At 39.7% G+C, this 72,089-nt stretch overlaps 3 protein-coding genes across 6 annotated transcripts in view; 2 read left to right on the top strand and 1 right to left on the bottom strand.

Annotated features, from left to right (window-relative positions):
• Window positions 1–13,895: 13,895 nt before the first annotated feature.
• Window positions 13,896–31,733, top strand: LOC145491785 (beta-arrestin-1-like). The gene is made up of 19 exons (XM_081471044.1): window positions 13,896–14,926; window positions 15,231–15,261; window positions 18,050–18,110; window positions 18,830–18,877; window positions 19,605–19,632; window positions 20,066–20,123; window positions 21,440–21,550; window positions 22,434–22,493; window positions 23,238–23,305; window positions 24,201–24,261; window positions 25,151–25,231; window positions 25,875–25,959; window positions 27,157–27,229; window positions 28,127–28,202; window positions 28,663–28,730; window positions 29,345–29,428; window positions 30,239–30,348; window positions 30,511–30,568; window positions 30,837–31,733. The coding sequence occupies exons 1-19, from the start codon at window positions 14,892–14,894 to the stop codon at window positions 30,931–30,933; spliced, it is 1,293 nt and encodes a 430-aa protein (XP_081327170.1). The 5' UTR covers window positions 13,896–14,891; the 3' UTR covers window positions 30,934–31,733.
• A 9,071-nt stretch (window positions 31,734–40,804) lies between these two features.
• On the bottom strand, window positions 40,805–50,192 carry LOC145493503 (uncharacterized). Of its 3 annotated transcripts, XM_081472989.1 has the most exons (8): window positions 49,392–50,192; window positions 47,042–47,917; window positions 46,535–46,640; window positions 45,790–45,893; window positions 45,174–45,289; window positions 44,528–44,601; window positions 43,864–44,147; window positions 40,805–43,502 (listed from the first exon to the last, which is right to left on the bottom strand). In XM_081472989.1, exons 4-7 carry the CDS (start codon window positions 45,800–45,802, stop codon window positions 44,135–44,137), a joined length of 216 nt encoding a protein of 71 aa, XP_081329115.1. In that variant the 5' UTR covers window positions 45,803–45,893; window positions 46,535–46,640; window positions 47,042–47,917; window positions 49,392–50,192; the 3' UTR covers window positions 40,805–43,502; window positions 43,864–44,134. The 3 variants fall into 3 exon arrangements, with proteins under 3 accessions (XP_081329115.1, XP_081329113.1, XP_081329114.1); XM_081472987.1 differs by lacking the exons at window positions 40,805–43,502; window positions 43,864–44,147; window positions 45,174–45,289 and having other exon boundaries at window positions 44,529–44,601; XM_081472988.1 differs by lacking the exons at window positions 40,805–43,502; window positions 43,864–44,147; window positions 44,528–44,601; ... (1 more) ...; window positions 45,790–45,893; window positions 46,535–46,640 and having other exon boundaries at window positions 46,649–47,917.
• A 13,196-nt stretch (window positions 50,193–63,388) lies between these two features.
• Window positions 63,389–72,089, top strand: part of LOC145493272 (uncharacterized) — a 219,932-nt gene continuing 211,231 nt past the window's right edge. For both annotated transcript variants that reach the window (XM_081472700.1, XM_081472701.1), the window contains exon 1: window positions 63,389–63,558. In XM_081472700.1, coding sequence (XP_081328826.1) covers window positions 63,453–63,558 — 106 coding nt within the window. In that variant the 5' untranslated portion in view covers window positions 63,389–63,452. The remainder of the gene's footprint in view (window positions 63,559–72,089) is intronic.

The following is a 72,089-nucleotide window of genomic DNA, read 5'->3' as shown; positions in this document are numbered from 1 at the left end:
CGTGAGGTGAAACGATATAAGCTGGTATAGATGTTTTTCTTTTGGGTAAGTTCATAACTTTCCGTCTTCTCTAAGTAGTTATTCCTCTTGGTCTTGCTTTTCGTTTTTGAACTTTCAGTACCTTCCAATTCTGAGTCTGTTAAACGGTTAGAAATTGTTACATTTTGAAAGCTCCGAAGAATAGCTCAGCTTTGAAATACTAAATTACCGAATAATTTCTCGTTGTTAATTTCATGATTATGGGGGAATCGATGATTCTGTTCGTTTGGTTCAGCCTCGGACAATCGGAAAGAATCAAATTCTGAGGTGAAGTAATACGGCACATTTTCTTACAATGTGTCAATCAGCAGTCAATGTATTGGCAGTTGAAAAATGTTGTTGCTGGCATTGTGACTCGTCTTGCAAGCTGCTATAACGTGTTGGGCAAAGTGGCATGATCAAATTATAGTGCGGCACATTAAATAAATAAATAAATAAATAAATAAATAAATAAATAGATCACTTTATTCAAGTGTCGAAGTGTTTAGCACTGCTGTACTAATTGTGGACACTGAAATAAGCAAACCGATATTTTAAATAAACAGAAACTTTTTGAAAATCCCAACTGGCGGGAGGCTGACCAGTTGGGTATCTACAAAGCGCGGAGGAGACCACCAAACACAAATCTATCTAATGGGAGGGAGAAGGATTTGAACTTGGGACCTCCGGATTACAAATCCAGCGCCCTAACCACTAAACCACGCCGCCTCCCAGCACATTGCTGCAGCTTATAACATCGGAGCTACAACGTACAACGTCGGACGCTTTTCAATCTGCCAGGAATCAATAATGTTGCACTACAAGCCACACGAAAATGATGCCCTTTGCACCATTACAGTCACGTCACTTTCATCTCCAACCTGTTTCATCTTCTCCGAGTTCATTTAAAAACCCTCGCTCTAAGACTGCTATAATAAGGGTGCTTCTAGCAGGTTATCCTGTTGCTATGGTAACCTGTTGTGACACGAAAACGATAACAAGGTGTTCACCAATGATTGGGTAGTTTGTTTTGATACCAAGATTGTAGCATCAAGTGATAAAGAGTGGTTATAATGATCCATCAAAATCTAAGTCTTGGAAAGTGATGGAGACTGTTTTGAGCCACCTTAAAGATTTGCCACTACTCGGCTCAATAGTTTATTGTGCGTCAACAATGACCAGACATGATTAAAATTCCAAAATAAAGCAGCTCGCAATATATTACTTTATTGCTGCAAACACATCAACAGGTCATTCAAAGCTGAGAAGAGTGCTACTTTAGGTTCTATCTATAACTATTGGAGGAATTTCTGACGGCAGTGTGTTCGTAGCTTCAAATAACACATTTCTATTTAGTATTATCTCACTTTCAACGAAGAACAAAAAGAATGACAAATTAACAAACTGAAGCTTCACGTTCAGTCGAGAACGCTATATCGATATTACTATTTTATTTACCTTAACTCTAATACAAAGATAAATGCATAAGAAAAGCCATTCTTTACAGATTTCCTTAAAGGGTATCGGCTGCAAATCCAGAAGCGCATCTTATTATACAAATACTACACTAGTAGTACCCCCCCGATTTTTCGCGGAAATCGGTCCCGAACTGTCCAGGGATATAGAGGAAATCGGCACCTCTTTCGATGAATATATTTACCAAACCAGCAATTGTTTTAGTTTTCAGCGTGTGACTCAATCGCACGTTTTGTCCCACCTAAATAAATTATGCAAGAGAAAGGCTACAGGTCTCGATTCTGTGTCAGCAAGACTTCTAAAAGAATGTCCAGATTTAATCTCCTGATCACTCGCTCTGATATTCAATCAATCGATCGATACTGGTATTTTTCCTGATGAATGGAAAAATGCAAGAATCACGCCTCTTTTTAAGAAAGCGGGAAGTAGGAGTGATCCTTCTAATTATCGACCGATCTCGATTATCCCGGTTGTGGCCAAGGTTTTCGAGCGAATTATTTATGATCAGTTGTATCATTACCTAAATGAAAATAATCTTCTCAGTAGACACCAATCCGGTTTTCGCTCGCTTCATTCTACAGTTACTGCATTGATTGAAACGACTGATAATTGGTCTTTAAACATCGATCGTGGCTTTATTAATGCCGTTGTATTTTTAGATCTTAAGAAGGCTTTCGATACTGTGGATCACCCTATTCTTCTCTCAAAATTACAAGCTTATGGTATTCAGGGTTCCACAAACCAATGGTTCTGCTCTTATTTAAAAAACCGAACCCAAACGTGTCTTGTAAACGGGAATAAATCGTCCAAAATGTTCCTTCGCTGTGGTGTTCCACAGGGAACGATTCTTGGGCCCCTTTTATTTCTATTGTATATAAATGATTTGCCTAATTGCCTCCAGCATTCCCAACCAAGGATGTACGCCGATGACACTAGTATTACTTTTGCTGGTAGTGATGTTGATGAAAAAAATAGTTGTATTAATCTTGATTTGGAGAGAATTCGTGTGTGGCTTGCAGCCAACAAACTAACTTTAAATATGACAAAGACAGAATTCCTTCTGATTGGTTCCAAGCATAGGCTTTCAAATTTTACAGTGAATCCTACTGCTAATATCAACCAGTTTCCGATAAAACGAGTCTCGACTGTTAAATCCTTAGGTGTACACATTGATGAAAATCTTACTTGGGAGTGTCATATCAATGAGCTTTCCAAAAAGATTGCTTCTGGCATTAGCGCCATTAAACGTATTAGGTATTCGGTCCCATATAGGACTTTACTTTCCGTTTACAATTCATTAGTCCAACCTCATCTCGATTACTGCAGTTTGGTGTGGGGATCCTGTTCTAAAACTCTTTCTCAAAAGTTACAAAAATTACAAAATCGGGCAGCACGCGTCATAACTTTTTCAAATTACGATCGTAATACTGATGAATTGTTGAGGATGGTCAACTGGGTTAAACTGGACCGTCAACGCCTTGTTAATAAATCAATAATGATGTACAAGATTGTAAATAATATGGTTCCGGAATATCTTTGTTCACGCTTTGTCTTCCGTTCCGATACTTTGACTTATAAGCTAAGAGATAGTGATGGTACGCTTGCTATCCCACAGCCCTACACTAATTACTGTAAAAGAAGTCTTTCTTACAGCGGAGTTGTACTATGGAATAGTCTGCCCTTGAATATTAGACAATCGCGCTCCCTTAATGAATTTAAATCTAAGTTGAAGAACTATGATTTTGACAGTGGTCTTATATAAATTTTATTTTGTTTTTATACACGGCTTCCTTGTAAAGCAGGTTTTTATCATTTCTCTTATTCTAGTAGTTATTTACAATATTAAATTAGTTAGGTAGTTAGATTTATTTAAATTAAATATTGTATAGTCCTGAAGGAAATACCGTGTCTAAATAAAGATTTTACCTTTTACCTTACCTTACCCCCCACCCCAGCCTTGTTGGGGGCTGGGGTGGGGGGGGGGGGGGGTTACTGGAGGAAGGGAAAGGATGGGTGTTGCCTGAAAATTAGTTCTAACTTTAATCTCATAAAGTGTGGCAGGCATAATTCTTTTTTTTCAATCTCACAGAAATGGAAAATTTTCAAGAAAGTTGAGATATGACATTGATCGCTGGAAAAGATCCAAGTCCTGAGTCATCATACCTGGCAGAACGTCCCCGAGAAACCTGGCGCATCTGTGCCAATGCTCTACAACCAACTTCTTAAAGTTCCTATCTAGATGACTATCCTTTATCTTCCTATTGTTTGGTTAACCATGAACGTATACAGGCAAAAACTAACGATAGACAAATCCGACGTTTCGGCGACATCTTGGCGCCATTGTCAAGGGAAACTAATTAAATATGCGATTTCAAGAGTAACTAAGAGTTCAGAGTTTCTAATTTGCATAAGTTAGACAAAGACTTTAGCGCGAACTGAGTCTGAACACGGTCGTAACTTAGAACTCTTAGTTACTCTTGAAATCGCATATTTAATTAGTTTCCCTTGACAATGGCGCCAAGATGTCGCCGAAACGTCGGATTTGTCTATCGTTAGTTTTTGCCTGTATATGTTTATCTAAATCATTGTTGATTAGAACCATGAACGTGACTGATAAATTTCAAGCTGCCTCAATCTTGTGTAGATGACCATGTTGGGATAAATTTAAGGTGGGTAGTGCAGTTTAATTCTTTAGTAGCTAATTTTTTGTTTAACTTTTTCATTCCGGGAAAGGGTGCTGCAACAGAAGAAAACTTCCAACAGTCATAACGTCAAATATATTCAATGTTTTCTAGGTAATATCAAAGAAATAGCAAGTAAATAAAGCAAAGTACGCTAACTGACAAATAATTATAAAAAACTATATAAAAAAGCAACCTTGCTCCCAAAAGCGACAACTTTCTCAACAAAATTTCTAAATAGATTTATTGTTTAATCTTATCAACAGAAACACAAAGATCAGAGGACGAAACCAGCAAGTAAAATGCTACCACAAATAAAGTGTTAAGGACTAAGCTTGTCTTCCGTTTAACTTAAATAAAATTGCTGAAACATCGTTCAGACGTTCATAAGCCTTTGTCACTCAGTTAAGCTACCTAAAGTTAGAGAAAGAAGGTGTAAAGAAGGTGTGAGAAGCAAATGAAAAAGATGAGAGAAATGCTTCAAACACTGAAATTTAACAGTCAGTAAAGAAACGAAAAAAAGCTGCCTTGCCAGAAAGATTTTACAGGTGTCCACCGCTTGTGTCATTATCTTTTCTTGTGTCATTGTACTTTAGTTAATTACTTAACCACTCCGAGAAGGGAGGTTGGTGGGTGGGAGTCGAAGGACTACCACCCACCGCTCCACTTCGAGGAAGGAGGTTGGTTGCTGGGAGTCGAATGACTACCACCCATCTCCCTCCACTCTGAGGAAGGAGGTTGGTGGCTGGGAGTCGGACTACCACCCATCTCCCTCCACTCCGACGAGGGAGGTTGGTGGGTGGGAGTCGAATGACTACCACCCATCTCCCTCCACTCTGAGGAAGGAGGTTGGTGGCTGGGAGTCGGACTACCACCCATCTCCCTCCACTCCGCACTCTTCCTTCGACTCACTGTTATCTTAAGCTTAATTGTAAATCTACCAAAACCACTTTAGTTATCAAATGTTCCATTTGTAGGCTCCTTGTGGTGAAACTAGTTCCTAGGATCGATCAGGATTTGAAAGATCAAAACAATGCCAAAACCACACGGTTAAATATCCTTGAGCACACCAGTTCGGGGAATCGCGTAAATTTATGCTCTCAAAATACAGCTCCCATATTTTTGCGAGATTAAGTACGCGTGAAAATTTGTGAGAATGAGGTAGCAAAGATTGAAAATACACCGCATAGCGTCGTGTGACGATTGAAAGAAAGGCTGGGGAGAAGACAGCAAATTAAAACCTAAAAATTCAGAAAATTTTTCATGTATTTACGTAACACGCCTGACTAAATAACTTTTCCTTATACTTAGTAGATGTTAAAACACGAAGAGCTAAGCATATAAAGCAAACCAAAACATTTCAAAGTGACCGAAGTAGATTTTTCCTTCTTTGTAATGACGTCACAATCTTTTGTGCAGAGAACATTACGTCATCCGAAAAGGCGGGAGATGCCTCCCTCCGCGTAAGAATCACGAAGGACGGAAATCTTTGTAGTTCTAAGGATTTTACTGGTATAAGGCGGCCATTATTATAATTATCTGGATTTATGAAAAAGGTGTTAATCAGAATTTCATCCTGGTGAAAAATAGCCACGATCTGAACATTTGAAGGAATGTCAGTCTTCTTTTCAACCCCCCCCCCCCCCACTCCGCTCTTATCTCCTTTTAGTACTTTTTCTTCTATATTTCAATGTTTGATTTTTTTATCGCTTGGAATTGTTTTCGGCCCTTTAGCAGTCATAAAATCAAAGTTTGTTGTTTACCTGGTGCAAAAAAAGCATTTTTCATTAACATCGCTGTCATAAATCCAAACATGATTTGCATACGCTCCTACTTCGCCTGCATCGATTACCTACGTCATCAGTGAAACAGATTGCAATGAACGGTAGTGTTTAACTGTAGCTAGGTATATGCTAGGTATGCTGACAACGTATACCTGATAAATTAAGGCTATAGCAATGCCATCTTCCTTAGTTTGCTTCGTTCTAAACCACACCAACATGGAGGCGCTAGAATGACTGACATCTATGCTGGATGACGTTGGAGGTTAGTGATTATCGATCCAACTTTTATGCCTGTATACATGGGTTTCTTTCCCCGAAAACAACTCGAGATTATTCCACCATTTCCCTTGGAAATGCTTTTAAGTCGGCCTCATACTGTTCAATGTTGTGTCTATACTGGAAGCGGTGAATACCAGCAGGTTCGTTCTACAACATCTCAAGATATTTCTGGTCAAGTGAAACACGATTAGAAATCTGTTTTTCCACTTCCATATATGTAAGTCCTGTCAGGTAAATAAGGCACGGATTAGGAGGAAACCTGCAAGTTTCACAGCTGAGTTAAGAGGTGAAGTTCGTTGTGCACCGTCCCCAATGACATTAGGAAATTTAAGAAACCACGTCGATTAAAAAATAAATTTACATTTTACCTACGAATCTCGCGATACTCTAAAGTCATTTACTTCGTTTTTAACTGCAAAACTATCACAAAACTAAATCCGTAACACAATGATAAATTTGAAATAGAAATTTTAAAACATTAGCCGTTGTGGTTCACGTTCTCCGGACAACGCAGAATTTGGTCATTTCAGGTTGTTGTCTTGCAGAGGACGGCAAAGAAATGTACCAAGATTTATAACGCACGTGCACAGCTATTGTTTTGCTCAGTAAATCTTTTGTTCAGTGACGTTCCCGTTGACTGAGCCGTGGAAGCCCAGTGTTTCCAACCACGACAGAGACTTAAAGACAACGCCTTTCATTAAAAAAAAAAAAACTTATTAACTTATGTAGATTACTACTGTATGTAGCACTTTGTAACCGGCATGCCTTCATTAGCTATGATATTTTTAAGTCGAAGGCCTTGAACGACAAGCTCAGGCCCTTATAGAACCAAACTTTTTCTCTTAGCATGCAGGTTTAGTTCGCTGTCTCCGCAAAACCTGGAGTTTAACCATTCAGTCGGCCATTGTTGTATTTTGACATTATAGGCAAACAATTATGGCGGAGCATGGCAGAGTCACTCTGCAGTTCAATAAACTTACCGTTAACTTAGAACGACTTATCTCGCTGCCGACCTGGTCATGATAATGCTTATGGCACAAAGAAACCACCATAGATCGACGTCGCCAGTCGCCGGTAGCAGGTAGGTTTTGGGAGAAGTCCATATGCTCGCAAGAAACACCACACAATGATTTAATTAGCCGTATCAAAGCAGTTTATTAACAAACCTAGGTTAGAGCTGGTCAGTTAAAATTGCTTCAAATCTGAAATATGTTTAGCGCCACTGGAAACTGAATTCGCTCGCTACAGTTGAATTTCAGGTTACTCATGCATGCAGGAAAATTTCAAGAATACATTGGCGAGAACCGGGAGACTAAAGCCATGCAGTTTTATGTTAGGAGTTATGCCAGATAGGTGTTATAGGTCTATGCTGGAATGAAGTTAGGTAAAAATATGTATAACATCAGAAACTGCTTCAGAGGCTTTCAAATTTCGAGGAACTTCGCATGGTATTTCAGCTGAATATCACTTACATCTTAATCTCGCTTTATCCAGGTGACATGCTGCAAGATGAAAAATACCATGCTCCAGTATTCACAACAAGGAATTGAGAACAACAACTTCAAGTATCCATATGAAGAATTTTTAAAACTAAATAGCTGGTCTATTTGGATCGTTCAGTTTAGCTAGCCGCACGGCGAAGAAGCGCAAAATTCAAGAATACAATGCTAACTATCAGAAGCACTCACCAAATATTAACCTTGATGGAAAGAAGGAAGGAAGCAAAATGGAACAGAGATATTCTCCGGAAAAGCAAGGTCAGCTTTGTTGTTAGAAAATCTTAGTCATTGTTCGCGATCACTGCTTTTCATTACAAAAATTCTAAAATCTATTTCTGCATGTGAATCAGATGTAGCTTGAAAACCACAGAACCCGGCGATTTTTACTCTGACAGGAACTGCTTGAGTTATTTGCCCTTGGCTGTAGGGATCGTTTGCAATTTATTAAATGTGATAAATGATCTCAGGAAGTCCAAACGTGAAGATTTGACTAAATCGAAATGTAATGTGTAAGCTTGAATTGTGCAGAATTTGTTTCGTTCGTTCCTAACTTCTAGTGTAGCCAGTCGGATAGCTTACACTGAAAGCTAAGTTCCATTTGCCGTGCGCTCCAAAAACAGGGGAAAAAACATGAAATAGGTGAACAGGAAAGCGGAAGAACATACAGAAATTTAAATAATGACCCAAGACATTTTCCAGAGGTTAATTTGCAGCGAGCAGTGAAATATTGCGCAAGGGCTGCCTTACCTTAAAACCGCAAAGTCCTTGGAGGTGTCACCCGCGACACGACTGCAAAAATTGCCAGATATCGCTTAAAAATAGGCCTTAAGAGAGCTCGATTTTTGGAGATTTATATTTCCTTGCATGCATGCATACAAGTCTCGTCACCGAAACAGCTGCAAAATGATGCCGGATCACAGTATATCTCGGTATGTGTTTCATTTCTTTTATTTACTAAGATTTCACTCGATACATTTATGGTCCCCTAGAACAACAGTTAAAACTGACATATAAACAGTAATCGTAAATTTTGAAGGTGGAAAGGACTTTGAAACTTTATTGCTAGTTTTGTCAGGGAAACAAGACTCAAATTACCAGGGATTGTACTTGGGTATTCTCAATATAAACTCGACAAATAAAATTATCGACCACAGTACTCGTGCATTTTAAATAAGACGAAGACTCGCCATTTTGAAGCTGTTCTCGAAGACTGGCAATCTTTCTCGTTGGCGTTTACAAGAAATACGAAAATTATTACATTCTTGGAGATTCCACTCTATGCAGGGCCGTAGTGAGAAAAAAAAAATGATTGAGGCAATATCCATGGTTAAATTCTCTTCCTAGGCATTTAATACTTAGGATGTTTATCATGCATGACAACATTTAAACAGAAACCTGGGATCACCCCAAAAAAAAAATGACCGAGGCAAGCGCCTCGGTTTGGCTCATACTGACTCCACTTGAAGTACACTGTTTAGAAACAGGTAACTGTCGGTATAGACGAATAATAAGAATTTAATTGCTCTCAATCTCAGCATAACTTTCAGCCTGCGATAATATCTCACGTTAAGTGTTTGTTCCTCGTTCATTATTCCTCAAAGAAAATTCAATAAAAACAAATCAGATTAAAATCAGCTGACAGTATCTCGACCCAGCTAATGTTCGCTGCAACTTCTTCAAGTTTAAACTTTTTTCAACTGTGTGGGAAAAGGAACTGGCAGTTGTCGATTGAAAATCATGGCCGTCGTAGTCGCTGGAGACATGCAAGTGACCGTTATAGTGGGGCCTGCAGTGCGACTACCTTAAGCATTTTTTAGATAACATAGTTAGCTTCGTTAAAATGACGTGCTGCTACATTTTGCGGTTGACGTGCGTTGAGATCTTCCGCAACGCCAACGGGGAATTCCCCGCCCTTACAAATGTCCGACTTCCCGTTATAATTTGGTTTCCAGACTTCTCTGGACTCAAATTCCAGCTGTGTTTTGTGAGCCCTCGTTCCACAACATCTTTATAAAAAGAATGCCGGAGAACTAAGGAGGAGGAGGATGTAGGATTTCTAAAAACGGGCGGAAATTACATCATTCGTTAAACGCCAAGCGAGTTTTAAAACGACTCGTCACAATTGACCAGGACTCATTCATTATCTTTTCTTAGCTTTTATCAACACACTCAGGCGTCCTCCCATCCGATGGAACATGTGCAATATAAGCGTAAATAACTTTTTGACCTCATTAAGTGAAAAGCAAGAGAAGATAAAGGGTAAGATAATATTAAATTAACCAAGAGCGAGGTCTTTACGTGAAAATGTCAGACCGAGACCTTGCCGTATAGACCGTGCGATAGCGAGGTCAGTACGGCAAGGCCGAGGTTTGAGATTTTCACGTAAAGACTGAACGTGCGAGGTTAATAAGTAGTTTATTATATGGCTATTTGCTTGGGTTTTTGCAGGGCCATAATCGCCCCCTGGGCATTACGGACAGGTACAGGAGAATAATGCTCTAGTATTAGCCAATCCAAGCGCGCGTTATATATCGACAAACGCAAGTCATATAATAATAACTACTTATTAACCGAGAGTGAGGTCTTCACTGGAAAATCTCGAACTGAGACCTTGTCGTATGGAGCGATATGGCTTTTTGCTTTGCTTTTGCAGGCCGGTAATTGGTCCGTAGACATTACGAGAGCATAATGCCCCCAGAATTAGCCAATCAGAGCGCGCGTTATACATCGGTTACAAACACAAGCCATTTAATAATATCCCATATAGACCTTAAGCTTATTCCTTCATTCTCAAGTTATTTTAAGTTCACAGAAACCCTAGGAGTGTCTCGATTGAAATCGCCAGTTTTGCTTACGACGACTTCCAGAGCGGCCTCACATTCATTTCATCAAAACATCCCCGCAAATCTCTTGGTAACAATAACCGGGAAGAACTGAGTACCATGTCTAAAATAACTTGAAAGAAATTACGGAGTACAAAGATCAAGAAGCAACCCAGCCATCTCCGCTCCCTCCTTTCCGAGCCAGTAAGGGCCAATCTTCACTCAACCCCACCCCCCTTCTCCTCCCTTTCCGCCCTTGTTCTCATTTAATCAACTCTGGGTCTGTCAAGAATTGTATAGAGATAAGACAATTTTATCTTATCTCTTGACCTGCCATTTGTTTACAGGACAAAAATAAAATCCTTCCGCTGTTTGTATTTTAAAGGCTGTTATATGTTGTTGTAATACTTTGATATATTATAACAGCACATAACAGTGTTTTGATGCAAAATAATTCGTGGAGTGGACTTGCTATTCTTCATTTGATAAAAGAAGTGAACATTTTGAACTAGAGCTGTGTTTTGTATGTGCATATAGATAACGTCCCTGACGTGTATCTTAGGTAAGTTTTCCTACTTCTAGCTGTACTCAAAACATTTTTTATCGAGTAATCCTGCCTAGTAACTAATATGTGGGTCGAGTTTGTTGCTGGTTCTCGCCTTGCTCCGAGGGTATACTCCGGGTTCTCCAGTTTTCCTCCCTCCACAAAAACCAACATCTCCAAATTCCAATTTGATAGAGTCAGACCCGCATGAAAACCAGCTAAGGCTGATGTGGCTTGCCCTCTAAATATTGTAATTTATTTCATTTAGTCCCTGGGCGTTTTCTACTTTTCATGAACGAGCGCCCAGTACAAATAAAGGCCTGGAAACGGCTTGCGTGTCGACGGGTGTCATTAGAAATTTTACGCGAGCAGGAACCACTTGGTAATTGTTATCAATTTTAAGCAATGAGGGAGGGTGACTAAGTAAGTCTTCTGCCCTTTATTGGTGGCTGTGTGGGCGGTAAATGCTTTAGCCTGGGGGCTCGGTGCGGAGCATTCAAATGGTGCGTAAAATGATGACCATATTTGGTCCTATGAGTGGTCACAATGCAATTCGGAATCCTAATGCCCGGCTTTATATCATAACATACATTTTAAATGAGTCTAACTGTCGTCCGTTTTCAGCATATTGTATTAAATGTCGAGGCACAGAGATAACTCTAAAACACACCCACATCAGAGGAAACTCGAAAACAGTGATCTTATCTCGTAGCTGAGTGCCAAGAGGAGAGCTTGTCAAGAAATGAATATGGCTGATTGCGGTTTGCAAGTGCAAATGGAATACTAGTACAATGTGGACAAACTCCTCACGAAAATGAATCACCAAGACTTCTTTGTCGCATTTAAAACCAAAACTGTTTCTTGTGGTCGCCTTTCAAGAAAGACACGCACTCGGTTTTTTTAGACCACTGTGAGTCACTTTTTCGAACATGTCCTGTTGTATGTAGCTTTAGGTTTAGTCATAAAACGATGCGGTATACGCACAGAAAGATAATTTATAACCTACTGAAAAAAGCGGTTATTTTGGAGTGGCATAGAAAACCATTGAAGAGCCCTCAAACCAATTGAACGATAGCAACCATATGACGACTTCGAAATAGGTTATTTCAGTGAAAATGAATGATTATTGTCAATTCAATGAGAACAAAACAGAATTTCACAAAATTTCTTCGCTCCAAGGTGTCTTCATTTATTAATCTATCTGCCACAATTTCGAAAAACACAAAAGTAAGGCCTATAAAATAATAATAATAATAATAATAATAATAATAATAATAATAATATTAATAATAAAATATCATGAGCCCATTAAAAAGACCGACAGGCACTTATGCCGCTGAAGGGAAAAAATTAGACAAACTTATATATTCCCGGCCGCCGTTTCCTTTCCTTTTAAATTTTGCACTAAAAAATATTCCGACGCAGTCTAAAATTTCCTCATTAAAAAAAATCATCTGTTGCATAAATGTATGAAGTTCCTATTCCAGATTTCCATATCTTTTTTATATTTCCTACTTTAATTACATTTTCACTTAAGTGTCTGCTGACTGAACGGAGTGCCTCTGTCTGTAAATTGGGTCGACAATTATACGTAGTCGAGTATATATGGAAAATTTTAAGCCATGCTAGTAAACTGTAAAAAAATAAACTCTAAATAGGAGTGAAAAAGAAATTATCAAATACCCAAATCACTTCTTTTTCTTCCCTATTTTTTCAGTATAGATGGGCTTCTAATCAGCGAGATAAATATGTTCACAGACAATTGACATTTCGCTCTTCTCTAAGGTAAATAAAGACAAAAATCTTGCATGCCCACGTTTGCTGTTTTTGGCTACCATTCACGCAATTTCTACACTGTCTGAAAGCAGCTCGTTGGCAATTCCCTCCAAGCTCTTCATTGCCATAAACGATTTTGATAATTATATGACATAAAAATGTTATTTCGTCATTGGCCATTTAGGTCTTCGGAAGAGCTTTCAAGCGTGTGTACCGTATACCTCTTTTCATATGAATTCTTAATGAGAATTTCCATTTGTCAATGAGTTTCAGACATCTGTGTTTTTCTTTCAATCGCTAGTTTGCCTTTATGCGCTTCCAATTAAGCCCTGCTATGTATATTTAATTTTTTCCCTGCAACAACTTGAAGTCGCGTCGTTTACATTTCCTTTAGGTCTTGGATGGTTGCCCATCTAGACTTGACAATACTGCAAAGCAGTTTCAAGACGTTGATCGATTTAATATTTTCTTTTCGTTTGAAGTTTCCACGCAACGTCCTGACTATTTATAGCTCCGATCGCCTCAACTTAAAAACATCCTTTTTCAATGCCAAACAAAGAATAAGTTTCGTAATCAATCGGAAAACCTAGTCAATTTGAATTGGGAATCATGTCGATACTGCCAGAAAGACTCAACTCGCCAAAAGTCTTAGAGTATCACCCATAAATTAATCTTATGTTAAAACTTGGCTGAATAATCATAGATAAGTCACAAATGTAAATTAAAGCTGATATATTGCTATACCCAATACGGTCTAACAAGACATCAATTAATCAAGGTGCTACATACAATTTACGGAACAACAACATAGAACAACCTTTTGAGCTTCATTAAAAAACTTTAACGGTGAACGGCCTCTGGGTTCAATTCACCTGCCTTTATGGCCAGAAAATGGTTTTACCGAAATAAGATGTAAAAAGTTCGATCAAAGCTGTGAAAATAGAAAACGTTTTCTCTTCATCTAGATATGTTAATTTAATTTGCTTGAAACTGATCGGGCAGGCGAAAGAAACTGCATGCATTTGACTCTAAAAGCACATACAGCGAAGAATAAAGTGGAAGCTGGATAACATTAATGGTGTAATAGCAACCCTAGAGGATAACACTTTTTCATTAAATAAATGCTCTGTTTAACGTTTACGTGCTTGCGGCAACAAGATCTCGATGCGATAAGTACATCATCTGAAACGTCTGTAAGAAGAGTATCTTGCTTAATTTGCGGTTGATGGCCTCGGTAAAATTTCTTGACGCAAAAGCCCCTTTTCGCCCAGGATGTCCAGTGGAAATAATTTTGACTAGGTTCAAAAGTCGCCGATATAATAATGTTCAAACGACTGCAGGCCATGGATAATTAAAATTGCACTGTACACTGCTTCTTACAACCGTGGGTTTTTCTTATCTAGTGCACACAATTTTCGTCTCAGTGGAAGCCTATCTGTAAAATGATCCCATATAGAGAGCGTAATTTGGCTACTTATCGTAAGCCCTGGGATGCTAGCGCATTTTGGTAAGCGATATGCCGAACGTATTGCCGTCGATTTAAAGAGGAAGAAGTAAGTTTTAAATTATTCACGAAAACCTAACCAGTCTGCCAATACACCTGTTTCGCTCTGTTATCGAAGAATTGACTCTTGTGACGTCACAAAACACTTCCCCCAACCATTGCGCATGCTTCAGCTAGCCCTAAAGGGTGCGCTAAATCAAATTGAAGCTGCTAGGAATAGTGAGAAGTATTTGTGCATTCTAATTTTCAATTCACACCGATGTGGAAGGACTGTTTTGCAGCCTTTTCTCGCCTATCAGTCACTCTTCAGTGATTCTTCGGTGATTTTTCCTGGCGCGCTGAAAATCGCGGTCCTCCCAGCTGAAAGAGAATCGTACGGGGAGTGGAGAATTGTGTACAGTCAAACTTGGAGCTGAATTTTCAGCTGGCAGATCAGCCTTTCGTCTTCAAACGCGTTTACGATCGCTGCTCTATCGTCGCTTCATGGTCGTACCTGCTTGTTTCTAATATGGAGAACAGTGACTCGAAAAAAGCGGGGACACGGTAAGAGGGATTTGCAAATTATGGTGTGTGTTTGTTTTCATCGCAGACTTACTGATGTGGCCTTGTTCCACATTCAGTTTCGTTTGACATTGCAAAATTACAGCCGTTCACAATCACTCATTGTCATTTGCTAAGGTTCTTTTAATGCAGTATGCGTGCAAGATTTATTTTAACTGTACAATATGGGAGAAAGTGATAACAACAACGAATACTTCACTCAACGTCAGCTTGTGAGCATAGAATTAGTTAAATTATGCTTTACCTATGCTAAATTCGGGCGTAATTTCCTCTCTTTCTTTTTTAGCGTCTTCAAAAAGACGTCTCCTAATGGAAAGGTAGGTGTCATCCGCTTTGCTTTAGCTGATCGAAACTTAATTATAAGAAAGACAGAATTTCAAAATATTACAATTCAAGACCAATATTTTCTCGGCGATTGTATTAAATTTGCTATGCAGGTTAGCTGTTTACAATTTTTAGCTTCGTTAAAAACCCTATTATGTTAAGATTTAAAGCTTCAATATTGTTGTCTTTTGGCTCGAATCTTCACGCTTATGGTGTGTAGGCATAAAGATCTCCCTCTAACTCAGTTTTTCTTTCGCTCCATGTTGTTATTTGGGTTGAACACCGGGAGCAACTTAATAGATTCTGATGTTTGAGGTTTCGTTTAAGCCCAAAAGTCGTAAATCATCGAATAGCATTCGAAGGATTATGTATATGTTTGTATCTTCTATGATTTTCTTCTTGGCTTAATAAAGTTGTGTATACATCAAATGTAAAACAAGGAAGATTAAATAAATTACATGTGGAAATAAGTTGTGGAATTGTCTAGGAAAAATAATTTCAGTTATGAAATTGTTTTTGCAGATGTTCTGTGTTAGGAATTGCCATTTAAGCTCTATGAGAATTATTATAATTTGAAAGTGAGGTTTCGGAAGAATTTCTTGCACTGAAAATGTCCGGATTTGAAGAATTATTATGTTTGTCAATGTCACTTTGTTTTTTCTCTAAGTAATAACAACGGTATTTGACTTCCATGCCTCGTAGATTTTTAAAATTAAGATCAAACAAGGTCTTCAGAATATGCAAAGGAAACGAAATTTCGAGATTGAGCTGGAGGGAAGTTGACACAAAGATTAAATACACCATGGAAAGGCTGGTGTGAATTTTATCATGACTTGCAATATATATACAAAGTTTCAAGTACATGTACTTACAAAATCGAAAGAAACCTCAAAATCATAATTTTCTTAAGTAGAAAAAAGACAGAGGTACCAGTTGTAGAAAAAACCCAATGTTCGGGAAGAAAACTGATGTATACTAAGGGATTTTCCAAATGCACTGACCATGTGGGGAAGCTTACCATCGCAATATGTATTTATATATTTTTGAATAATCAGTCAATGTGATATAAACTGTTTAGTGCAAGACAAGAACCGAGAGGAATCATTAAATAAAAAGCACCTTTTTGTTATTTTATACTCAATAGGTGGAAATGACTACCTAAAATTCTATTGACCGACGTCAGGTCTAGAACATGAGGGAAGCTGTGTGGTCTAATAGTTAGGCTAACTGTTAAATTATATTGGGCAGTGCGGCTTTGAGCCCTAATTGCCATCGATGGACTGAGTATCCCATTCAGGGGGAGTAGAAATACTTCTAGTCACTTTATGGCACTACAGGAAATGAATATAGGAACCAACTTCTAATGTAGACTTCATGTTTCTCTTACCACTGATTCTGAAAAAATTCTCTTGCAATTTCGTTTTCCAACAAAAAAAAAACCAGGATTTTGGTTAAGTGATATGCACTACTGAAAAAAATGTCAAGATCAATTTTAAAAATTTAGGGTACATGTACCGGTACATGAAATTTTCTGTATGCTGAGTAAGAAAAAGGACACAGGGTGTGGCAAGCTTTTTCCTTTTTCTGTAGAAGTGGAAAGTACTTTTCCCAGTGAATATTTAATCAGCTTGTTTTTGTACTTATTGAGTTTGAACACTTGAAGGGACATTTTCAGAATTCTTATGCGTGCCCAAAAGGCTTGTAATGTGCTTGTAAAAGACACTTAATTTCCAGTATTTTTGTAAATAATTATTTACAGTAGTCTGAAGTTTTGATGTTTCTGACATTTTCAAGGCAAGTCCAGTGAAAATGTCACATAAGAATTTAAATAAGTGAGAAAAAATTCACTCTTGCCTAAAATGATGTTAGAAACATCGAAACGTCAGACTATCGCAATTTTACTATTTCTGCTGAAGTTTTTTTTAGCAGACCAAATAGTATTTTTTTGGATGAATAACCTTTTGATATTGATTGTTTCTGGCTGGGACACACAGGAAACGCAATAACAGAAGTTATTACTGGCAGGAAATTGTTAGCTAGCCATGCAGATATCCTTCTGATGTATAAAATAAAATGTTTGAATGAGGTGTTAATTAACTTGCAAATTTTCCTCTTTATATTCAACAACTGTCAAGTTTTGTCCTCCCAAAATCTTAGTACCAGGTAATTGTATTTTTATAAAAATTACGCCAAGAGGATAGTCGACACTTACATGTAAATATACTACAAACTTACTGAAGCATGGAAGTTATTGATACTTATCTTCATGTCTTCATTAACATACTGTATTTGTTTGGAAACATGAAGACAAGATGAGCACTAGATGAACTGCATGTATTACAGTACCATAATCATAACTTCCATTAATTCTCTTCAGGATTTTGAGTGATGGTGAACAATTTGTAGTGGTCAGCATCCTGTAAATTTGGATAATAACAATGCTTTGACCATGTATTACTGATTAATCAACAAATTGAAGATTAGGGGGCATGATGTTGTACTTAGTGCATTATTTGGTCAGCCCAACATCATCAAACTTAAAAAAAAAATCAAACTTAACGCAACTTTAAGAATCTCAGGCTCTTGCAAGACACCTCTCATCAGCAGTACTTACTATAACTTATAATTTTCAAAAATTCCAAACTGTAGTTATTGTCACTGTAACATTTAATAAATAATTCTGTGAACATATGCCTGGCATGCAGGCAGTATATATTAAGCTTTGAGTTGGCTTAAGAGCTCTTGTGGCAGTTACACACTTGTAAACTGATTTCTTCGTAGATTACCACCTATTTGGGAAAGCGCGATTTTGTGGATCACATTGACCACATTGACCCTGTGGGTAAGTTATGCGTTCTCAATGACTTTCTTCCCAAGTAGGCCATAAATCTTATGTAAATTTTACAATGTACTTTAGTCAGCATTCAGAATGCTTTGCTACAGGGAGTTATAGTTAAATTGGATGCAGGCACAATTTTAGCACCGGCTAGAAGCCAAAGCATTTGTAAGGCTTAGTTACATCTATATTGATAATTAATAGCTTTTTAGTTTTAACATTAATTCCGTTGGTAACTTTAAACTCATTATGCTTTGTCAGTTTTTTATTTAAGGTAATAGATTATACGTGCAATTTCAGCTTCTTTTCTTCTTTACTTTCTGGTGTATATTATATTTTGTATGTGTGTCCAGCTAAAATTTGACTAACCAATTTGTAAACTGGCAACCCGGCATTTTTCACCTAGTGGTTATTTCGGGTTGCCAGAACCCTTATTTTTAGCAATATTTTATATATTTCTGTATTAATTTATGAAAAAAGGGTAATAAAGAGGATGTTTGTTGTTTGTTCAGTGACTTCTGTGCCTGTAAGGTAAATATTTGGAAACACGTGTTTTAACAAGCATTTTGAACTGCTTTATTTAATTTTCTACCATGATCGTCATGTAATAAGTTGTTAGACAGGTACATGCTTACATGTATATAGTGCCTAGTAGGTATTTCATCTCTTTAAATAGAGATTTAATATGGACAGGCTGAAAGACATTTTTTCTCTTACTTTTGTAGATGGTGTTGTGTTGATAGAGCCTGATTATGTCAAAGATGGGAAGAAAGGTAAAAGATGTTTCAAATACATGTACAGTGCAGAATTACCTGCTGTTTGTGCAGGCCAATGGAATTGATAGCTGTCAAGCCCTTCTTGTAACCTAACTGTGCACAAGTGAGTCTTACCGCTGGCAAAAGGGACATGTGGTTGCAAAGGGAGCACTATTTTTGTGAGAACATTGAATTTTGCTGGCAAAGTAAAAAAAAAACACATTGTGATTTTGGGGGCTTGAACAGAGTACTGGGAAGCCAATAAAAAATAATTAAAGTAAAATAGAAATAAATTACTTGCCATGAATCAGTACATTCCAAGACCAGAAAAAACATTGTCATAATTGTTGCTCAAGAATTTTTGGGACAACCTTTATCACTAAAGGATACTGCTCAAGTGGCATTTCTTGGAAATCTTAACATTAGATATTAGAAAACAACATTTCTTGTTCTCCCAAACTTCCACTCGTGTTTCTACAACTGGACAGAAACATGGTACATGTTTTCTATTTCTTAAATAATGATTTTGTTTGGTCTACATTTTCGATTGTGTATAATATCTCTGCTTTTCTGTACTCCTACTCATTTTAATGTTTACTTGCCCTTGGGTTCACAAAAAACCCCTCCAAAATGACTCAGCTGACTGTAGGTTACGAGTAGAAAAATAGCTTTTATATGAAAAAATACGTAACTGGTAAAAATCTTCACATTGAAATAAAGAAGATGTTTTTAATTATTATTTCAGTATTTGCACATGTCCTGGCAGCATTTAGGTAAGAAATGTGTATCTATTGAACAATTACAAATTACCCTTTCAGCTCTTTATGATAAATTAATTGTTGTGGCCAGCCATATATTTGCTATAATCATTATTTTCTATGTACAAGTAGATTGTGCATGCATGTACATGTAGCAGTCGTGTTAGAAATTTGTAAGTTAATGAGGATCAGTTTTTATGCCTCTTTGAGTCTATACAACTATGAAACTTGGGGTTGTGAAATTAGAGTATTATATATATTGTTTCATTGTTTGCTACTTAGATCACGAAAAACTGATATTCTGATCAGATATTCTGTCGTAGTTCTTTAACAAAATCCTACACTTTAGATAGTTTGACCTTGGAGGATAGTCCAGTTATTTTTGTCCTAGAGTGTTCAGTCTTCAATTTTAATTGGACTTGTGTCATTTTTATGTTATTATCGGTAGATATGGACGTGAAGATTTGGATGTCCTTGGCCTTACATTCAGAAAAGATCTATTTCTGGTTTGTTGATAATCTTCTTTGCTTCTACTACTCAGGGTTTCATTAAGGGCCAGGCACCAGGCAAAGTGACTGGCTGTGAGGACATTTGCCTGGCTGGTTTGACCGTCTAGCAGAAAGTTTTTCTTACAAAGAAGAACTTTTGGTTCTAATAGTGTTGCCTGTCTGTGAAAACCAGTTACCCTCCTGCTGAAAACGTTAATGAAACCCCTAACAACTTACTGTAGACTATTGTCAATGTACATGTATATGAACAAATTGTTTTTAAGAGATCACATTCCTTGTCACTGTCACTTAACATTTATCAAGTGCAAATTTATCAGGTCAGTTGCCCTTAAATGCCTTACTCTAATTTTCTACGAACAAGCACATATAACTGTAGACAGAAGGAGATGGCAAGTGCTGACCTAAGAAAACAGTTTAATGCGCGAGCTTACATTTCTTAGGATCTTTAATGCCTCCTGTACCTGTACCTGTACTTGTGATTTGGGTGCAAGTGATCTTGAAGTACTGTAGGCATAAGTTAAATTATTTTTATGGATGCAGTGAGTGAAAATTGTAGTTGCACATGTGGGATTTTATTTATTGACAATCTTGTTGACAATCACATACAAATGCACAGAGCCATTTCAATATCTCTACATGAAGATACTGTATTTTTTAAAACAGTTTTGTGGATCTGTATGTGGTCACTCACACATCCTCATCAGGCCCATGAGGACTCTTGTGGACTCTTGTATGTGGTGACCACAAAAAAATCATTTAATTCTGATCTGTTTAGGCTTATTCTTCAATGCCTCATAACCTTCCTTAAATTATTTTTTCAGACTTCACCCCATTCTATCTTTATTTCTTACACATCATTTCTACTTACCACTTTTTGTCTTGAAAGCCTGTCAAATTCTTGCAACAACGCTTGGACTTATATTTGTTGAAAAAGGCGTGTGCCTTTGGTCCCCACCCTCCACCACACCTCTCCAGTGTTCCCAATTCCCTCAGTGGAGGGGGGTGCATATTTTGTGGAACCTCACTTTACTTAATACTTTCAATAGCAAACTTGCTACATTGTAATTGAGTTTGCCACAACTCTTTGTTGTGCACATCATAGTTTGACAGTGGAACCTTAAACCTTGTGCCAGACAGTATAACAAAATCTCTGTTGTAATGAACACATTCAAAAAGAGCCAGCCGCAATATAAAGAAAGTGTTTCAATGAATAGGAAATATAAAATCACCAGATAATCAACAAATAAGACTGTTACTTACGTTCAATGTACCTTGTGCATTTAGTGATAATGTGTTTAATTGTATCCCGACAGGCGACTGCCCAAGTTTATCCACCAAAACCAGAGGACGAGGTACAGCTCACGAGGCTTCAAGAAAGACTGCGAAAAAAGCTTGGGGCTAATGCATATCCTTTCAAATTTGAGGTATGACTCTTAATAAATAAAAGCTTTTACATATCTGAGCAATGCACTTAAAATCTGAAAAACGTGTTTGACAACTGGCATGTCTTGGCATGTCCATATTGTTGTGTGGGTAGGTCAGGGTGGGATGGGAGGGGGAATGAGTAACTCGGGGGTAGGGGGTAATAGGTGTGTAGGCCATTCCTTGCCCTGAGGAAGGGGAAGCACTGATTTCTACATTTACATGTAACCTTACAGGGGAGAGGGTCAGAGTGGTGGCGAATGTGATGCGGGCTTAGGTTTAGCATGTTGACTCCAGACTAAGCCATTTTGAAATGTCAGCAGGCAACCTGCTAAAATGGTTGGCAGGAAGGGCCAGGGGAGTGCAGGACTGTTCAGGGTTGTCATGGTCAAGAAAAGGCAGGGAAAATAAGGTTTTATTCAAGGTCAGGGAAAAGTCAAGGAGTTTTGTATCAAGTCAGGGAATTTCTAAATTCCTGTTCAAAGTCAGAAAAAGTCAGGGAATTTTTATTTTTTAAAATTATTTTATTAGATGTTTTCATGTAGACCAGGCAATTTTGCTTTTAAAATTATCTGAGCCATCCTTGTTTTTGTCAATTCATGGCAAGAATAATCATCCTACATGGTCAGTGAAAATTGCTTTACAATCAGTAAAAAGCCAGGGAAAAATCAAGGATGTTTTTTGTTCCAGTGGGTTGCAACCCTGCTGTTATTGACCAGCATCTGATTCCAGGAAGAGTAGAAAAACTAACACTCCTGGCTAGTTCATGGTGTGGCAACTGGGATATGCTCAAGCAGTAGAGAACACAGTAACCTCAAGGTTGGGATTGTGGCAAGTCTCAAAATGTGAAAAATATGAATAAATTGAAGTTGTTTTTTCTTTCAGTTACCCCCATTTTCTCCTTCATCAGTTACTTTGCAGCCAGCTCCAGGGGACACTGGCAAGGTATGGTACAATAATTGTTTTTTACCGCACAAATCATTACTAATGGAAGGGTAATTCTAGTTATGATCAGGAGCTGGGCAAGGTTGAGATTTGGTGGAGCAACAGAAAATCTCATTCTAAAGAATTAGCATTGGCTGTTTTGTTGTAAATTTACCCTCTTGACTAGAGTGGTAAAGGAAAAATTTGGATTTGATTATTTGTTAAGCATTAAAAGTTTATTTGTTATGAAGAGGGTGGGCCTCATGGCCAGAGCTTACTGTCATGTAAATTTGATGGCTGCACTATTATTACAACCCTATCCCCCTACATGTGATGCTAAACTTTCCCTGCCACCATATTGTTTGGTCAGTTGACAAAATGTAACCTGCAGACACAGACTTGTGTATTTCATGACTGTGAATTAGCAAACGTTACCTTGGATTTGGCGAGTGGAAAAAAGCAACCTTGGGAGTAGGGGAGAGTCTGTAATTATGTTCTTTTACCCCAACCCTCTATGTTTTTTTGGCTCTAAGCAGGAAAACTGGGGTGCAAACTAAATCTCCAGTACTTGCTGAGCTAAAACACCAGCACTGCAGGGTGGTCAAACTGCTTAGCTGTAACCAGCTGTGATGAACTAGCATCCCTTCCAGGGGAAGGGGTACAGACATTACCTTTTTCTTTTCAAATTTCAGTATTGATCCTTACTGTTAGTCCAGCCCATTATTTTGCATATCAATTAAATGATCACATTTCTTTGTTCTGTAGCCTTGTGGAGTAGATTATGAACTAAAAACATATGTCAGTGAGTCAATGGAAGAAAAACCTCGAAAAAGGTAACTACTGTACTTCATTAACATAACAAAATGTTCTAAAAGCAGCAACCCTCAATATTAATGCTCAGACAGTTATGATAGTATTTTGGTGTTATTATTCACCAATCTTGAAAGTAGCGATCTTCCAAGGAGGAGAAAGGGGGGGGGGGGGGGGGGGGGACTCCCATATCAACAGGACGGGAGTGCTCACCATATCTTTTAGGGGTTAAAAAAAAACAGTTTTGGTGCCTCTTAGGGTGTTAAGCCTCAAAATGTCTGTTTTGGTGTACAGGTAATATAAATTATTTTCACAAGATCTTTGTGAAATTCTACAGTCAAACCTCCTGTGAGCGACCACCCAAAATTTCAAGCCTATGTGGTCACTTAGGGGAGGTGGTTGCTTACATGTACGAGAGCTTAGACCTTATTGGGTCAAAATTTTGCCTCATTAGTGTATGGAAACTGCAGAGACTTACCCAATGTTTTAAATGTGTTATTCACAATTATGAGTAGTCAATTTTGAGAAACAATACGGTACCTCTCATTGAGAAATTTCTGTCTCTTGTACTATCCAGGAATGTGATAACACCATATCCAATTTCCACTCTATTATCTGTCAAGGGGTCGTTTATGGGAGGTTAAAAACAAAGAAAATTTCAAACTTATGTTTTTAGAAGATTTATCGTAGAAATTTTCATACATTGAATCAAAGAGTGAGCATTGTTTGTTGTGGACTAAAAGGTCTTAATTGTTTCACAGGTGATTAGTCTGAATGGTATTTTTGATCCATGGTTCTAAATTTCATGTTTACACTGTATTTAATTAAACTCTTATTCCTAAGAGTGGGAATCTACACAAGGTTTACACCGACTTTACTTAAAAAGTCTTTGAAAAATTTGTTTACTGTTCTTTTTAGTGACACTGTAAGGCTCGCTATCAGAAAGATTACCTATGCACCTGAACGCCCTTTGCCAAAGGTGAGTGTTGTTGGCTCAATAAATAAATCAATCAACCTTTATTTTAAATGATAGTTCGATAGTTTTCAAAGCTACAAAGCTTCGTGTACATGTACGGGCACATGCAGGCTTTTAGCCAGGATTTGAAAAGTTGGCATCCAAACTGCCCTATAGGGCGTGCTCAAAATTATGCTCCCTCATCATAGGCCTGCAATGCGTGCAGAGAGCATTATAATCTAGCTCTCTGCACGCGTTGCAGGCCTATGATGAGGGAGCATAATTTTTAATGAGCAATTTATAAGGCAACATATGAAAAATAAAAACAAAAAATTTTATAAAGTGGCCTTCCACAGGATGCTTGGACACCAATCTGGCTTAAAGCCTGCATGTATGAGTGTATGTAGGTGTGCAGATTTTATACCATGTAAAGAATGGTAGAACTAAAGAAATTTTTGACAGCTTTATTGAAGGACATTTCTTTTTGTTGTTTACTGCCTCGACTTAACTGTTCTGCTTTTACTACATATTAAATAATGTAGACTTGTGAAATACACACCTGTAGATGTATGAAATACTATAGTGCGGTCTCTTTCTAATTTTATCGTATTGAGCAGAAGATTTCAGGAACAAAAACTGATTGAAGTGGTTACAGTCAATGATTCATCTTGTTGTCAGCGGTAGAATATCATCCCAGCCTAAAGATATGAACATCTTTTAGTCAAAGACACTAACATTGGAGAAGCTTAACATTGTCGTTAAGCTTCTCCAATGTGTTCACCCCACCCCCCGCCTTCCCTTCCCTGTCACACTCTTTGCAGGCATCAGCAGTGCTGATGGAGAATGGCACTGTGTGTGATCATATGAAAGCTAACTCAATCCAATTTTCTGACAGCAACCTTTCTTTCCTTAGCAACAACCCTGGGCCGAGACGGACAAAGAATTCATGTTTGGTGCTCACAAGCTCCACATTGAAGCTTCGCTAGACAAAGAGGTGAGATGCTTGCCTTGAAGTTACATGTAGCCAAGTCTAGTACCGTGCAAATTATAAATTATTCGTTTCACCCTTCTTCCAGGATGATTGAAACACGAAATTGTGCACAACGTGATGTAATTTGCAGAGGCCAAATTTAATCTCTAGCTCTAATCTCTATATTTTTTAACAGAATTTCTGAATTTTAACATTTAATGATTGTAAAAGTCATTTCTATGAATGAGGATGGTGTTTTTAGGGCTCCCTTGAACTTTCAAAGCTTAAGTTGATTCACCTTTTGCGCCTGGAAAAGAGTATTAAGCAAGCTAGCAAAGCATCGCTGACAGACCCTGTTAGCATGTTAAGTCAGCATGTGGTATATCCGTCACTCTGTGCCCTGTCATTTCTGTACCACTGTTATGTCCTGTTATGCTATTCTCTTCTCGGAATCGCTCGTTGATTAACAATAAGCCCTAAAACTGGAGAAAAATATCCCGTAAGGAAAATTTGTGCCCAGGACTTTACAAAGAGATAACCATCTTTCTCCAATAACAGCAGTTTCACATCCCGGGTTTCAATTAGGTCTCGGGTTCTTGTGCAGTTGTACAGAGTTGAAGTGCCTAGCTTGATACGTGTATATTTACATATTTTAAACTGCTGACAGATGTATTATCACGGAGAGGAGATAGGAGTTAATGTGCGTATCGAAAATGGCTCTTCCAAGACATGCAAGAAAATAAAAGTCACAAGTAAGTGAAGTAAAAACTACTACGAATCACAAGTCGTGACGTTTAGTTAATAGTTAATTGGTGTGTATCAGATGACGGAAAATTTTTAATGTTTTAGATTTTATAACTTGTAAATCACGTAAATCTTTGTATTTTAGGAATACGCGTACGTATTTCGAACGATCTTGTACAGCTCTTAGACGTGACGTGTCTAAATAAAGTATTGTATTGTATTGCATTGCATTGCATTGCATTGTAACTACTCTTTAGGTGTGAAGGGTTTATTTTGAGTAAGAGGTGATAAAGATTTATCTACATGTAGTCATTTTTAAATTAACTTGAAGTTCATAAAGGGAAGTTGACCGTCGTAGCAAGGTAGCGATAGGATGTTTTGGGCGTTAGTCCTTCCGGCGTTGGAGCAAAGTCAACGTGGGCTTCATTGACCTGCTACAGCAGTGGACCTTCGGTTACCGATGTCTCGCAAGATCAACAATTTTTCGTATTTTTCAAATAAACGAAAAGCCAGTTCAATTTATCAAGCCGAATTTAGTAGATCTAGGACGTTTTGGAAAAATCCGTTGCAAACTCATAAAAATGTAGGACCCCAAACTTACAAGAAAATGTACATGTATGCCGGGTGGGGAAGGGGGGCTGGGGGGGGGGGGTGCAAGTATTGACCCCTGGCATACATTTCTGTGTAAAAAAGTGGCAAGTAAGGTGTCCCATATTGTTATCAGTTTGCAACGGATTCGATTGAAACTTCACGTACTTACTAAATTCAGCATAATAATCAATCGGTGCAGTTTATTTTTTGTTTTGAATGAAAAAAACGGAAAAGCGTGGCACCGGTTAAAAGGTCCATTACTTTGCGTTTAACAACTTCAAGTGGAAAGATGAGGTTAACAAGTGCTTTACAGCCCAACGTTTTCCTTAGAAACCTTGAATTTATGAAATAGGACATTTCCCCAGTCTTGTGTTATTCGTGTTGAATCACGTAATTCCGGAGCTTAATCATACTATAGTAGTCCCTCTATCGCTCAATCCGTCGAGCGTGACGCGAAAGAAAATGGCCGCGCGAGATCCTGGGGGCGAAAAATTCGCGCGCTTCTCGACCTCAGGATTTTCTCCTCGCGGTTTATTTGCGGTCTCGCTCGACGGACTACGCGAAAGAGGGACTACTCATAGTTTAGAGCTGAATTCGAGTTTTGTCTTTTTCAGTAAGACAGTTTGCAGACATCTGCCTGTTTTCAACTGCGCAGTACAAGTGTCCTGTGGCTTCGCTAGAATCAGAGTAAGTACCTGATACCAGTTGAAAAACGTTGGATGTCTTCATCTGTTAAAAGAAAGCTTGGCGCTTGACTTGAAATAAGAAAAAATTTGCGCGAGGCTTACGCGCATGTTGACGCTTGAAAGGTTCCTTTGCACGATGTCAGAAATTAAGCCTAAAGCGGACGCTAAGCATTTTAGTTTGTAGACTTCTTGGATGACTCAGTTTGTTGTCGTTTTCACCCTTCGGATTTTTCACATGTGCAGATCACGCGTAAGAACTCTTAGCGATGGCCTCATGGTTAGTGCGCTCGTCTCAGGATCAAGTGGTCCGGGTTCGAGCCCTGGCCGAGGACATTGCGTTATGTTCTTGGGTAAGACACTTAACTCTCACAGTGCTTCTCTCCACTCAGGTGTATAAATGGGTACCGGCGAACTTAATGCTGTGGGTAACCCCGCGATGGCCTACTATCCATCCGGGGTGGGGGGGGGGGGGGGGGGGAGTAGAAATACTCCTAGTCGCTTTATGTTACAGAAACCGGGATAAGCTCCGGTCTGATGAGCCGCTTGGCTCGTATGCAGACTTTACCTGTTTTTTACCTATTTATTCAAATCAAAATCAAGTTACAACTTACACTACCCGCGTTTAGCGTACATGTAGGCTAATCGAGGCGGGCATTGTTATAAACAATACATCAAGTCACAAGAAAAAGAAAGAACAAAATTAAGTTGCCAAACACGTAAGCGAGTACAATGAGTCGAACTAGTGATGAGTAGGACTTATGTTGAAAAGAAATGTAAACTGAAAGGTGAAGTTGTATTAGAAGTAAATGCAGTCATAACATGAGATGAGATGAGATGATGGCGAATAAATTTGAGCAGGATGCTAATGACAGTTTTTTATTGTTTGTACTTCCTACAGAGATGGATTTCCAGTTACACCGAGTGGAAGGTTATCAAAAGTATATCGCCTCACACCACTTCTGGCAAATAACAGGGTATAGTCAGTTTTTTCGTTTCGTCTAGGGGCTCTCTCTCCATTCGAACAAAAATTCCGGAATTCCAGAAATTTCCAGTGGCGAGTTGAACAGCATTTTTCCTGAATTTCCGGAAAACGACGACAACCTCGGGAGGTAGACACAAATTTTCGAAAATTTTTGACCGGGAATTTCCGTTCCAGAAGGTCCGGAGTTTCAGGTGCCTCTCTCCACCCAGTTGTATAACTGGGTAACTGGGAACTTAATGTTGGGGGGTAACCCTGCGATGGACTAGCGTCCCATCCAGGGGGGGAGTAGAAACACTCTTAGTTGCTTCATGCTACAAACTGGGATAAGCTCCGGCCTGATGGGCCTCTTGGCTCGTGTGCAGACTTTACCTTTATCTATGTTATTACTTGACAGTTATTGCAGTTGTATACGGCAGTCTTCTCAACTGTTTCTTTTTTATGCACGTTTCAAGGAGAAAAGAGGTTTAGCACTGGACGGAAAACTAAAACACGAGGATACCAATTTAGCCTCTTCAACAATGTAAGTTTACAAGTGAATATATGAAAGATCATATATTTGAACATGATTGATCATCGCAGTTATATACACAGCTGTGAAATTAAAGCCTGAAAAAAACATCAGGCTTGAATTCAGGTCTGTACAAGCCTGAATTTTTTCATGCTTTAATTTCACAGCTGCTTAAACTGTGTATATAATTGCGATGATCAATCATGTCTTTAGTGCAAGTTTAGAGAAAAGTGAAACGGAAAAATACACCACTGTGATTTTTATCTGTAGTATTGTTTTTTTGCTGTTTCTTCCTACCTGGCGTTTGTCTTGTGTACAGTGTAAGCTGGATTGCTGGTGGTTTTAAACAAATGGGAAAGCCTTGAAACAGTGTTAAGAGAAGTGGAGTGAGTGCACACGGACTGTGCAGCAGAACACGAACCATATGCGAGTTGGTTTTGTACTTCTTGAGTGCTCACTTCCACTCCTGAAGTGCTTTACAAAAGAACAAAGCATGGTTAAAGTTGGTTTGTTTGTATTATAGCAATACTCATGTTCTTGAGAAGGTCGCTTTTGTCTCGCGAGAAGATAAACCGTATTTTATTGCTTATATACAATGTTAATGACTTTATTTCTCTCTGTTGTAGAATGGATGAAAGCACGTCTAAAGAAAATCTTGGAATTATAGTACAGTATAAAGTCAAAGTGCGAGTTATAGTGCAATACGGAGGGTAAGAAACGCAATATATTTAAGTAATCCTTTTACGGGCATATACCTGTTTGATTTCTGTGAGTGTCATAAAGGGTAAGTTGCAATGTTAAGGAATCTCTACAATGGTCAGCTGGTCATCGTTGTAGCTAAAATATCATAGTAACAGTTTTTAACTGCAGGGGAACTCGAAGAAAAAAAATGGACCTGCAAAGTTAAACGAGATTACAACGGACTGCAGTCAGTCCAAGTTTTCGCTACCACTGAACTAAGAAAAGCCTCTGGGTGATGTTCACAACGGGTTGGAACTTGAATTGTCTTCGAAGTTAGGAGAAGTTATTTTATATGTAGATACATATATTGCCCATGTTAATCGTTTCATATCTTCAAAGTTGTCGAATTTTTCGTGATCTTTGTAGTGTTTAATTTTCAAGTGATACTATCGAAGACATATGAACCGTATACACTATGCAGTGAAATCTCAGTCTCTCGATTTTTTTTTTTTAACGGTTAACTGATCAAATGTACTTTTCTGGCAGTTTGTTGATCAAACGCTCTTTTCGACGGACAATTGTCGATTAAACATTCCTTTTAAACAGATTTTTGGTCAAACGTTCTTCTCTGACAATTTGTTGATCAAACGTTCTTTTCCGACAATTTGTTGATCAGACGTTCTTTTCTGACAATTTGTTGATCAGACGTGTTTTTCTAACAATTTGTCGATCAAACGTTTTTTTTTGGTCAATACTTTGACCAAACGTTCTTCTCTGACATTTCTTTGATCAAACGTTCTTTTCTGACAAATTGCTGATCAAACGTTCTTTTCTTATAGTGATGTCACCCTGGAATTACCTTTCACGCTAAGTCACCCCAAGCCTCCCGAGGAGACGCCGCCCCCCACTCCAGTACCACAACAGAACGTGCCCACAGAGGAAGCAGCAGGTACGATACTCGGAGAGGGAGGGGTCGACCAAACTTTTTTCCTCTCACTGTCTTGACTAGAGAGGTGTTCGCTCTTTAGGACTGAGCACAATTCGTTCATTGTTACTTTCCCTTGCTTACATCGTAGCACGTTTTTTCACCGTGTATGTGATTTTATTTTAGTGGCTGCTTCATCTGAAGAACCTGCTGTGGATCACAACTTAATCGACTTTGATACCGAGTGAGTATGAGCAAACAAAAACTCTTGATGTTCTTGTCTCTCAGTTATTACAGTGGAATCGCTCATCAGTGGTTTGCTCATTAAACCTTTTGTTTACCGACTTCCTCATTGCCGTCGTGGTTTTCTTTAACTTCCTATTATCCGCGGGAGAACTGGGAACTTGAAAGGGATTACCCGGGGAATAATGCCTATATGGGGGATGAACCCTCAACCCTTCATCTTCTCTTTTTATAAGGTAGTAATGCTGGCATTTCTTATTTCATTTCAGTGGACCTGGTAAGAATGAAGACGATGATTTAATCTTTGAAGATTTTGCTCGCCTCAGGCTCAAGGAGTCAGAACATCTCGGAAGCGCAGACGCCTGACACATTTACAACACGAAACTTCGCGTGGGAGGGGAGGGAGAGGCTAGAATGCTGTGACAACAGAGGGATATCTGAATACCACATGTCTTAGACCTAAAAATAGACTCTTGATAATTACCATGGAGACAGCTCTTCGAAAATCATACTCCTTTGGCGCAGTATGTTCTCCGGACCTGAAAATATTACCTTATGGTTGACTTGTTTTGGTTTCACTCTATAAAACTTGCGTAGTTAACCAAAGTCTAAGTTCTTATAATACTAATAGTTAGCAACAGGGGGAAGATGCGAATTGAACAAATTCCAAACTAGACAATGTTGACTTTATGTATTACCAAATTCTCATGACTATTATTAAAGGAATTGTATAGCAACCAGTAAGGAGAATCGATGTTTTGAGTTTGGGAATGAAAGCCTTAATCAGGAGGTCCTCTTTGAGCCCTCTGATTGTGTCACTATGTTAGGTCACCATGCGGCCACTAATCAAGGCTGGGGCTTGGGAACGAGAGCCTTCGCTTCCAGGTCTCTTGCATTGTGTACCCGGATGGATTCAGACCATTACTTCATGTTAAGACTATAATTTAGATGTATTACAAAACTATCAAAGCACTTTTGCCTCCAAGAGTGATTGACCTGTCTTGTCGTTTCTTTTACAACTAGTGATTAGGAATGTCTTAACCGTGAAACAAAGTCTGTTAACTCCAAGTACAGTTGAAATTTCTGATCTAGAACTTTGACTTTTGGGCAGAATTAAGTGGTCCTTTTAGTGATGTTATGTTACAGTAATAAAGAGTGTTACTGGAGAGGTATCTCTAAGTGGTGGTTCCACTAAGAAAACACACACACAAAATTGTTTCATGTTTCATGGCTTAAGGTGGTATGGTACCCTCAATATGGACCAAAAAGTTTGTTTAAATATGGTGAAGAAAGATCAATTGTGTGCTATTGCACTCAAGAAGAGAAATTAAATTTCTAGAGTTTTACTCAAAATGGTTGCTATGGAAACCAGCCACGGCCTTTTGAAGTAGTGTTTTATAGTATTGACGCCAACACTTCCTGCTCTTTCACAAAACAAGAATTGACTGTCAAATAAGCATATCATGTAAGTTTCTGTTTTGTTCTGTGATATGAACCTAAGTTTTGACAGTTAACTCTTATTTTCAGTGCTTTTTACAGCTTTATTTGGAAATAACCTTATTTTTTACCACACCCAGTGGACAAATCATCTCATGTCACGTGACAGACCTTAGAATGTTACGATTGTTTTGGTTTATATCATCACGACACTATTGGTCTTTGATGATCTCAAGTTTCAGAAATTCTACTTTAAAACCTTGTAAAGTATAAATGTTGGCGCGAAGTCAGTCAGTACAAAATTAAACTTTTGAGAAAAATGCACTTTAAGTTTTTTACACGAAGTATTAAGCATTTAACGAGCCACAAATAGTGGGGGGGGGGGGGGGGGGTGCAGATTGGATCTCGGGGGAGGGGGTGCAATGGTTGTTCTATTTTGTAAAAAGTTACCGCAGTTGTGGGAAATATTCCTTGTCATAAGGGAAATGAATGAGCCTGTGATGGGAATTTGAGGCAAAGCTTTTCACAAATAATTATACCAATCGAGTTGTACATGTCTTAAAAGTATTTTCTAAATAGTTTCGTTCATATAAGTTACAAATAATCTATATTTTTGGTCACGTTCTTATAGTAAACAGTCGTTGCTATGGCTGTTGCCACGTGAAAAAACTTATACCACTGTGTACTTTCCTTAAATTTCACACTCATCTGGAAGGAAATTCGGCAAGATCGTTTCAAAATGTTTTTGACCAGTCCTCGAGGGTCTTAAGTCTTGTATTTCCAAGAAATTGAATTTTTCATGAACATCGCCATATTTTAGGGTACCATACCACCTTAAAATATATATGCATTGTTAAAAACTAGTAGTAATCAGAGATTATGAGAGTGCGTTCGACGCTCTCACTTTAATATATAATTATACATCGTAAATAAATGATTTCACTAGCTGACTTTCAACCTTTGTCCATTGCTAAAATCAACATTTTTCAGCAGCAACCGAGGTTTTACAGTCAGACATGCATAGTGTCAAAGTCCATGCTAGTGAAGAGGTCACGATTTGTTGATACGTTGCGTGACGCTGCCAGTTTCTGTAGTCTCTCAAGTTTCATAGAATATTTAAATTACGTACATTATTCTAAGCTAGCATTTGCAGTCGCGTGCTCGTCTCGCGACTAATTCGAGTATTTCCCCTGATGAATAAAGTAGTCTTATGGATCTTACCTTCAGAGTACTTTTCCACCGATTCCAAACAATAAAATTTCGACCGGATAAAGACTGAGCTATCTGTCGCGACTGGAACTAATCAACAAATGCAATCCAAATGTAGCTGTTCCTACGGTTATCATCCCAAAGCCAAGTCGTGTTAATAAACAAGGACAATTCCCTCAGATTGCGATAAATGCTGCCGTCGAAGCGTTTAAATTCACCAAAATCTAACGCTGAGAGCACATAATAGCGAGGCGTACGGCGACTGAATGGAAAGAAGTAAAAAAAAGATCCATCGGAAAGACGAGCTCACATGGCCTGCTAACATACTCACATGTTCGCCATATGTCTTATCACATTGTCTTAGCATGCCCCTGCAAAAATCAAGCGGGGTGGCCATTTTGGTGTCCTGCCAGGAATGTAGTTTTTTCCAGCTTAGAACCGTCCACAGGGAGACCAACTCTGAAAAGCCACAGGTCAAAATTAGGTTTGCGTTCCACTTCGTCGAACGCAAAAATCAGAGTTGATAGTAATGAACTCATCACACTGCTATGACGAGTACCCGTGAGAGTAATGTGGTATTCGAAAAAGAGAATTCCTATCTTGAGCTTTGGACTCAAATAGTCAACAGGCAGACTGTACAATTTGTTAAAACCGACAATATGTTTAGAAACGCTAAGTAGAAGACCCTTGTTTCCAGGGCTCGCACAACCTTCGCTTAGGGGTATATAGAGAGGACCCTGGGAGCAAGTTTAAGCATTTAATACGCTGACGAATACGTTTCAGTTGTAACTCCTACAAAATAAAGTTTAAAAGGTTAGATTTACATCTGTGGTTGAGAAAAGATGGTCTCGAAGGGGTAACCGTCAAACGGCCTAAGAATTAACTATTAACTGTCAAAATTAAAAGCAAAAAAATTATTGCCAACTGCCAAGGGAGCCAGTCGGAAGAGGGCGTCAAATGTCTCCAATCTGCTCTCAACGACTGCCATATAACATAGGCACGCAAGGCGTGCAAGAGTTATTTTTTCTTTTGTGAACTGAAAGTCTCGGAGAAAGGAGCGTTCATGGAACTGTTTACAGTAATGATTTGGTTAATTTGACAAGTTGTTTTCGTTGCGATGTACAGTAAGAAAGAAACCGGGAATTTATGATGTACATACGATGTTACATCGGTAATGGTAAGATAACTAAATAGTAAGTCATAAAATGTTTGACTGAACAAACTACAGCAATCTGACACGTCTCCAGATTAATGTAGATACCATGTTATTTTCTAACAGGCAATTTGATTCGTTCTTTGATACAACCCACACTGTGATTGGTGTGACACGCGCACATGCATGACTCCCTCACTCACCGATCACATAACCCTTCCAACCCCCAAGAAGACTTTTTGCTCAAAAAAACTCAAGTTAGGAGAACTTTCACATTTTATACGAGTCGTAAGTTTACCCTTTTTACACAACACAACGCAACAACACTACTTCACCGAAAATAGAAAGAAAGAAAGAAAAAACCTCTCTGACACGTTGAAAGTCTGATTTAAATAAATTCCACTTTAACTTGGTGCCACGCAGTCTTCAAAGAACATTTGAACAGTTTTGATACTTTTTACCTCTAAAAATATCGGACTGAAAAGAATGTCATAAAATGCCCATCAAATAAAAATAAACTGCTACTGCAGAGACGTAAAAACCGTCCAGAAATGAAAGCTTTTTTTTGTTTAATAACCTGGGAACAATAGCCGATAACTTGTAAGCTCTAATTGAATTTACTCCCATATAAAAAACAAAAGTGTTAAGTTACCATTTGTAACTAAAGATAACAAACATCTCGTGGGAAAGAGCGGTGATGATTCGTCAGTTCTAATTGAATTTACTCCCTTGTGAAAAACAAGTGTCAAATTACCCTTTGTAACTAAAAAAATAAAAATATCTTGTTATATTTGCATGCAACAAGAACAAAACAATCGTTACCTGCACTTACTATTGTAAACGTTAGAACTGCTTCAAATCTAAATAATCTCGTCTCCTCTAAAACATGTCCTAAGAACTAGAAGGACTAGAAGCGACCATTCGTGACCTCTAATTGAATTTACTCCTTGTGAAAAACAAAAGTATCAAGTTACCTTTGTAACTAAGAATAAAAATATCTCGTTTCATTTGCATACTACTAACTCATGAACTGCTTCAAAACTCAAGACTCGTCTCGTTCGGTTTTAGCCACCAATACACTGAAAATTATGCACTCTAACCCAATGTACGTATGCATGTAACGGTCACCCTCCCCTCCAAACCGGACTAAAAATCACAAACCGGCAACATACACGTCACTCTTTATTTTTCAATTACCAAAGTCCTCGTGTTTAATACAATAAAACGCCCAAGACTTCATATACCTCACTTAAGTTATCTTGAACAATAATTATTTCCTTTTTCTCCTACTACAATTCGTGCTGGCTATTAATGTGAAAAAGCGAAAACCCTGATAACATTGAAGAGAAAAGATTTAGTTTCATTTAAAACGAATCTTCTCATTCCAGTAGTAAACAAGAACCATTATAATTGTAAAATCGTCACAGAATAATATCTTTTTGTTCTCTTGACGAAATTAATCGTAGTCTCTTCGCTTTTCACATTGAAACTTATCAATGGATGTCAAAATTAACGACACGCCCGGAACACTCATTACGAACTCTGCAGCAATATTTAGGTTTCAATACAACACAAACGATTTGAACCTGGTCACAACCTCTTCACATTCCCAGTAGTGCATTCCGCCCCCCTAAAATACAATTGATCCATCGTAGAAACCACATCAACTTGTTTTTCATTCACATCTTAAACCCAGTAGGAGAGCGGCTAAGACTCAAAAGATTCAAAAACTTATCTAATGGAAAAAGCTCACTCTTCATCGCATGCTCGTAGTTATATGCCAAACACTATATTTCTTTGACTGATTATCCAGTTGCAAATGATTATCAAACCCGCCCACAAAATCCTCAGCCTAACCCACAGAAAATGTCGAAGTGAGACCAATATATGAATACTTCCTCCTCATTTAAAGAATAAATATGGCCGTTCTGAACTGTATCGGGATCAAATCTTCTCACATACCATTTATCTTTACAACAAGAAATTTGATTGGCTGTTTATAGTAGATCCAATCTGATTGGTGTGACGTACATACATCTCTCACTCACTCACTTACTCATCCATTGGCCCGTCCCTAACATACCCCGACTCGCCGACTAAGAGGTAACATAGGCACGCAAGGCGTGCAAGAGTTATTTTTTTGTGTGAAGTGTCGGAGATAGGAGCATTCATGGTACAGTAGTGATTTGGTTAATTTGACAAGTTTTTTGGTTGCGATGTTACATCGGTCATGGTAAGATAGCTAAATAGTAAGCAATAAAATGTTTGACTGAACAAACTACAGTAACCTGACACGCCTCCAGATTAATGTAGATACCATCTTATTTCCTATCAGGCAATTTGATTCGTTCTTTGATACAACCCGCACTGTGATTGGTGTGACACGCGCACATGCATAACTCCCTCACTCACCGATCACATAACCCTTCCAACCCCCAAGAGGAATTTTTGCTCAAAAATACTCAAGTTAATTTAGGGACTTTTTCGCATTTTATACGAGTCGTAAGTTTACCTTTTTACACAACACAATACAACCCAACTTCACCGAAAATAGAAAGAAAGAGAAAAAAACCTCTGACACGTTGAAAGTCTGATTTAAATAAATTGCACCTTAACTTGCTACCGCGCAGTCTTCAAAGAACATTTGAACAGTTTTCATACTTTTTACCTTTAAAAATATCTGCACTTACTATTGTAAACGTTAGAACTGCTTCAAATCTAAATAGTCTCGTCTCCTCTAAAACATTTCCTAAGAACTAGAACCGACGATTCGTGACCTCTAATTGAATTAACTCCTTGTGAAAAACAAAAGTATCAAGTTACCCTTTGTAATTAAAAATAAAAATATCTCGTGCCATTTGCCTACTACTAACTCATGAACTGCTTCAAAACTCAAGACTCATCTCGTTCATAACTAGCCACCATTACACTGAAAATTTGCACTTTAAAACAACCTAATGTACGTATGTAACTGTCACACTCCCCTCCAAACCGGACTAAAAATTACAAACCGGCAACATACACGTCACTCTTTGTTTTTCAATTGCCAAAGTCCTTGTATTTATACATACCTTGTGTTTCTCACATAACATTTACCTTTACAACAAGAAATTTGATTGGCTATTCACAGTAGATCCAATCTGATTGGTGTGACATACATACATCTCTCACTCACTCACTCACTCACTCACTCGCTCACTCGCTCACTCGCTCACTCGCTCACTCGCTCACTCGCTCACTCGCTCACTCGCTCACTCGCTCACTCGCTCACTCGCTCACTCGCTCACTCGCTCACTCGCTCACTCGCTCACTCGCTCACTCGCTCACTCGCTCACTCGCTCACTCGCTCACTCGCTCACTCGCTCACTCGCTCACTCGCTCACTCGCTCACTCGCTCACTCGCTCACTCGCTCACTTGCTCACTCGCTCACTTGCTCACTCGCTCACTTGCTCACTCGCTCACTTGCTCACTCGCTCACTCGCTCACTTGCTCACTCGCTCACTCGCTCACTTGCTCACTCGCTCACTCGCTCACTCGCCCACTCGCTCACTCGCTCACTCGCTCACTCGCTCACTCACTCACTCACTCACTCACTCACTCACTCACCCATTGACCAGTCCATAACATACCCGACGCGCCGACTAAGAGGTATTTTTTTTTTACAAAAAAATAACTCAATAAATTAAAGGTCCGGTAATACGAGCAACATTTTTCTTCAACTTGTCTCGCAACTTTGTTGCATTGCAAGTTGAAACCCTCTGTTACGCGTATTACGACGTTTGTGACCAACTTGTCTCGCAGCAAAATACAGTGTTGCAAGTCTGCGGAATTCTTCACGTATAATTGGTCAATCCTGTTTAAATAAAGATGGAGCCTTCTTTCAAATAATTTAGCGTTTCCACGAACTTCCACTTCGATTTCTGGAAGTCATTTTCTTCTTAACTTTCCGTGCCAGCGAAGTTCTCACCTGCAGTATGAAGCTCGCTTTCGTTTCAGATTGCTAGGCGAAAAGTTGTATTTTTGCGACAGTTCTTCCAGACTTCTTCCACACCGTTTGCCTTTTTTGCTACTTGTGTGAAGAGACAAACGAGGTGTCCCAAAGACTATGATAGCCCTCGAGGTCTTTGTACAGGGCAAATTTGTGACATTCCGAGAGTTACTGGTCTATTTCGAATTCACGCCCGCCTTCACCGTCCGCTATGTTTGTTTTGTTTGCCGCGTTGCCACGCTTCGCGACAGCCTATCACAAGCATTGAATTCAAATTTGTTGCGAGGCAAGTTGCAGCTTCAGTGATAATACGAGCAGCAAAACTAAAATTTGTTGCAGAAAGTAGAACTCGAGTCTACTTTGTGCAACATGTTGCCTCAACTTGCAACACTGTATTCTGCTGCGAGACAAGTTGGTACCAAACGTGGTAATACGCGCAACAATGTGTTTCAACTTGCAATGCAACAATGTTGCGAGACAAGTTGAAGAAAAATGTTGCCCGTATTACCGGACCTTAAAGAATGATTTCAAAGACTGTATTAAGTTCAGATCTGTTTAAATACTCCCATATAACCTTGCATGCTGGTTCGTTGCAAATTATCTTCACTCATTCGAGTCTTTTGATCCAGAAATATGACAAGCCGGGGATGCGGGGAACCCACCTAGTTCTCAGGCTCTCTCTCTTCTGCCTCCCTTGAGAGAGAGAACCTAGGAACGAGGTTGGCGGAGAACAAAATCGGCAAGTCTCTCCTTCTCTTTCGTGGCGCGTAAGTGGTTCCGGGAAACGGAGATGAAATGCTGCCAATTAAATTTGTCAAACTAGCAGTCTAACCGTTGCTGGGGGACAAAACAAAAGATGAGAGGTTGACGGTCTCACTCACCCTAGGTTTCTTCTCGTTTCTGAAGTAGCTAATATGTGGAGACCTGAAAGACGCATGAAAAATTATTATAAGTTCTACCTTAAAACCTTAACTTCTTTCTCAAGTGAAAAAAAGTTGTTGTTTTGTGTTTTGCGTTATGAAGGAGATTTCAGGTAACACTGTGACAGTCTGCTCGGATTGTTCTTCGGCTGCAACAATTAAAACGCTAGCTTCAAGATGCATTTGAAATCAATTTCCCTTTTTTCAGAGGGTTTATGATACTACCAAAAGTTTAGAGATCGGCTTCGGGTCAAAAATACGTCAGGGGGAAATAATTTTGGGAGAATTTCCAGCTCTTTCCGAGAAAATTATTTGTCATGAAGACTTTACTAAGTAGAAAAATTGTCCAACAATACGTCTTATTTTGCAAAGGCACTCCCAATTTTGGTATCAGTTTTCCCTTTAGTTTTCTCTCAACGTAATGAAGAATACGTAAATCTTCCCAACTACAATTTCAGTACTTCGCTTTTGTTCAAATCCCATGTACAATGCAAGTCACAGTAAGCAAAACAATGTAAGCGTTATCTATTTATTTATTTATTCATTCATTTATTTAATTATCTACTCATTTCCTCCACCTCATGTTGAAATGCTTAAGGCACATAAAGGCACATCGCTGACACCGTTTTATTTCCTTGCGACATGAAACCATTGTGTTCATCTGCGCTCTTTACTGCAAGTTATCGATTCAAGGCCTTTTAGGTTAATTAAGGAAAGCCAAAATATATTTGACAGAGTCACAGAAAACAATAAGGAAAACACAAAAATGGCTCAGCTGGATATCTAGACGGGCCGCCACAAATTGTTGACAGACAAAAACCAGCTCCTGGCTACTTTTCTGACCACTACTTTCACCAATTCACCTCTGGTATCCTCTATAGAAGTATCTACTGGTTGATTTTTAACTAAAATCGTTCGATCACAGCACTTCGCCCGTACGGACCATAGACAGATTTTAACAAAAGAGCGTTTAAAACAGAAGTACAACTGTGTCCGGAGGGCGAAATCCACCAAAAACTCTCCAAGTAAGCCTTTATTTTACATTTCTTAAAGGGTTTTAGGTTGTGTGTTCAAACGGTTTTAGCTTGTGATATTTTCGGGAAGGAAACAAGCCAAGAATTCGTGAAAAGCTTCGTCCAAGAATCTATGTAGCTGCATTTTTTCTCGTGCCAGGGCCTTGCCGGTTGAGAGAGACAGAGAGAAAGCTGGCTCTCGGTATGAAAACTGGGGGAGGTGGGGATGCTGGTGTAGTGATGTTGTGACTGATTTTTTCCGCAATCGCGAGACTACATAGTTCGTTGGCTAAAGAGAACAAAATAACAAACGAACACCACTATTGCTACAAAGGTGTCCGTATGATCTGATCGATGGAGAATCCTACAAAAGCAGAAACTTCAGAAGCGTTTACGAGGGGGGCGTAAGGGTTTGCGGTGATGCGGTTTTGCGTTATTTTTGGTGCGGTTTTGCGGTAATTTTCGTTTTAACTCGCGGTATTGCGGTTTCAAAACACTAAGCGGTTTGCGGTTCGTGAGGACCCGCATAGAGTATTTTTTGGCTCGCCGCTTGAAGCCATAGTTGCTACAGACGCTAACATTGATCTAATTGAATGTTTCAAAATCTAATTAATTGATTTCATCGTTTAAGCCAATCGTAGAGCGTAGAGAAACTTGATCTTGATTGCCATTGTCAACGCTCTCGCAGTTGGAGTTTGGTTTGAGCCAAAAATATACATCCGGCATTTGAAGTTTTTGACTCGCGCGGCGATAGAAGCCAGAGCTGAAAATAAAAGAATGGATGTCGTACCATACAAAAGAAAAAAATCAACTCATTGAAGTACACGCTTCTCGATTTTATTTAATAATAATTTAGCGAAGCGCTTTGCGAATTGAAGCGAGAACAAGCCGGCCAATGTTCAAAAAAATAAAAAAATCCTTCATTGTCGTTTTTATATACAGCATATCAATCTCGCGGAGCTCGCCATTTCTTCGTTAACGATAAACCCAAAACCGACGCCCAAGTATTCACTCATCCATTTCGTCAGACAAAATATTGCGTAAAAGTGTTTTCATGTTTCTCCCCAGTTCCGACATTTACATTCAATATTTCTGAGTCAAATACTGCTTGAAAAACGCCACAAAACCGGCAATAAAAGCCAAATGACGACATAGGAGATGCACACGATGTCGAAAATGGCTTTTTCACCGTGTGGCGTGCTAAAATTTTATAACGAAACAGTTCAGCCGTTTCGAGAGTAATCGCAAATTCTTTCCAAACTGGTGAATTAAACATTTAACTGTTTTCCATCTCCTCTACTCGCCAAAGCGCGGCAATAATTAGACATTACAATAGTTTGCGATCGTGCGAGCAATTAAGAGAAACGTTGCGCATTTTCCCTCGGGAACAAAAAATTCCTTAACAATTGATTAACTGATAGAGTGACTGTGCGCTTGCTGACCATGTTTTCCTATTTAACAATAAAGCACTCATAAATAGACGGAAACCGTGTATATTCCCCTTTGTGTTCAGTTGTCAGTACTTGAACCCAACCTTGTGAGTAGGAGAGTGAAGAGTCAAATGAGTCCGAGTCAATGTTTCCATCACCCTTATTCAGAACAAGCGTAACATGCTTTATTCAGGCTAACCTGAGCGATATTTGAGCTAACTAGAGTCGAGTTGCCCCAAGCGAGAAACTCGCGGGACCGTGAAAACCACGCAGGATAAAAGATGTGGCTTTCAGGATTAATCGAACACCTAAATTCAACTTTCCATCCGCGTTTACCTGGTAAAATTAAAAACCACGAATAATATCATTACCATCGCCGCAGTTTAAGCTAGGTTTCAAGCCAGGCATTGTATTCATAGCAATATACGTGAACAATTCGAGTTGCGAGCACGTGCACCAACAGTAGGGCCACCAAATTCATTAATCCAAGACTCCAAAAGTTTTAGGTTATGATTATCACAACCTTGCTCAAGTCCTATGTACCCGTAACATGCGTTTTTAGTGAACTCAGAGAGAAAACACAACTGCTAAGGTGGTAAAACGTCTTTGCGTGACAAGAGTGACAGTTGCGGTGTGTGCTGTTCGAATTATTTATAATTTAGAGGCCCATTTAACTTTTGAGGGGAAGGGGGGGGGGGGGTGGGTGATTTCTGGGCAGCAAGAAATTTTTTCCTAGAATCCTGGTGGGCAGGATATTTCTTCCCCTTCTCAGTGCTCAGTGCTCCACGACATCATGGCATTATTGAACAGACCCGTAAACTACAAAAGAGAACTCTTGATGAGAATGGTAAATAAACGTGTTTTGTTTCGTGTTGTTGTTGTTGTTGAAGGTGATTTAACAATGCCGTGGCATCTTACTCACAGAATCACGGGCGTGCCACCTAGTGTTTCTGTTGCATTGTTAAAAAGCACTTAGAAGTTCTAGACACCATGGCATTATCAAAGACCCACAAGTTCAGACTGAAAAAATAAGCCCTTTTATTAGAATGAAGGTGATTTCATAATGCCATGGCGTCTAACTCACAGAGTCACGGGCGTGCCACCTAGTGTTTCTGTTGCATTATCAAAAAGCACTTAGGAGTTCTAGACACCATGGCATTATCAAAGACCCACAAGTTCAGACTGAAAAAACAAACCCTTTATTAGAATCAAAGTGACTTCATAATGCCATGGTGTCTAACTCACAGAGTCACGGGCGTGCCACCTAGTGTTTCTGTTGCACTATCAAAAAGCACTTAGGAGTTCTAGACACCATGGCATTATCAAAGACCCACAAGTTCAGACTGAAAAAATAAACCCTTTATTAGAATCAAGGTGATTTCATAATGCCATGGTGTCTAACTCACAGAGTCACGGGCGTGCCACCTAGTGTTTCTGTTGCATTGTCAAAAAGCACTTAGGAGTTCTAGACACCATGGCATTAAAAAATCCTCCTCACTCCAACCAAATAAATGTCTCCCAGCCCATTGTTGATCATAACTTTGGTTGTATGTGGTGGCTCCTAAAGGAGCTGTTTTGTCTGTTACCTGTAGAGTGCAATGTCGAATGCTCGACCTACAGGATTTTTATTTTATTTTTTTTGTTTTTGTTTTTTTCTGCGGGGGCTCCTAAAAGAACGTTCTCTGTCTTGTCTTCTTGTCACTGAACCTTCTCTGTTTTGTCTTCTTGTCACTTAACCTTTTCTGTTTTGTCTTCCTTGGACTGACATTCAGTACCAGAACTTCCTGGAAAAAAAATGGAAAAAATAACATATTATAATTTTTTTGTCTTACAGTGATTTAAACTTTCAATGCATGTTGAGAAGTGGTAAAAATTACTGTGACTACAAAACAGGTAAATTTCATGACGGCAATTTGAATTGAAGGGACAGATCTGATTGTCTTACAAACATCTTTTAAACTAGTTTACAAAAATCAGGAAAGGTATGTTTTTTTTCTCCATGACCTCCCACTCCCATAGCAAATTAAGTAACACCCCAAAACAAGCCATTTTTAAAATTGCCTTTAGTCTCTAAGGCAAGGCTCTCTCAAGATGAAAATACACTTTCGATAAATGGTTAATAATATGTAATACTGTGTAACTGACCTGAACAAGAGGCAAAAGAAATGTTGTTTCTAACAGGAGCTGTTTGCTGTCCAGGTCTCAATTTTACCATGATCCGGTCTGCTTTGAAGTTCTCTGGGCCATACTTTGATAGTTCATCATTACACTCTTACAGAGAACCAATTTCATAGGCCAGAAGACCAACACTTTTCAAAATCTGCTCAGTATTGCGCATCTCACAATGCAAAGCACAAAGACACAGAGGAGACAAATCCTCATCAAGTAGGCATGTCAGGGCATGTCACGTCATCTCTCAATCTTTAAAGCTAAAAACAGGTAAAAGGATCACTGCCATACATGCAGATCAATCAAAAGCAATTAAATCTACAAAAAAAAAAAAAAAAAAAAAAAAAAAACAGGAAAGAGGGAAAGCAAAAGTAAAACCTACTGGTCTTTTAATCGTATCATGTGAAACGAAGCAGACAAAGAAAATATAACACTTGCAAGGCCAGGTTCTCATAATTCTGTGGGTTGAATTTATTGATGGTTCTCATCCTAATTGCCACAAGGGTACTCTGGTTTAAATCCCTCTCTCCACAAAAATGTGCATTACGAAAATCACAAATAAATCTTTACAGTGAATAAGAGAACTAATCTGTGGATTTCCACCACAAATCACATTGTATCTTTTTATTTTAATAGTTACCTGCCGATGTTTGCTTTCACTTGAAGGAAATGCTCAAGACAAACCTCATGCCTTCCTAAATCACAATCACAAGCCTAGGAAATAACGTAAACATTGTTAATAGCATTAACCAGAATTGCACAGAGCTGTCACTACCTTTGATGTAGTAAGGCTACACAAAAAAAGGAGGTGGCCAAATACTCAAGATAGCATTCATTGGCTGTTGACTTTTAGTCATTTTCATACTTTGAAAAGCCAGCAATCTTCATTGCAGTAGTCAGTCATAATAGCTGGTTGTCAGCTACCTATCATGATAGCTGCATGGAAATGCTAATGTATCTAGTCACAGTAGTGACTGCTCAGGGTCTGGCTTTTAGTCAGAATTAAAAGGTGGACATACTGAATGCATGTTTAACTCAACCATACAATTTTAAGAGATTAGGTGCATTGTCTAGAAATTTCCTCACAAATTGGGATGCACAGACATCCCTGAGGCTAAAAGCATGATCTACATGTAGTCATCACCTGAGTTGTTGCGTAATAAATGCCAAAAGCATGCTCAAAAGATTTATTGTTTTGGGATTTCCACTTGCCAACTATCAGTTTTGCATATTTTTTAAACAATAATATTATATTGCCTGTTTTATAAATGGTAAATTAACCTTACCCTTAATGCCATACAAAAAATGCAAAACTCAACAGCTAGCCCTTGCCCTCCAAGGATGAAGTCTTCATCCTCCAGTCTTGCCAGTATTGGCAGCAAACCCTTGTAGTCTAGAGTTACTATATAATAAGTTAAACATTATCCTTATTTTTAAAATTTTTAAAGCTCTTTTTCCTCATGAGAATTCAAATTACAGTGTTTCCCTAAGACAGTTTGCAAAGAAACCAAAGGCTTCAAAAGTCAGAATTTAATTAGGAGCCAAGGTACAAATCAATTCCTCAAGTGCCCTGGGCTACTTACTGTTCTTCTTTTGCACTCATTAATTTCACATTATTTTTTTTGTTTTTACTGTTTATATGTCCCACAAGATGGCTATAATCAACTTTTACCTTTACTGAATAGCATTGACAGAAGCAATTTTCTTATGTTCACATCTATTTCACATAATCATGGACATGCCACATGCCTAGCATCAATTTTGTTGTCAGTTGACCTTACACCTGTAATTGTCTTTGAATTAGCAATTGGGAGAAATTTCGGTAAGACGGTCATGTTATCAACTTAAAATTATTGACATCCGATATGGTTGCAAACTACAAAATAACTAAACAATACATACCTTTGAATCGCATACGATAGTGCTTGCCATCAACCCAAATCCCATTTCTTTTAATTTCTTCAATGCGTTTGTTGAGATTAACAAAAAGGTTTCTCAGGTCTATCCTTGAAAATAGATATCAAAAAGGCATCAAGTTTAATTTACAATAAAAAGGGTATGCATAAGGCTATGTAATCATGTACTGAGGATAAGTTTCGACTCACACCTATTGGTTATCAATACAAAAACTAAAACTGTCTAAAACTCATGCTGAGATTGGACATATAAGCTTTTCAGTTCACTAGAATGGACTTGCAGCAGCATATTCAGATTGTTTTTGCTCTTTCAGGAAGGAAAAGAAGGTTTTTTCTAACTTTGTGTTTTATGTCACAATTCACTGAGTTAACTCCACCAGTAGTTTATTCTAAGCTGTTTAGTCACAACAATGTTATCTGGATCGGAAACACTGTGGTAGATGTCAAAGTTTTCAACTATTATTTAGCTTACTACCAGTAATTACTGTAATGTACATTCAGGCAGAAGTCCAGAAGTTAGTATCTCTTTTGGTCATGGGTCTATACTCTGATAGTGACAGAAATGTGACAAAACGCGATAAGAATGAAGATATATGCCGCTTGGCAGGTATTCCTTTGTTCAAATAATGTTTTTGCATCACCTGTGCATTATTAGAGTATGGTTACATAGCAAAATGAAATCTATTTGTTAAATAGATAAGATATCAACAAATCAATGATTACTGACAAACCTCTTTTCTTCACAATTGGCTATAGCCAGAGGATAGACAGATTTGGCGCTTTGAGAAGATCAATGTCTTGTATCAAGAACAACACCAACTGTCACTTGATCCTTACCTAAAACATAAAAAAGTATTTCACATAAATAAATTCTTGAAAGAACACTGTATGCTGGCATAATAAAAGTAGCATGGCATCAACGTCAACTATATATAGAGGAGGAACAATTTAATGGACATAGCATTTTTGTATTAATTTTTGTGAAACACACGGGAAATTGTAGGGGAATAATGACATGAAAAATCATGCATGGTGAAAATGGAGAATAAATTCTGCACATTAATCAAAGGGGTAGAAAGAAAAACTATATGACACCAAAATTTTTGCTGAGAGTGGATCCCCTCCCCCTCCCCCCCCCCCCAAAAAAAAAGGCCATCCCTACAATTTCGACAAAGAAAAGCAAAGGACAAAGAACAGTAAAGGCAATAAATAAGCTTACAAGGCTGAGTACAACTTACCCCGGTCCGTCCTGATTTTGTCAGGTTTGTCAAGTCTTGCCAGGCACAGTCCGAAATCCTTGACTTCAGTTTGAAGAACAAATATATCCAATCTGGGACTTTCATAAATTTCACTCTCTCGTCCCAAGCCTCTTCCGAGATAAGTTTCGAGAAAGCTACTCGAAAACCTTTCTCCTAGGGAAAGGAATCGAAAACACTCCTAAAGACTTCCCGCGCGTCGTGGCCAGCTTTTCCTGAAAGAGAACATCACTCTCCGAGTACAGTGCTTAACGATTCCCCACTTTGTCACATACTCTTGGCGTCTCGTTCATCACATTCACCGCTGTCTCCCGTATTTTTTTTTTTTTTTTGAAGGCAGGAGAAAGGTCTTCATTGGCTTTGAGTTCATTAAGGGTCCTCGGCCTCTTCACGGATTTCGGCGAGACGTCTTGTTGGAATTGGTTTTCGGGAAATGGCGCGCTTTTTGGTTTTGGCGACACGTCTTGTTGGAATTGGTTTTCAGGAAATGGCGCGCTTTTTGGTTTTAGCGGGCTCGATGTACTAGGTGGAGCTGGCGTAAAACATGCAGACATATTACCGGTAAACGCGTTGATCCACGACACGATCATTTGGAAGTCTTCGGAATGGATAAACAACAGTTCGTCCAGCGACTTTTGGCGGAGGATTCCAAGCACCAGGCCAAAGGCTGAGGCAACGTACACCTTTTCTGTTCGACGACCGTCGGCCGAGAACCAACTCGCGGAGGCGGGAACTCCATTGTCTCCGAGAAGATCATCAAACTCTATTTGACGGTATTCGTCAGGAAATACTCGAGCATGACCAAACGAACAAAACCTGGAAGGTTTTCCACTGCACAAAGCCGAATTTAGCGCAAACCTATGGGGTGCCATTTCCGCCAAAATTATTGTTTTATTATTATTAGGCACAATGTTTTATTATTAGGCACCAGTTAATTATTATTAGGCACAATGTTTTATTATTAGGCACCAGTTTATTATTATTAGGCACAATGTTTTATTATTAGGCACAATCTCTTATTATTAGGCACTATTTTATTATTGTTTGGCATTATTTTCTATTATTATTTCATCTTTATTATTAGGCACTGTTTCGTATTATTTTCGTACCTTACTATCTCCAAGTAGTCAGCGGTTTTACACATGAGAACAGCATGGCAGACATTGCGAATGATCAAGGGATAGACATCTTGACTTTGTAGGCCCAGAAAAAGCAAAATGTAGCTGAGCATGTAGAAGCAATTTATCCTCGAAGTATAAAACGATGGCAACTAACACTATTTCCGACTTAAGGCATGAAGTTACCTCCCGATTACAAGAGATTGTTGCTTGTGTTGGTGTGTCTCATGACAGTGACTTAGTGGAGGAGATACATAGATGACGTGTTCTCGTTGTGGAACACAAGCAGAGAGGAAATAGATCAGTTTATTTCAGAAGCAAACAGGCACCATCCTACCATTAAATTCACGGCTGAAATATCAGAGAAGGAAATAAATTTCCTAGACACTACTGTCTTCAAAGGCGAGAGATTTTACAAAGATTCAATCTTTGATATCTGCACACACTTCAAGCCGACTGAGAAATTTCAATACACGCATTTCTCTTCCTGTCACGCTCCAGGTGTGAAAAAAGGTTTTATAAAAGGTGAAGCACTTAGGCTTCTGAGAACAAACTCTTCAAAAACAAGTTTTGAAGAAAAGATAAAAAATTTCAGATCAAATTTGCGTGTTCGAGGCTATCCAGATAAACTGGTCAACAAAGTCCTCGCAGAAATCGAATTTAAAAACAGGAAGTCGGCACTACAACAGAAACCAAAATTGCAAAAGAGATTATTGCCTTTTGTCACACAATATAATCCATCAGTGCCCAATCTTAAAAGCATTTTAATGAGCAAATGGCATTTAATCCAAGATCAACCTCTGCTTAGAGAAATATACAGAGACCCTCCTTTCATCTCCTACAGGAGAGGAAAATCTCTGAAAGACATACTTGTTAGAGCTAAACTCTAAAGGTCAAAGACCGTTTATCACGAAACAGTGGGAGTCGTGCTAGGCCTGTCAATCATTTTTTAAATCGAGACGAAAAAAGGCGGGAAAAGTGCTAATAATGAAAATCAATGCCTAATAATGCAACAAGGTGACTAATAATAAAAAATAATTCCAAACAATAATAAACTGGTGCCTAATAATAAAACATTGTGCCTAATAATAATAAACTGGTGCCTAATAATAAAACATTGTGCCTAATAATAATTAACTGGTGCCTAATAATAAAACATTGTGCCTAATAATAATAAAACAATAATTTTGGCGGAAATGGCACCCCATACAAACCACGACTTCTTTGGATCCAACGAAGCAGACAATACTCCCTGTAACTCCATGCTCTCCAGAAGCCACTGACAATGTTTCTGTCGACAAATCCCGCTGTATATATCCAAACGTGGCGCCAGTTTACGATGACAGTACCATATAAAGTTAAATCCAGTTATGTCCATTGAGGAGCTGGTTGTACTTCTACATGTACGAGCCATATTAACGATAACAAGGTTAATATTTTTTCACCTTTACGCTCGCTCGTGTGTTAAAGGAGTAAACCGCATGCCAGAAAATGTGGGCTCCCGAGAAACAAAACGCTCCTTCAAGCCAATAAATACACGCTAACTTACCTTGTTCCACCAGCCGGTCGGACAGCGGGAAAATATGGTAAATGTTTCTTTATTCATGGGTCGGTCAATACACGGACGAATATACGGCCGCGAATCAGCTGCGGTCATATCGCTCAGAATAATATTTTGCTTTTTGAGGTGTGAGGAAAACTAACCTGCGATTAAACGCTTTTTTACTAGCGAAAGCGGGACTTTCATTCGGAAAAAAGCCTGATCACAAATTAAAACCAGAGGACGATAACAAACTTTGTTGGCTCCCTTTAATTTATTCAAATAGTACCTTCTATTCACGTAAGTTAAAAACACAAGCGCTAATTCCCTATTAATTTTTCATTACGCTCTTCTTTCGCTCCCTGCGGTCTGAATGCCTGTCAATATATCTTTATTTAGTACAGACCAAAGTAGGTAACTGGTACAGTGTCCAGCAGTGAAGAGTTATCTGCCATGAAAGTTGAGAATCGAATTTCTTATTAGGCTGATTTAGCAAGAGAACGGGAACGTCACTTGACGACGGCGCGTGCAGTACAAATACCCAAATATGGTCAAATTAGAACAGAATCCAGGTTATTCCGCGCGCCCTGCAGTCGTCATCTGACCATATTTGGGTATTTGTATTGCGCGCGCCGTCGTCAAGTGACTTTCCCGTTCTCTTGCTAAACCAACCTATTGATTCGACAAAATCTGTCAAGCGGTGACGTGTGAATGATTCGTTACATTCGTTTGCCAAAGTCTCCGAAGCATCGTATTGCGCGATCCATCAACGCTTGTATTGTATTATATTGCGTAATCGGGTAACTTTTGTGTACCCATGGCCGCCGGAAAGAACCAGTTGCTAAGGCTTGCGGGTTCTCATGTTACAACCTTTAAGTCGCGGTTTTCCACTGAACGTGAACTCTTTACGAGACAAGAAGGTCACAATCCCGGAAGTAACATTTATTCCGCGCTCCACAACTAGCACAGGGTCGTCCAAGGTAATCAGTCACCCAGTGCAAGATGTACAGGATCAGTGACAGAGTTTTTTCAAAGTCAAGGGAGATATCAGTACTCGTGCAAGTACATGACCCACATACTTGGCATTTGGTTAGTAGTAAACAGAGTATAATAGTGTAGTACAATATACCGTTAGCGTTATGATGGTACGTTTAATATTAACGTACAATGTTATCAGAATATATCACAAGTCTTGCTGACGTCAGCTTTCATATTGTGGCCTCTATGTACGTGCGGTTTCGGTATTCGGGAAAAAATCCGATGCGGTTTGCGGTTTTTTGGCGTATTACTGTGCGGTTTTGCGGTTTTCGGACTCCCCTTACGCCCCCCTCGTTTACAGTTCGTAAAGATGCTCAGAGTCAAATGTTAGATGACCGGAAAGATGAAAAAAAAAACAAGAAGACGGTAGAGGTCATTGAAGATAAAGATTTTAAACGGCTCATGACAATCAACATGAACGGAGAAGGATCTGCAAATAGGCGGAGGGAGCTAATTATATCAACTATTAAGGACTTCTCGGCCTCTGTGATATTTTGTCAAGAAGTTCCAGGAAAATTCGAGGAAGTGGTAATTGCGGAATGTGGCAATTATTGCTCTTCATATCGTTCGAAGAAAACTGAAGTTAAAGTAGCAGTGATGTGGCGCAAGACTGATTTTCAGGGCAAAGAAGTAGACCTTGAGGATTCTTCAATCAAAGAAATTGTGGAAAGGCTTGGGAAAGGTCCTAACGTAGACGTGCGTGAGATACGCACAAGAACTGCCATGGTTAAATTGACATGTAAAACAACAAAAGTGTCCTTCTTGGCAGTTTCATGGCACGGGCCATATTTTCCAATGAGAAAAACTATAACCACTAAAGAATTGGAACCAGCATTAAAAGCATTGGATGGTCTCGTTTGGTTCTCGCGTGAAGTTTGTGGGAAGGAAAAGCTATCCTTGTTTATCATTGGAGGGGACTTTAACCTTATCACAAGTATAGTTGATCTAACACAATACAAAGGGGTAACGATATGGGCACGTTATGATTTATGCGCTCGAGATAAAAGGAGGTTGGCGGAGGCGTTGCAACAGAAACGTAGCCAGTTTTGTTTCATCCCGTACAAAGATACCTTTATCGTCTCAGTTGCGGTTCCTTCTGATAAACGTCTTATGGCAGAGGACATCACAGTGCCTTTGGCAGCGCCTCTCGAGCCAAAGAATGAAAGGAGCACAATTCCACTGCTGGATCATGAGCCTGTCTTCCAACATGTGCGGCCGCACAAGAAACATTTCATCAAACAAGATAAAGGTAAACTGGAACAGCATTTAATTTACAGTCGTGCATTTTTCTGGCCGACTTTTGTTTATATAACAAAGTTGTGATTACGCAAAAAAGTTGATGTTAGGCTTTCTCAAAGTCCACTTTCGAATTCCATTTTATTTTCCCCCTTCTTCTCGCTCGGTTCTCGGGTCAGAAAACGTAGGCATCTACGGTAAGGACATTCCAGAAGCAGAGAAACGGCCGAATAGGGACTGAAAACAGCTGCACAGCATGCAGTAGTCATATTTCTAGCTTTTCGCAGTTTCAAAACACTCTTTTTGTTATTCAAATTTGCCAACTTTTTCAGGTGAATAATACAGCTGATTGCTTCAACAGCCAACAGATCTTTGTCTGGACTTAAACAACGCCGTAGGTTATACGATCGTTATTTGCATAAACAACAATTCTGTTCAGTGGATATGTTGAATGATTCAATTTATTGAATTTGAAACCTCTCTACACATTTTATAGTAACGTAATTCTAACTGATCTTAAGCTGGGTTTTATAAAGGCTGTTCCGTAGGAAATATATAAAAGATTACGCGGTATATTTTTGCTCATCTGCACACGTGAAGTGTTCCCGGCGCTCTATGTGAATTTCCTTCTCGTTCAACGAACTGAGGAAATGGACTGCTCGTGGTCAAGTTAACCATTCCATTTTCCTTTCATAAAACGCCGGTTAGTCAATGTTAACCCGGAGCCAGTCAGAAAGCAAGACATGCAGTTTCCGGAGCAAACTTTAAGAGGAACAGAAATCTCAGAGATGAAATTTTCGAAACTTAAGAAATATTACTGGATAAGTCTGCAGTTCCCGAGATATACTTAAAGAAAATTTACCGTTATGTAACTTCAAACTTTAAAATTGTCGGATCAGTTAATGAGCGCGTACAAAGCTGCAAGGTATAATGTCAATTTAGACCGCACCCAGTTTTTTAATACTACTTTATATCCAAAGAAATAATTGGAATCGAAGTCATTATTTCGAGGAAATTTTCTCTGAGACGCCGTCCGGCATTTCTTGGGCATGCAAAAACCAAGTTTATATCGAGGTGGTATTATAACGCGAAAAACATAATGAAAAAGCCAGTCGGAAAAGGGTAACCGCTGAAAAATGTAAGGTTATGGGTAACACATTAATTAAAGGGGCAGTCTTACCAAGATTTAGTGCTACTTGAAAATCCAATGAAGGTGTAGGTATTAATTGGAAATCCACAAGTGGTTGCCTAACCTTGCTAAAATGCACCGTACTAGTCACGAAAGTTGTTTACAACTGTTGTGGCTTCGGATGAGTAGGAAAGAAGTGGTCTAAAGCTTGAAAATGTCGGGCCGACGTTTTCAAGTTTGACAATGTTACTTGGAGGAAAAAATCATTGATCTCTTAGAGATTGAATTTATGCCTTTTTTTTGTCGTTTTAAGGTTACTTTGCTGATCAGTGAGTGCACCTTCATAATTCTAGCATAGTTTGCACAAAAACTTAGAAGACCTCTCGTGATACTGCCCCTTTAACACGATGTTTTGGTGTAATTTTTTAAGACAGTAAAAACGCTTCATTTTGAGCCAGCGGTTCACCTGTTTTTACAAGATTAATGTCGAACATACAACCGAGCAACTCTCAACTTGTAGCTGGCAAAACACCAGATCTTTTATATAGCTGCGAATATACCTTTATACCATCTTTGTGACCGAGCTATTTAACAAGCTTCAACTTATAGCTTCAGTAGCTTTATCCTTGAGTTCCACCCCTTTGTTATATCAAATGTAGTTTCAATCGAGCCCAATCGGGTCACATCTAAAATTTGAAAAAGTGCAAAGAGAGAGACGATTGTTTATAACAATACATTCTTCCCAACACTTGGTAGCCTTTGAAGTTTCCAATAGCGTCTTAGCAGGTAAAAAGGTATAAGCATAAGCCAGCCAACAGAAACAGTGGTCTCTTGGTAGACGCAGTAAGATTTTGGTAATTAACGCCTTTTGTTATGAAAATTTGCTTAAAAAAGGCTCTACCTAACATCATCTTACTAAGTCTACGTATCAGGGTTGCTTATGCTTATGCGATAGTGAAAACCAGCCTTTAAAGTTTGAGGTGTATTTGAGTATGTGATATTGTATTTATGTCATTATAGACTTGCTTTGACACGTAACACTGATCTATGTTAAATATCAGTAATAATTCTCCCCACATACACATTCACAGAGGACACATCAGACAAGACGACAAATGAGAAAGGTAGACCAGAGTTAACACCTGAGACTACAGCGCGTACGCCTAAAGTGGGTTCAAGTGCTTCAGGCGTTCAAAGGAAGCTTTTTAAAGATGGTAAGAGTGTTTTTGTCATTTGCATCTTAATCGAAAAATTTACAAAATCCTTGATCGCGATTGGTTCCGGCTCCGTGCGCATGTTTGTCACGAAATCGGCGCGCGATCACTCAAGTGCAGGTATCCAACTACAACTTTTTGTAATTGGATACCTGAGACTGGACACCTACGCCATTCACACGTCAGTTATGCTCTTTCTCAATTTTTTTTTTATTTAAAAAAATATTCGTACAGGACCTAGCTTACATTACATCACTCTACATTCATTACTCAACATCTCTACTTATTATATTTCTGTGGTTATTGAATTAATCACTAGTAATCTCTAGTACTTATTTTGTACTTATCCTAACGGTCACTTACTAACAGTCACTTACAGCGTTACTACCATTACATTGCTAAACAAAACATGACTTACATCACAATAAAAAGCTCACAATTCACTAATTGAGCTTACTTGCCTACTTAAAATTATCCTCTTTCTCATTTTCCCTACAATTTTTGAAACTTATGGAAAACGTTACAGACTTTTTCGTTGAAACAACGTTCTCAAAACACCTTATTCTCGATATTTGTTACCGGATGCGATTAGTTCAATTCTACTTCGTGTCTTACAATTTTGAACTTTGTGGAGTGTAATTAATTTGTCTGAAATTATACACGTGATTTCAAAGTCGAAGGAGCGCGCGGCAAGAGTTCTACTAGAAATCACGTATGATTTCTGACCAAAGTTGCACTCCACTGAGTTCAATCACCACTTTACTTCATCAACTTTGTACCAGTATTTTATTGATTGAGTGGTCCGTTTTTTTTAAGACGAACTGGAAATGCTCTTATATCTTATTTTGTGTGTAGAACAGAAAGAGATGCGATTTAGAGCAAACAACAGTGCTGGCTTTCCTGCAATTCGATTGTTTACTTTATACAAACGTTTTGTTTTAGTGGCAAAAATAGTGCGATTAGTGAATAAATCGCACTGCTGAGGGCCAATCAGATTGCAAGGATCACCAGTGATGTCAAAATAGATGTAATAAGCATGGGCAATCGTATGACACCAATATCACGCGTGTTTACGGAAGCCGCAGAAATTGCCGAGTCGCGTATTAAGTAACTTCCGACCAAAATCTCCAAATTCCAATTTGTCCACTTCCACTATCCTAGTCGAAAGGAATCGGAGAAAAACCCTCGGAGCGAGGCGAGAACCAATAACAAATTCAACTCACTTGTGACTTCAGGCCGGCATCGTGCCGAGGCCATGGACATTGGTGGAAGGCGAGCACTCTCATCACTGCACCCTTACCGTGCCTTTCTCTACCCAGGTGTGGTACATTTACAGGTTAACGCACTCATTGCTCGTGAATTATCGGGATTAACCTGTACTCGTTCACTAAAAATGCACTCGAAATTTTCAATACCGCACTCGGCAAAGCCTCGTGTGGTATTGAAATTTCTGGTTCATTGTTAGTGTTACACTCTACTCAATCTCGCACAGGAACTACTACAAAACTACAATGGCAACACGTTTTCTCATCGATCCTCGTTTCGTTTTCATTCTCTCCAACGCGTGGGATTTTCGATCCCATAATAATAAGTAACCTGGGGCTGGGCCCAGTCCCTCACGTTCTACTTGTAACACACTCCCCTCCAACAGAAATGTCGTCCCGACATTATAACAGGAAATACAAAACCAAAAAGAACAATGGTTAGGAGGGAGCGTCAGTTCTCATCATGTTTCAAACTGAATACCTATTGTGGCAGTTCCATTATCCGCAGGTTTTGTCTTTAACAGTTTGTAACTAGAGGGAAAATCCAACGCAAATTTCGCTTATGAGTTAAATCACAGAAGGCGAGCAACAGGTCTGCTTGTCCATGGTTAATACTCGGAGTAATCAGTTGTGACTTCAGGAGTGTTCATTACTGGTTTGTCCATATGGGCTGTGGTATATACTGCAGCTGTGGAATAAATGGGATGTGCGGGGTGCAGTGAATACACCGGCAGTGAGGTACAAGCCAGTTGGCCATGACTTGGTAGGGAAGTATCACCTGAGGGCATTGAATTGCGTTTACTACTGGACGTAAACGTTGGTACTCGGGTACCCCCATCTGACTGTAAGTCAGAATCCGAGGGGGTCGTCTCTCCCTTCTAGGTCGCGTAGCTCCCTCTAGGTGTTCCTCTGAATCTGAATTGTCACTTTCCTCAGGGGCCATATCAGTCACATCTAGAACGGATGAATTTGGCACTGATGAGTCACCAGTGTCCACTTGTGGGTCAGGTTGGTCCCTGGTATCTGACATAGTGGCACAATCTTCATTATCACAGTGGTCCTGTGGGTCCATGGGAGGGGTGTCTACTTCCGCCGGAAAGGCTATTTCATGGGTGACTGGAGAGGACAGTGTGTTCATCTCATACTCATCATCGGAACTCTCTCCAATGTCTTCAGGCTGAGGTGGCACTCTAGGTCTTAGTTGGGTGGTCTTGGATGATGCTCTCGTTGGTTTAGGCAGTGGTAAAGCATCACAAGGAAGTAGCAAGTTACGGTGTAACACTCGTTGTTTCCCACGGCCAAGTTCTGGCTTTACTCGATAGACTGGACTATCAGATATGCGTTCCTCAACTACATAAATTTGCTCTTCCCAGTGTGAACGGAGCTTTCCAGGTCCTCCCCTTTCTGAAAGGTTTCTAACAAGTACGCGGTCGCCGGGGAGTAGGACTGCTGCGGAAGCCTTCTTGTCGTAATACACTTTACTCCTGGCTGACGATTTCTGGGTGTTCCTAGATGCTAGGTCGTAGGCCCGTCTCATATCTGCTTGCCACGTCTTTACATAGTCCTGGTAATCACCCTGTTGAAGGTCGTTGTCTAGGTCAAACAGCAAATCAACTGGTAATCGTGGGGAACGGCCAAACATCAAGTAAAATGGCGAGAACCCAGTCGTTTCGTGTCTTGTGCAGTTGTACGCATGTATAAGCTTGTTTAAGGAATCTTTCCAGTTCGATTTCTTGTCCTCCGGGAGGGTCCTTAGCATCGAGAGTAACGTTCGGTTCATGCGTTCTACCTGGCCATTGCCCTGTGGGTGGTATGGAGTGGTTCGCGAGCTGGCAACTCCACTGAGACGTTCTAGGTTGTGGAACAATTTGTTTTCAAACTCAACACCTTGGTCGTGATGTATTCGTGTTGGGAAACCGAACCTTGGGATAAACTCATTGTAGATCTTCTCAGCAGCAGTGCGGGCCGTCTTGTTGCGCGTTGCATAGGCTTGGGCATATTTGGTAAAGTTATCAACAATCAGCAGTACATATTCATATCCACCTTTGCTCTTGTCCAGATGCAGAAAATCAATGGAAACTACTTCAAAGGGTGCTGATGTCATCAGGTGCATCATAGGTGCTTTCGTGACTGTGTTTGGTTTCTTCTGTTTGATGCATCTGCAACGTTGTGTCACAAAATACTCTATGTCACGGTACATATGTGGCCAGTAGAAGCGGGACCTTGCAAGTTCTGCGACTCTCTCCACTCCAAGGTGTCCCATCTCTGTGTGTAGTTCTTTAAGTACCACTGGGATGAAGTTGTGTGGCAGAACTAATTGTATCTTAGAGCTTGTTCTTCGTCGCAGGATACCATGTTCATCAACTTCCAGTTTCTTCCATTCTCTCATAAGGTTGGTAACTCCATGGGGTTCATTTTTCAGTTGGCCACCACCCGGTTTGATCCCGTGTGTCTTGTAGTAAAGCACGCGGCATATAGCACTATCCGAGTGCTGTGCCTCCTTGATTTCACTAGGGCTGAAGGGTTTTAGATTCAGATCCTTTAATGTCGGTTCAGGAGTTGTCAAGTCTGCGGCAATTGTCGTAACCCATGGGATTGTGCCTTTTGCCTGTTCCCTAACTGCTTCCACGGTTGCTTCAAGGACATCTTTGGGTACTTCCTCTGTACAATCGCTCATATACTTGTCTATGTCCAATGGGATTCTTGACAGAACATCCGCGTCAACATTAGTCTTGCCCGGTCGGTACTTGATTGTAAAGTTATAATCCGCTAACTCGGCCACCCACCGATGCCCCGTGGCATTCAACTTTGCTGATGACATCACATACGTTAACGGGTTATTGTCAGTGAAAACAGCGAAGGATGGAGCATAGAATAAGTAATCCCTGAATTTGTCAGTAATTGCCCACTTTAGGGCCAAGAATTCTAACTTTCCTGAGTGCAAGTGGTAGTTCCGTTCCGCGGGCGTCAATGTCCTTGAGCCATAGCCAACAACTCTCAATTTCCCCCCTTGTTCTTGGTAGAGCACCGCCCCAAGTCCTTCGCTTGAGGCATCCGTGTGCAGTACAAATGGTCGTTCAAAGTCAGGGTAAGCCATTACCCCTGGCTGCATAAGAAGTTCAATTAGGAAGTTTAATCGCTCTTGGTGTCTTTCATTCCACGGGATTTTGTGATTTGATGACGATTGTCCTTTCGATGTCGGCAACTTCCACTTGGGGTGCTCTTTCTGTCCTTTAGCTCAGCTGGGCTGGTCACTGCATTCTTTAACTGAAAGTAGGTCATAAAGGGGTTTGGCTAATCTGGAGAAGTCGCGAATATATTGGCGGTAATAGCTTATGAAACCCAGGAGTTTGCGCAATTCACCAACAGTTCTTGGTTTAGTTTCCTTAAGGGCTGCCCACTGCTGCAACGTCTGCTGAGTCCATCGTGTAGCCATCTGCTGAGACTATTCTGCCTAAGTAACGAACACGGGGCTTAAACAACTCACATTTCTTTGGCTTCAGCTTGATACCATACTCCTGCAAACGTTTAAGTACCTTTCGCACATTGTCTACATGCTCAGAAAATGTTCTACTGTACACCAGGACATCATCAAGATATGGAATACATATTTCATCGCGGAGACCTTCTAGGCATTTCTCCATGTACCTCTGGTAAGCTGCGGGTGCATTTTTAAGGCCAAAAGGAATCCGGTTCCACTGGTATAAACCCCAGGGGGTGATGAACGCTGTTAGATGTCGGTGTTCTTCTGCTACGAATCCTTGGTGATATGCCTTTCCTTGGTCTAACACTGAAAAGTAAGTGTTCCCACTGAGACTATTCAGGATGTCTTGGAAGCGAGGGATGGGCTGGCGGTCATCCTCAGTTTTGCTGTTTAACTGCCTATAGTCAACACATAGTCTCAGACTGCCGTCTTTTTTTCTCACACACACCACTGGGGAAGAGTAGGGTGACTTTGAGTTGCTTATCCAACCACGATTGATCATATCCTGCAAGTGTGACTTTACCTCTTCGTACAAGGGCTTTGGAATTGAATTGTATGTTTTTTGTACTGGGACGTCATCTCTCAGGTTGATTTCCAATTTCAAATGTTCGGCACATCCAATGTCACCATCATCTATAGCGAAGGCCCCGGATTCTTCCCTCAACATCTCCTTGACAATCACCCGTTGCTCACTTGACAAATGGCTCAAGTCAACTGGGGGAGTCCACTTTGCTTTACTTTGTTCGGGCTGACTTGGCTCCCACTCATAACTGGTTGCCTCACTCCAAGTTTCACCTTCCTCTTTCTCTTGTTTCTGTTCAGCTTCGACTGGCAGTGGCGTGACGGACTGCACTAACTGTATAGTGCCCAGTTCTGTCCGCCTACGTAAGGTCATCTCTCGTTCGGTGTTGTTGCATACTGGAACATACATTCGGCTCGAAGACCTCGGGGAGATTCGGTGGAGACAGCCCTGAACTTCTAGCCCCTCAGGCCACGCCCCTTCCTCTTTGGGCTCAAACACAACAGGCAAATCTTCTTCTAATAGTCCAAAGTGTACCTGACATTTGACTCTCACAGTCTCTCCTGGTGGGACACGTATGTCTTGTCTGCCGACTCTGAGCATACCGGTGTCAGCTTCATCATCCATACTTTGGATGAAATTAACCAGCGCTCTTGCTTCGCCCTCTTTCACAGATGGTAACGAGTCATTCACTATTCGGGGCAATAGGCTGGTTGTGTTGGGGCTACTACTCCTCTTAATGACCTCTTCAATGACATTAAAGCCGATGATGGGATACTCCTGATTATCTTCACTTCCTATTAGTATGGGTACTGTCAATGGCTCCGAGTACCCGTCCTCCCCAACCAACTGGAACTCTACCTCAATCCAGCCATCATATGCGATTTTTGTACCGTTCACGGCCTGGAGATTTAATCCATCTTCCCCCAATAACTCGCTTATGTCTCTTACTGGCTCGTTTGGTAGGTTAATTTCTTTCCAATGTTTGGACACAACACAAACTTGAGCTCCGGTATCCCACAGGGCATCCACCTTTTCCCCTTGAATCAAGCAGGAAACCACACATTTTCTTCCCACTAATTTGGTGAGTTTAGAACGTTGTCTCGGGGTTAGGTGGGAACTGAACGACGTTTTCAATGTTTCAACACTTGCCCTTTCCCTCAGTTCAACTTCGCTAATGGCTTGACATAGTTTCTTATGCTTCTCCCAATGTTCCCTTTGACAAACTTTTGAACAATAGTGGCTAGTATGGCACTGTGAACACCGCAAGTATTGATGTGCCCAATCCTCCCTCTTTCCACAGTTCATGCATTGTTGGGACTGCTCATGAATCGAGGGGGCTGCTCCTTGTCCCGTGGGGGCAACCCTTGTCTGTTTCCCTGGGGGCTTGCTGAGTTATAGCCCCTTCGTCTTGACCTTAGGCATTGGTAACTGAAGTGGCCGACATCACCACACTTGAAACAATGGTTGCAACGGAAACCCCTTCCTTGTCTTTCACAATTCCAGCACCCTCTAGGGCGAACCCTCCCTTGCTCTACAGGGTTGTACTGTGGGTGAGGGCTAGCGCGGCTTTGTTGTTCCATGCCCTCCCGGATAGCAGCCAATTCCGCTTTCAACTCTCTAACTTCAGTAAGAAGGTTAACTTTTGGTGGCTTTTCTGGGGTTTTACCTTCAACTGAGGCATGGCTGTCGTCATGGGTGGCCAATTGGGCTACAAGCTGTGTGGGGGTTCGGTTTGTGAGCTGGTCATGACGGGAACCAAGCTTCTGCATTCTTTCTGTTTCATTACTAACTGCTGCATTCAATTTCTCAAAAAGTTCTTCATCTTCCACTTGGGTGTTTTGCAGGCATGGTTTTATCTCCATTTTAATGTTATCATTCCGTAACCCAGTTAATAATGAATGCAGAAACATGCACTGTACCAGCTTTGGGTCATACTTCAAATCAGATCCTGCTTCTTGAGATGCAAACAGTACTTTCTGCTTTAGATCAAGGAGGCGAACAAGAAAGTCCTGAGGGGTCTCCCCAGCTTCCTGTACTGCCGAACTGAGCAGCTGATACATTTCCGTAGCCCCCCTTTCTTGGTAATGTGACCGGAGTATTTTACGTAATCTGGCAAGATCTAGATCGGGCTTACCTTCCAAGTAGCTCCTCAATCTAAGGCCTGGATTGATGGCTCGAATAACGGCCTCGACAATTTCTTCTTCTTTATAGCCCCGTTTCAGTCCAGCGTTAATTTGGTGAGCAAGACTGGTAAAGCTCAAGCGATCTTTCTGACGTGAATCTCCAATCTGTCCCGATATTTTAAATTCCTTCCTGAACGGTGGAATCGCTGTGGTTTCTTTAGGCGTAATTGCATTTGTGCTTGACTTGACAGCAGACTTCTGATCCACATGTTCGGTTTTCACACCACCCTCTTGTTCACTCTTCGCGTCCTTCGTTGCCGGTTTCTTTTCTTTAATTGCTTCTCTGAGATTCGTTAGTGCTTCAGTTCCGAGTTCTTCGGCGTCTAAATATTTCGTTAGGATTTGTATTAACGCCAGACGTCCCGTATCCGTCTCTTTAACTTCGATATGTAGCCCCGCACAGATTTCTCGAAGACTCGCTTCGCTAAGCTGACAAATTGCTGTTCTCACCTCTATCTGAATCTCTTCGACGACTTTTATAGACATTTCGATTGTTTCTTTGTCACGTCGGGGTCACCAAATGTTACACTCTACTCAATCTCGCACAGGAACTACTACAAAACTACAATGGCAACACGTTTTCTCATCGATCCTCGTTTCGTTTTCATTCTCTCCAACGCGTGGGATTTTCGATCCCATAATAATAAGTAACCTGGGGCTGGGCCCAGTCCCTCACGTTCTACTTGTAACATTAGTGAACTCGTGCAGGTAAATCCCGACAATTCACGAGCACTGAGTGCGTTAACATTTTAATTATTCGAATTGAATACATTGCACAAAGAAACACTGCATTGAAACCACTACGGTGTAATTGGCAGTGGTGTGTTGAATTTACACAACGGCTATTACACCACGATAATGACGTCAAAAAGGTTGTTTCGTCACAACTCAGTATCACGTGGTACAAATCAGCCAATCAGAAAATCGGAATTCGTACAGTGTATGAAAGTTGAATAATAAAAGTGCGTACTGAAGTAATTAAGCTGAGGGTAACCCTAAGATGGTCGACTGATATTCCGGGATGCTAAAGAGCTAGAGATACTCCTGGTCGCACCATGCCAGGAAACTTGAGTAAGCTGCGGCGGTATGAACCACTTTGGCCGACACAGACTTTACCTGCACCTCATAGAGTGTTTTCACATGACGTCACAGCAGCCGTATTGGTAGCCAAAAACAATGAAATGGGGGCCATGTTGGTGTACCTAACCAATCCTGTAGGAGCTGAACTCTTGTCTTATCTAAACACTTTCTTTCGTTGCAATGAATGTGCATGACTGCTGGCCACGTCAGTGAAATAGAGCGCATGGCGCTTTCACATTTTTTATTGAATTGAGGTTTCAGGCCCTATCCACTCTACGCTGGAGAAATTTGAGAACGAATTCCTCCGGTTTGAAGAGCGTTTTTGAAAAGCTCCGTTTTCATGCGGACCGATTCGCGTGGACGATAGGCCTAACCGTAGAAATGAAGATGCGTTCAAATTTCTCCGGCGTAGTAAAATTAAATTTGTGCGGTTAGAAAAAATTTTGTATGTCAAGGATTGATCTGCGAAAACGTGTAACAGAAGTAAAAAATAAAAACCTACTTTTTCTTTACAGAATCGAACTCAACTAGCCATCAAATACCCAGAGCTAAAATTGTGGAGACAAAGTTGGAGACACAACGCATGGATGGTCACCACGGGAACGTTTCACAGGCGCAACCTACAGAATCACACAGCCAGACAAGAAAAGTTTCGGCATCCCACGTTCTAAAGCAAGGCTCTGACAGAGGTAATCTGCGTCATAATTTACTGTAGTGTACATATTTCCATGCTAGCCTGCGCCAGAAGTCAACACCCTCAAGTGTCTAGGAGATTATGATAAATTTCCCAATCTGCAGTTATCTAAAACTAACAGGAGATTGCAGTTCCTATAATACCTAGTTGCAAGACAGGTGAACAAAACTGTCTTTCCAATGTAAATCCTCGCCTCCCAGCCCCGCGACTGTGCGGATAATAGGGGGCAATTTGGCATGATAATCATATCTCTGCAAGTGTCATAAGCGTTATTTGGAACGTTGGTTTTTATGAGCGGGGATTAGCCCAGGATACGACATGGAACCTGCTAGCGCTGACTGTTTTGGTTCAATAGTGATAGTATTTTCGCTGTTGGGTATAAGAAATTCCGTGATATGGTACATAAATTTTGGCACCAAAATGTGTTTTCATTCTCAACACATTTTGTGATTTCCTGAGCCGAGACAACTTTCGTTACATCTGTCGTGTAAAATAACACTTTTCCATACAATAGATCCTTTATTGACCAAGCGTGAGGTTAAGATGGCTGGATATTGTTCTCGTTCTTTTTCTGCGTGTTTATCGACTTGACTCCGTCTCAGTCCATGAACACGCAGGAAAAAGAACTTGGCCAATATCCAGCCATCTTGATCTCACGCGTGGTTAATAACCCATATTGATGGGATACAAAACATTGGCAATTAACTGGACACTGGGAATATGCCGCATTTCATTTCAGTGTGTACGAACACCGTCGCTTACCTCAAGTCGGTGCTAAAATTGCATTTTACACAATTTTGAATCGCAACGTTAAAATACTAGGTAGAAGATTGTATTCACCAAGTTTCAAGGATGTAGCTTGGATAGAAGACGCTCGGTTAGTCTTCCTAATTTTCCATACATTTTTCTGCAATATTTCTTACCGCGAACCGCGTCTAGACGTCCGTCTAACCAGCCACTGGATCTCCGAGGATGGAGCGCAGCCAAGGGGCGGGGGGGGGGGGGCACTGCCATATATGGGCTATATAGGTATGTGCCGCTGTGAAGGGTATGGTTTTCAAGCAGTTTACTCTAGGATAGGGTATATAAATCAAAGCGTTTGGGTCTAGAATAGGGTATCATTTTTCACAAAACTGACTGGTTCGTTGAAGATTTTATCTACAGTAAGGAAACCAGGAATTGCCACTCAAAAATATAAAAAAACCAAACCGGCAAGTTTAAATTTACGCAAATCAGCCTCGACAGTGTCGATAGCTGGGGGGATTTGGGAAGTTTACTCTAATATAGGTTAGCAAAATTCAGCTGAACTAGCTCTGGTATAGGCTAAGGGTTCCAGGGTCCTGGCGGCACATCCCCACCCAGAAATTCCCAAAGTACCCCCCCCCCCCGGGGAGCGCAGCAAGAGTTCTATTTGAAATCACGTATGATTTCAGACCAACATTGCACTCCACCAGGAGCCATAATCGGGGACGGAGACCGTAAGTCTCGGGATTCGCGCGCACCTATGATATGGGACAATTTTTCTAGTTTTAGAACAAATTGCGCCATCCTGACGTCATACATCCGCGCGGATTCACGCACATGTCAGGGGCTCTCGCGTGGATGTTGTCACGTTGCGTGATCAAATGGTGAGAGTTGAGAGATTCTCTTGCGTATTTTTCACAGCGATGGCAGGGAATAAGGCAGGGAATACGAACCAGGGCGCTTATATGCAGTTTTATGCTCTGAGCTAACGGAAAAGGTGGGTTTTTTTAGGGACGAAAAAAAGACTTCAATCTCGCGCTGGGAATGAATAATAAGATCTGCTCATGCTAGTTGTAAGCTTACGCGTATGCTTAAGAATATAGCAAGAAAACTCTCTACTCTGGTATCAAGTTAATTTGTGAGTTTCTCAGACAATGTTTAATCATAACCAAAACCTGTTTTGATGGTTTCTTACTGTCTCTGCTTGTTTGGTGAGTTTGCAAAAGTTTTTGAAAGGAAAGTCTGACGCGTACAATTAGCTCATTTGCATAGTGCATGGAGCTCGTGCACTTTCAAGTCCGAGTCGGTGTTTTCAATTGTCAACAAATCTTGACAAAGATTTCTTTCGTTATCTTTTGTGCTGAGATGCTGCAACAAATTTCACGAATGCAAAAAAGGCTACTAACATCATGTGTGTTTCTTCAACATAAGCATAGTAAAGTTTTACACTGCGAACATGAAAATAGACAAGGAGTTTTGATAACTCGATCATCAAAATCGAAATCGTTATTCCAAGTTGATTAAAGAAAGCGTCATCGTAACTTTGCTGATTGTTTCTGCTTTATTCAAATATTTTCAGCTTAGCTTTTAATATTTTCTCAAACATTTATCAATCTTAAACATATTTAAAAACTATAGAGCTATTGTTTGAGTTCGATGTACACTTTCACACGAAAGTGCGGCACAATTTGTCATCATTTACTGACTGTACAAAACACGCATCGGCGTGCGCTCTCATTCATCGACAACAGAGAATTTACTGGATTTTTACACGAATAAAACTGAGCAGTATCTACGGACGTAAAGTTATTAAGCCTTGATGAAATATCAAGCATTGCTTACAATTCAAGAGAAACTCAAACTAACAATTATTTTGTTTTACTTTTCGGTCGCGATAGACTGACAAATTGCTCGCAAGCGTGTGGCGAGAGGAGCTAGGAAACTATGAAGTCCTGAAGCTCTGCTATATCTAAATATATCCAGCTAGTTTTTTGCTGTGTAATGGAAAAGCTGTTAATCTTCAACATATGTGAAATTTAAAGTGGAGTAATGTACAGCTCATGTAAAAGAAGCATCAGTCGGAACACAACTTGGTCAGCGATATATGTAAGCTTACTGCCGAACATACCTAAATTCGACACTGTCTTACTTCACTCAAACTGGAGCAGCTTACGACGAAAATACTTAAGCAAAATTCCAACAGACGTAAACGCGTTGAGTTGTGGGGCAAAAACATGAAACATTTTGGGAATTTCGGACGCCATTTTCCCCGCGCGACATCCGCAAAAATCCTCGCAGCATGTACGCGCGTGTGCCGCAGGTGATGGCGCAATTTGTTCTAAAAATAGAATTTTTGTCCCATATCATGGGGACAACCCCAATACTTGAAATGGCGCGCGCTTACGGTCTCCGTCCCCGATTATGGCTCCTGACTCCACTAAGTTAAATTGCCACTTTACTACATTCATTTTAAAATCGCACAATACAGGATCTTGGTGAGTACCAAATTTCATTGATCCAGTGGTCGTTCTTTTTAAGGACGTTCGCGCTAATTGTTTCTGCCCGTCCTCACTGCGCACGGAAATTCGCACGCCTCGTCATGCATGAGAGCGCGCGCTAAAAATTACTAAAATGCACAATGATAAGGCAGATGGCCATTGCTACAGCTTCGCCTGGATTTAACGATCTTGGACGTTTGGTGACCCCTATTTTTCTTTTGATGGATCATTTTCTCTACCGATTTTCTACGTTTAAAAAAAAATCAAGAAAATATATCGACTAGAAGTTTGAATTTTTTTCCAAATGCACCATCGAATTCCGTTCCTTTTAGCTCTGTGCGACGGTTTCAATGCCTCTTGAAGGGTTAAGTTTTGTGAAAACGTTGGTAACAGTTGGAATTATTTACGCAACAGACCCACTTCTACAAAATATGACTAAGATCGTTTGCCTCCTTTGACTCACCTTCGATATTTTTAACTGTGAACCCCTGTAGACCATGCTGAATTGTGTGCGCCAATTTTTCAAAATCCGGGTACTTTTCCAAACGCTTTATCTCTGAAATGAAGTCGGCGACCCCAAATTTTTTTTGCATTTCTGACACAGCTATCCCATGAACTGACTGTAGCAAAAATTTAAAAAAGTCAATTGACTGGAAACTTTTGCACGAACGTCCTTAAAAAAAGAGGAACTGGATATGCTTTAACATTTCATTTTGTATGCAGAACAAAAAAATATACGATTTAGAGCCAACAAAACTAATGGCTTTCCTGCAATTTGAGTGTTTACTTTAAAGAAATGAGCAATGAGTGCGTTAACATTTTAATTATTCAAATTTAATACATTGCATAAAGAAACACTGCATTGAAACCACTATGGTGTAATGGCATTGGTGTGTTGAGTTAACACCACGGCTATTACACCATGATAATGACGTCAAGGAGGTTGTATCGTCACAACCCAGTATCACGTGGTACAAATCAGCCAATCAGAAAATCGGAATTCGTACAGTGTATGAAAGTTGAATAATAAAAGTGTGTACCGAAGTAATTGAGCTGAGGGTAACCCTAAGATGGTCGACTGACATTCCGGGATGCTAGAAATACTCCTTTTCGCATCACGCCAGGAAACTTGAGTAAGCTGCGGCGGTATGGACCACTTTGGCCGACACAGACTTTACCTGTACCTCATAGAGTGTTTTCACATGACGTCACAGCAGCCATATTGTAGCACAAAACAATGAAATGGGGGCCATGTTGGTGTACTTAACCAATCCTTTAGAAGCTGAACTCTTTTCTTATGGAAACACTTTCTTTTGATCCAATGAATGTGCATGACTGCTGGCCACGTCAGTGAAATAGAGTGCATGGCGCTTTCATATTTTTTTTAAATTGACGTTTCAGGCCCCGTTTCTACGCTGGAGAAATTTGAGAACGAATTCCTCCGGTTTGAAGAGCGTTTTTGAAAAGCTCCGTTTTCATGCGGACCGATTAGCGTGGACGATAGGCCTAACCGTAGAAATGAAGATGCGTTCAAATTTCTCCGGCGTAGTAAAATTAAATTTGTGCGTTTAGAAACAATTTTGTATGTCAAGGGTTGATCTGCAAAAACGTGTAACACAAGTGAAAAATAAGAAACTACCTTTTCTTTGCAGAATCGAGCTCTTGCTTCTTACGTAAAGTTTGTGAGAAGGAAGAGCTATCTTCGTTTATCATTAGAGGGGACTTTAACTATAACACAAGTGAACTATTGAATCTAAAAGGAGTAACCATACCATAATATGCGTTATGCAATCGAGATGAAAACCAACGTGGCCAATCTTTTGTCAAATTTAAAGATGCCTTTATGGTTTCAGATACAGTTCCTTCTGATGAACGTCCTATGACAGAGGACATCACAGTTGTTTCGGTAGAGCCTCTCGAAATCGAGAAAGAAACCGAAAATGCACTGCTGGATCATGTGCCTGTTGTAGGTACTCTTGTGTGTACGGCGTACAAGAAACCTTTCATCAAGCAAGATGGAGGTAAGCTGGAAAAGTATTTTCAGTCGTGCACCTTCCGGCCGACTTTTGTTTATATAACAAAGTCGTGACTATGCTCAAATTATAAGAAAAGGTTGATGTTAGACTTTCTCAACGCCCGCTTTCGAATTCCATTTTTATTTTTCCGCTTCTTCTCGCTCAGTTCTCGGGTCAGGAAACATAGGCATCTACGGTAAGGACATTCTAGAAGCAGAGAAACGGCCGAATAGGGAATGAAAACAGCTGCACAGCATGCAGTAGTCATATTTCTAGCTTTTTGCAGTTTCAAAACACTCTTTTTATTATTCAAATTTGCCAACTTTTTCAGGTGAATAGTATAGTTCATTGCTTCAACAGCCAACAGATCTTTGTTTAAACAACGCCGTATGCTGTACGATCTTTACTTGCATAAGAAACATCTCTGTTCAGTGGATATGTTGAATGATTCACTTTATTGAATTTGAAACGAAAAGGTAAAACTCTCTACACATTTTTATTGTAACGGAATTCTTACTGATCGTAAGTTAGGTCTTATAAAGGTTGCTCCGTAGGAAAGTTAGTATGTGACAAAACATATACAAAAGCTAATAAATAAAAGATTACGCTGTATATTTTACTCGTCTGCACGCGTGAAGTGTTTCCGGCGCTCTATGTAAATGTGCTTCTCGCGCAGCGAACTGAGGAAAAAGAGGGACTGCTCGTAGTCAAGTTAACACATCGCCATTTCATTTTCCATTTATAAATTCGAAGATAAAACACCGGTTAGTCACTGTTAAACGGGAGCCAGTCAGAAAGCAAGACATACAGTTTCAGGAGTAAACTTGAAAGGAACACAAATTTCAGAGATGAAATTTCGAAATTTAAGAAATAAATGCCGTCATGTAACTTCAAACTTCAAAATTGTTGGATCAACTAATGAGCGCGTACAAAGCTGCAAGATTTCAATGCCAATTTAGACCGCGCCTACTTTCGATAAAGCGAGAAGTTTTTAAAATACTACTTTATATCAAGAGATTATGGATAAACTGTTCACAGCCTCTCTATTTTTCGACGTACGCGTTTTGCGCTGGCGTCCAGTTCTCTCGCGATTTTATCTGCGCGTTCAACGATCGGATAAAAATACGAGAAAATAGAGTCCTGTGAACAGTCTGTCAGATATGCAAAGAAAAAATTGGGATCGGAATCATTGTTTCAAGGAAATGCAGTCAGAACTCCGCAAAAACAGTTAGATTGTTTGCTGTCGAGTTTTATGAAGTGAAGGTTGATTCAGCTTCATCAGTTATCACCTCAGAAATCTCGAGCTCATAATCTCATTGCTTATTAATAACATTAAACATATACATATCATGTAATGCATATTTTTGCTGTGTGCGACGACTACCCCCGGCCTATCCCCGGGGGGACTCCCATAAAAAAAGGACGGGGGTGCCCATCGGAAATTTTGAAAAGAACCTCTAAGACGTACTAAGATCCTGATATGTGGGTGTGGCTTGAATTTTTTTCACCCTTAAGAGGTACCAATTTTAAAACAACATATTAACTGACACTTTCATCATTTTTAATAACAATAACGACTTATTTCATTGTCAAACATCTCCTGTAATTTCGGCTCAATATCCTAAAAGGTACTACAGAAACTCCCGCTGTGGACTTTTTTTAGGCTGAACAACCTAACAGGTGCCAAACTGCTTTGTGAACCACTAAAAGGTGCGACGAGCACCTCCGTCCTTTTTATATAAGAGTCCACCCTCGGGGCCCACTCTCATAACTCCTCCCATGGTTTATAATAGAATCATTTTACCAGTTCATACTTCTACTGATGATAACTTCTATTTGTTTCTGATAGACACCACGGACGAAGAAAAAAGGTGAGGGTTAGATAGTGTCCTATTCATCGATAACTGAGTTCGTTTCTAGATTCAGTAAGTGTAGATGTCGTTTTTGCTAAATCGACAATGCCGTTTGTCGAGGACACGAGGTGTCGTACACCAGAGTTCGCCAGGTTAACCAAAGTGAGCCACAAAACGGTCAACAGGATACAAAGAGGTTTATCGACTGGTGGGTAGAGCCGCTAGTACATCGCTTGCGGTAAAAGAATAAAAATGAATTGACGATTGCAGGAGTAAAAAGAAAAAAACGCAGAATGACAAGCTAAATGAAAATCAATAGAACTGTAATAAAACAAAAGGCAACGAAACGACTTACATCAAATATCTACACTCTGGGTATGAGTAACTCTAAAGAAATACTCCAAATACTCTAACTCCGAGCGACCCTTCGATTCTTCGATTCACGAGACTCCAATCAACAGCCACAGAAAACGTGCCTATGATATATTTCATCTACATACAGTCGAACCCCTGTTAAGCGCTTAGTAGAGGTTCGTCTAGACTAAGGTTTGTTAGGAATAATCACGAAACTTAGTTGAAACGTCAATTTACTCAATCACAAACATGAGTGTAGGCTTGTGACTTCTGTTCCACATAATTAAGACTACCTATCACTGTTTTCACTGATTCGCTCGTCACAAAAATACTATACATCCTTTAAAAATCACGTGCTCTACACTGAAGTTATATTTTTTTAACCATCGGTTTAATTGCTTAGTGATTGTGAAATCAAGTTTTAAACTTAACCACGGTGTTAAACGAAAATGTTTAGAGTTAATCTATATACACGACGTTGTTGATGCTGATATTCCAGTATTTTTAAGCGTGCCTTTAGTTCTTCTAGTTTATATTTAACGAACCATTTCGTTCTATAGGTTTTTCCTATTACCAAATACAGCAGGGACGATCCTCGCGGGGGGAGGACTCCCACATAGAAAGTTTTTGTTACCACTTAGGGTATTCAACCTCAAAAGGTCCACTGCGAGAACTTTTGCGATACCGTTTAGGATAGTAAGCCCAAGAAAATATGACAGGAGATATTTGATTTCATGCCGCGCCCACAAAAAGGGATCTTAGGGGTACCCCCGTCTTTTTTATATGGGAGTTCCCCGGGCGATGATCACTGTAAAAAGTATAGTTGTAGCCTGCAATTTGATCTTTTATTTGATTAATGCTCGCAGTACCTACTTTATCATGAATGTCAGCTAGCTAACGCTAGTACATTTGATTACCTCCTTCCCTTTTTGGTAGGGTCTTTTTTTTACCGTTAATTAGTTGGTATCCGTTAACATATCTGGATACAGAAAGGTAATGTCGGACAAAGTCTAGTTGCAGAAAACAGCTCTATGCAGAAAATAACTTAAAGCTAGCAGTCTG

This window comes from Orbicella franksi, chromosome 7 (assembly GCF_964199315.1).
Source record: "Orbicella franksi chromosome 7, jaOrbFran1.1, whole genome shotgun sequence".
NCBI classification, from domain to species: domain Eukaryota; kingdom Metazoa; phylum Cnidaria; class Anthozoa; order Scleractinia; family Merulinidae; genus Orbicella; species Orbicella franksi.
This window is presented reverse-complemented; position numbering and strand designations above follow the sequence as displayed.

Coding starts and splice junctions, on each gene's coding strand:
- LOC145491785 (XM_081471044.1), top strand. CDS start 14,892: ATGGAGAACAGTGACTCGAAAAAAGCGGGGACACG. Junction 22,494..23,237: donor CTCCAGGGGACACTGGCAAG/GTATGGTACAAT, acceptor TTTGTTCTGTAG/CCTTGTGGAGTAGATTATGA. Junction 28,731..29,344: donor AATTTAGCCTCTTCAACAAT/GTAAGTTTACAA, acceptor TCTCTGTTGTAG/AATGGATGAAAGCACGTCTA.
- LOC145493503 (XM_081472987.1), bottom strand. CDS start 49,591: ATGGCTCGTACATGTAGAAGTACAACCAGCTCCTCAATGGACATAACT. Junction 47,918..49,391: donor TTGGATCCAAAGAAGTCGTG/GTTTGTATGGGG, acceptor GGCACCCCATAG/GTTTGCGCTAAATTCGGCTT.